Consider the following 72089-nt stretch of genomic DNA (forward strand, 5'->3'; position numbering starts at 1 on the left):
AATGGGAACCAGTCTCTAAATGGGTGAATATAAAATAGAGGTTATATGGATTTGGATTGCCAGGATTGGCTGATAATGAAAGCAAGATTTCAGTTAAAATAAGTGTTTGAGAGCTTATCCTGACGAAAAATGACACACTTTTGTATTAATGGAATTTCAGTAATTTTACACACTTAAGTTTGGAAAACTCGTTGCTGAAATTATCCTTTGTGCGGAATTGAAAACACATATTTCAAATGGATATACGTCAAGAAAATGTCTCGACTCAGTGTTTTCTCTACAGAAGCTGTCATCAAGGATGTGTCAATGCTGATAAATATAGTTTTGATTATCAGCATTCATAAATGTAAAGGTATTGAATTTTTAATATCATGATGTTTGCAATAGGTCTACTATGGAGGCTGAATTAGTAAGCTGAGTCCTCTAGCCATCCACTAACTACTGTCTAAAACGTATGGACATAGTGCGCAAACGTGGTACGGCCAAGATAGGTCTAGTGGCAGGGGATAACAAGAACAGAATCCTGCGGGATTTAAACATCTAGAAAGTCGACAGATTACAACAATGGAGGCAAGAGAGTATTATTTTTCAAGGAAAGGAACCTGACCTACATTATAGTCACATTACCACCAGGAAAACACGCAATGGACGGTAAAAATGAAAAACTATATTGACTTGGTCAGAGAGCTTAGACAGGTCTAGAAAGCTCAGAAATCTGCATTAGAAGTAATACCCAGAAGTTACAAGACAGGCTCCAAACGCTAGGAAAATGCAAAAACAAAGACAATATCTTCTACGGAAAGCGGCATTCTCTTCGGAATAGTAATAATACTGTGGAAGGAAGGTCACGGAAAGAGGTCCGATTACGTGGTATGTAGAATTCTGTATCTATTCTTATTTGCTTGAATTCTGACATGAAATGCATGGTGAATCAAAACTCCTCTTGGGAGTTTCACATCGTTCAATCATAAAGTAACGTAAAAACTGAATGTTAAATATAACGTACCTGTTAAATCTCCATGTACAGTTGCATATAGATATACAGAAAGACTTTCCTCTCAACGGTGAATATCGCCATCACTTTCTCATCATCATTGTCATCATCGTCATCTAATTTCCTTCTGATAAAGACTGATTACATAATATAATAAGCACAATGTTAATAACAAATCTTATAAACAAAAGTGTACCTGTTCTAAAGGTAAGGAAGAAAACTGTCAGGTAAACATGTTACATACAAATAATTACACGCGTACGTGCAAATATGCAACTGCGGTGTAAAAACAAATCGTAATTACCAATAGGAGAGGTAAGTGGTGCCAAATATAGTATATATCCTATGGAGATTAAAGCAATGCAATATTCATCTCAAGTTATTATTAACAAATTATACTTTAAGGATACATATTATAGCATACATTTCTTTGATTCAGGGATGTGACAAAAACTATTACTTTTAAACGTTTCTGTTTTGGACAACACTCTAAAATTTGAACTTGTCAAAATGTCCTCCTTAAATTGATGTTTAAAGTAGTTTTTTTCCCCGTTTGTAAAGGCTTTATTAGTGATCCGGCGAAGTGTTGAAGACAGTCGCAAAACTTCTTTAGGGGAAACTATATGATGAAGAATTACATGAAACAGTGTCTCAAATTGGAGGGTATGCTGGTAGGACAAGTTGATGTAATAGTTTCTTTAATAATTCATTGTACTAGAAATTCTGCTATTTACTTCAAATAATAGAATATGATTATATATATCAAAGTCACAAGGAGAATAATTCACCATATTTATTAAAGTAGGTTTATACACGTTCACAATGGTGTTGAAAATTAATCACGAATCGGTATTTGCGTCACAAACTAGTACCAGAATATTCTGTAACACAAAAACCGCTCAGCACGTTCATACATTGATTCCTTCAGATAAACACGAGTGGACATCTCTCCCTCCCTTCTACTTTCCACCCCCATCTCTCTCAATTCATGAATAACTGTGCAAATGCAAATGTGTCCGATTCAGACAGGTGAAATCACTCTTTTTAGGAAAGGGAATCTAGTTACATTATAGCATGTATAGTGTTCCTGCGAGTGTCTTTAACAATATTCAATATTATTACTTTTACCCAGTGGTCTTTTTTTTTTTTTTAAAAAAAAACAAGCTTTGGTTGAAGTGATTTAGAGAAATCAAAGTATTCTGCGCGGCAACGAATCTAACGCTCTCACAAAAGTTTCGAATAGTCAATCACTGATGCAAAAATACAAGTGTAGCTCATAAATAACCATGTTTTGGCGACAATTCTTATAACAGGAAACTACACGCACAAACATAAATAAAAATCAGCATTCCTTGAATATCTTTTGTTTTAAAATCGTATAAGCCTGATCCATAGCTGTATCTTAAGAGAAAACATGCTTTTGTGTCATACTCAGGGCTTGCAATTGCTCGTCTCATTAACAACAACTTGTCGAGTGGCATCATGAGTGATTTAAATTGCAGTATTGCTAGAAGGATATATTTCCGTCATAGAAAAATATACCTTCTGAAGATTATCTAAAGTGGATAATAACAAAGACGTTCGCAAAAACTACCCTACATGCATTAAACATTGTTCTCTAGCTACCCTGCACAAATTAGAAATACATTTGTTTAAGACTTATTTTCATATTCATATATATATATATATATATATATATATATATATATATATATATATATATATATATATATATATATATATATATATATATATATATATGTGTGTGTGTGTGTGTGTGTGTGTGTGAATTCGTGCAATAGTCTTTTTTATGCAAGGTTGTCGAATTGTTTGAATTAGTCGTCTTGTATTTATAGGAATTATGTTCTAAGAATTGCATGTATTGCTTTAGTTAATATGAGTTACGAGAAGCCGTGTGAATTCACCGATCTTAGGTAATTTCATGTATGCTAAAGACTTGAATGTATGCATTGGCTAAACATAACGTAAAGCCAGGTAGTGAATTTCATTCATTCATTTTTGTAATTGAGACGAGAGAGGAACTTCTACGTCTCGTGTGTTAATGCGAAGTGACGAATTAGCCATTAGGAAGTACATTAATCTTATAAAACTAGATTTGTTTTTGGTCTGCCATGCTTGGGTCAACTAATAGCATTTTAGCATTTGGTAACTGTATCAATACCAATAGTAAGATCTGATAACGAGAGGGGAGTAATGTTCTATCCCCAGTAGAATAACCGACAGAAAATTTAGGCTGTTCTCTGTTTTCAAAGGGGAAAATAGCTCTTCAGACGTATTCTCAGAAGTATCCTCAGATGTACCTGCGCACTGACGTATCCACGTATCTGTGTATCTACCTGCTTATATATCCACCTACCCACACAACGTTTGAGGCCCGAAAGGAGGCAAAACAGTAGGGAGGTTGGGAGAGAAAAACAGAGGAAAAAGGCGAAAGGACAGAGAACAGCCACAGTGAAATTGGAGTGAACCAGAGATAAGCAGGTTATACAATTGTACAAGGCAACGACTTCGATTGTACACTCGATTGTATGATGAACTAATTATATCAGTAAAAAAGATATATATATATATATATATATATATATATATATATATATATATATATATATATATATATATATATATATATATATATGTTTGTGTTTTGAAATTCGGTGAAAGATTTATTCCAAAAGAAGTGTATCAACCTAATGTATTGTGTTATCACCAATATTTATGTAATTGATTAAATTTTGATTTTCTATGTACGGAGGCTCGAGTCATTCTATTCTATATATCTGCTCAGATCTCTATTTATTTTACATGTAACTTTACTCGATCCGGGCAATAACACCGAGTGTGATCATCTCCTAGATAATGAGAACCGAATAAAGTGGACACCTTGAAAAAAGGTACAATCCGCCCATCAATCCTCACCCTTTACAAAGAGAGGGGGCGTTTACAGTTATCGTCAACAATTTTAGGGTCTAGTGTTCAAGTATTTGAACGTCACACGTCTCCTCAATCAGCTGCTGCACTAAACTAAACTATAGGCGCAACATTACTATGTTCGTAAAGTTTGTACCATGATGTACTTGGATTCTTGACTCGCCTGCTTAAGCAGAAAGCAACGTCTTCATTCATACCAGTGTTTACACACGAGACACTTCCTTTTTCACGTCAGTCATGTAGAACGCATTTTACACCAATATATATATATATATATATATATATATATATATATATATATATATATATATATATATATATATATATATATATATATATATATATACCTATATAGTGGTTCGATTAATTATAGTATTAAAATGAGATTTGGTACATATGTGTTTGCGTTAAATGATGTGAATGAGTACGCATTTGAGTGTATGTTTATTCCAAAGAAGGACATGATAGTTGTTTCTTGTTGGGTTTTTTTTTTTTTTAAATTGTCTTTTTCGGTGAATAGCCGCGTTGTAAGTTTGCATCGTCTTCAAGCAGACCAATGTTCTATTCTGAAGAGATGTTCGGCAAGTCATGATTGGAGGCTTTGTACGTTGATGAGATTGTAGACACAGTTGGTGATCTATATCAGGAGGGTTCAAAGGTTATGCATGAGAAATATGAAACAAAAGTGGTATTGCTCTTATTGACTTAAATTATATGATGCTTTTTCTTGTCAATATTGTCGTCTCCAAACACCTTCAATATTGCCGTCTCCAAACACCTTCAGTATTGCCGTCTCCAAACTCCTTTTTACATTACTTCAAGCCAAAGAATGACATTTCACTTTTCTTGACAGAAGAAATTATTGGCATAATGTTTAATAAATAAATAATGAATGGCAATTTGTTCTTTGCAATTTTCTTCGATATTGCTGCAATCCAGAACCCACAAAACTGCAACTTATTGTACGAAAGACGTACAGCATGTATCATCCGCAAGGAACTTAGCGTAAACCCAGAATTGCCACTGCATATTGCACCGGCCTAATTAGGGTTTACGCTTTTCGCTTACAATAACAAGGCAGACCACTAACGCATATCCATATCCGTTAGTGACAGTAGATCTCTGTCTAAGCAGTTCGCAGTGTGGGAATCTTTACACACAGTACGGTAATGGAAAAATGTATAACTCGTCTTCACTTTCCTTACAGACGTTTAAGTTGGTTTCCTTCCTTTACATCAGCTGCGGAGCATTGTGGGTAGTACGTTCCCAATTACTCACAGTCCTCTACGAGGAGACAGACCGCCTGCCTAGGTAGCCATTTTGAATCAATTTGGGTTTCTGTCTTGTTCCCAAACAAACATAAATATTGAGATTGATTAAAACGTGTCAAGTGGACTTTACAGTCCATTTATCATTGAATATATAACTCACTGTTGGAAAAATGAAAATGAATCCATGTCCTTTTTTCTATATATGTGACACGCCCTGATAACTGATATTGAAATTAAGAACTTGATGATGGTGTAGAATTTATCGATTGATATCGATGGACGTTTTGATATATGATACTCTCTCGTTGTTGGTTGTTAATGTTAATTCTTGTTAATGCGAATGTGAATATGTTACTGATTCGGATCTTTAGTATGTAGGCTTTAATGTTTTTGAAGCGGAATCATTTCAGAACATTGTAAATGTTTTCATGTTTTCATGTCCAGGCAGAATTAATGAAGAAACTCGCGGAGGAAGTAATACCGATGTCCCTGAGTTCAACGTTTGCAGAGATTAAGAAATACAGCCCGAGTTTCATGGCTGCACTGATTTCGAAATACGGCAAGAACGGATTTTTGTTTTACATTTCAAGAATTGAATCCATTTTTGTCTGTTCATATTCCTAATAAATGGAATATTTATATTTGTTTATCAGTGTAGATAAAGGATTTTTTGTTGGTACAATAATGATCTTTTACCATTGTATTTGTAGTTCACTGCATTTGTATGGGAAATATAAACGAGCTTTTCTGTGATACATTACGCGACTTTAAGAGTAGAGTATTGCTCAGAAAAAGACGAGTTCATATTTTCTAATGCAGATGTAGTAACCTTTTCATTATATACTCATTTTACTTTTCTACCTAAGACTGCATAATAAAATGAAGACACTATAGGAAACAAAGTAACTGAATTTCTGCTTGATTCCAATGTAAACACAGCAAATACACAGTAACCGTATTTTTTCGCACATGGCACAGCCACGCAACCTTTGAACTTGGTAACGTTTCGCACTCAGTCATACGTTGAAAAATTATCGTTTTTGTTTACTTAATATATAATTATTTTAATTGAAATTGTCAATAAGATGTTGAATTAAATATTGCTTGTTAGGGAATATCAAATTCATTTCGTTTTAGAGTACCGTTCATTCTCATTAGGACTGTGAGTTGTGTTGGAACTGACGTCTAAATTGCAGTACAATTTTGCGCTGTGTATCAATCTTTTAACCAATGTAACTCTGATTAAATGAAATACTAAGAAAGTATATTTTTAGGAAATTCAGGGTGCAAAATGTTATGTTTATTTGTTGCCATTGTTATTACCAGCTATAGCTGACGAACCTTTATACTCTGTCACGTGCATGACTTGAATCGCTATTAAAAATCCAATAATTTTCTAAAAATGTAAAACCGGTAAAATTGCAAAGCAGATGGATCACGACTTCCCGTTTGTGTACCAGAAATAAGGTATATTCGTCGTCTTGCCTTATTGACTTTGCAGATTTTGCTTTTCTTTCGTGCCAAAACCCGCCTTTTTCAGTTGCATTTTTGTTTTCTAATTTAGTGTTTGGACTGGCTTCCAATACGGGACATATCTTATAGAGACGAGAACGCCCTTTACCTTAATATTCATTTCTGTTCTATTTGTATATACCCTAGAGTGCAAGGCTCATAGTCTGAACCATTCGATTTGCAAACTTTTAACATTTCTTCTAAATAAGTTTTTGCATGATCAAAATGTTTTTTTCCATACTGTGTGTCTCAAATTTGTTGTGAACACTGCGGATATCACTTTTGCCTGTTTGAAAGTTTCTTTTGTGACAGAGAACTCATCCACATCGTCAGCCATTTCATTTCCACTTTCAAATACCAATCAGCTTGCTTTATCCATCCACAGACAAATCTAACTTTTGCCTAAAATGCAAGGAGTTTTGTAATTGTCCGCATCGAGATTCCTCAATCGCTAAATATGTCCATTGAACATCAATGCATCTTTCTTTATGTAAGAGTCATTTCAGTCTCGGGTGTTTTCAGGTTAAAACATTCCACGCCATACCGAACTTACCGGTAACACTGGTCAACAGTGAAATCATTACTGACTTGAAAAGGCCCTAATCTGTAGTATTTTGGTGTGCCGAACACGAATATAACCGTGAAAAATTTGTATTGGCTCTCGTTTTGAAGATATTCATATACCTCATTTTCTATGTCTCACTGTGTAAATTTCTCCAGTAGGACTGCAGCAACATCCGGAATAATGATGTAACATTGCATAATACCATCATGCTCACATCATCCACAGTTGATTGCATCATTTTCTGATGCAATGCAATACTAATGCCATGCGGCTGCTGAAGTAAGTTGACGTCAGCAGTGTACTATACATGTGTAGGCCTATTATACTAATGCCAGGCGGCTGCTGAAGCTGACGTAAGCAGTGTACTATATAAAGCCCAATCAGATAGGTTCAGCATTTAAAATATTTTAGACGTTGTGCGAGACAGTTCAAGCTACTGTTACATAAAACTTATTATTTTATCCATTTACGTACAATAAAGAACAGTAATGCCTCGAAAGTGTGTTAATACCGCGGACAATTTTTGCTATATTTGTGGGGAAGTGACATTTGCCAACCAGAAGAAAAGTATCAATTCTCAAGTGAAGAAGGCATATCATCTTTACTTCGGATGCAAGGTTGGTGACCAAGACAAGCCTTGGGCTCCGCATATATGCTGTGCTACATGTACAACACAGCTTTCACAGTGGTTGAATTGCAAAAGGTCATCAATGCCGTTTGCAGTCCCAATGGTGTGGAGAGAGCCAAGCAACCACCTAAATGACTGTTACTTCTGCTTGGTTCCTCCTCTTTCCGGCGGAATAACGAAGCGAAAGAAGTCGAGAATAGTCTACCCAAACATTCCGTCTGCATTGAGACCAGTTCCACATGGTGAGGGACTTCCTATTCCAGAACCTCCAGCAGAATATTCTCTTGATTCATCTGACGAAGACAAAGGTGAGTCGACCTGTTCTTCTCCTGGTCCATCAGCATGCAGTGATCCAGATTTTCACTGTGGTGCATCATCAACCCCACACAGAATAACACAGGAAGAACTAAATGACCTGATTCGTGATTTGGACTTAACAAAGAACAAGGCAGAATTGCTAGGATCAAGACTCCAACAATGGAATCTTCTAGAAGAAGATGTCACAATTACTGCATATCGAAAGCGCCACCAGCAATTGGAGCCTTTCTTCAGAAAGGAAAGTAATCTGATATTCTGTTCCGATATTGAGGGCCTCATGAATGCTTTAAAAATCACTCATGACCCACAAGAATGGAGACTATTTGTGGACTCTTCGAAACTGAGTCTCAAGGCTGTGCTTTTGCACAATGGAAACATTCTTCCATCTATTCCAGTAGCGTATGCTGTCCACATGAAAGAGACATACGATAACTTAAGGCAGCTACTGAATTCCATTGAGTATAACAAGTACAGCTGGCACCTCTGTGGTGATTTGAAGGTAGTTGCCCTTTTAATGGGACTGCAGCAAGGATATACAAAATACATGTGTTTCTTATGCGAGTGGGATAGCCGAGCAAGGGAAATGCACTACATGAGGAAGGAATGGACTCACAGGCAGAATGTAGCCATTGGAGAGAAGAATATCCAACACCCAGCTCTGGATGAGGCTCAGAAAATCTTGCTACCACCCCTTCACATCAAACTAGGTTTGATGAAGAACTTCGTGAAAGCCATTGACCGGACTTTGCCAGCATTCCGATACCTGCATGAAAAATTCCCTCGACTCAGCGAAGCAAAGATTAAAGAGGGAGTTTTTGTGGGTCCTCAGATTCGAGAGCTTTTCAAAGATGACCGGTTCAACAACTTGCTGGAAGGTGACGCGAAACAAGCATGGAATGCTTTTCGCCTAGTTTCTACAAACTTCCTCGGAAATGTTAGGGCAGAAAACTATAAGGAACTAGTAGAAGACATGTTGATGAAGTATAAGAAACTTGGCTGCAATATGTCTCTAAAGATTCACTTCCTTCATTCCCATTTGGATTTCTTTCCTAGCAACTGTGGTATTGTTAGTGATGAACACGGCGAACGTTTTCATCAAGATATCGCAACAATGGAACAAAGATACCAGGGAAAATGGTCCACTACAATCCTGGCTGACTACTGCTGGACACTCCTCAGAGATGCTCCCGAACAAGAGACAGGCGAAGAAATCTAAGATGTAGTCAATGACTTGATTTTTTATAGGTAGGCTATTACAGTTGACCTTTTACTATTGGAATGCATTTCGTTATGTAAACATTAATTTCTTGCAGATTACAAAAAAACTAGAGCCAATTTTGCAATTTGACTGTCATATTCATGTTCAGCACATAAAAATTGATAAGAATTGACTAATTTTATTTCAGTAACATGACTTTTGTAAAAATTTGTTGTCCAGTGTAATCGTCGTGTGATATTTATGAATCCCAAGGTGACGCGTAAGACCTTTTCTATTGGTGGATGAGCTTCTAAAGTAAACGATTATATTTTTTCAATGTATTCCTACTGTAAATTATTATCTTCAAATATTTACATGACATAATTGTAAAATGTTTCCGTGTTTAGGTAACCATGTCGTCATTAAGAATTATTAATAGTTTTTCTGTAGATTGTTTCTTGGTTCAAAAGACATATTCAAACACTGTCCTTTAGACCGTTATTTCATTTCACATTTTTAAGAACAGCTGTTTATCTAAGTGAGCTTGATTTATCTCCGACTTTGCGGATGCCGGATTGAGTGATACCTATGTCTCGCCAAAGCTAAAGCAGGCGAAACAGCAACTAGTTTTCGGAAGAAATATGTATTATCACTTCAGTGTTAAAAGATAAATCAGGAATCGAAAATATGTTATGTAAATAACTGGATTATAATATAAATAGTAAAACTGAGATACATGTACGTAAAAAGTATAAGAAAACAGTAATATCAAAATTTTACAAAATGAAATTTGTCAAAAAAGCACACACGTATGCACATTATATTATTTCCCATAATTATAGGATAATCTTTAATTGCTAGCTGCCATACTCCTCCAATAAATACATAATTTTGCAGGCACATAAATCAAATCTTAAGCTTTAACATTTTAAAAGCCAAGATACTAACGCAAGAAAGTGTTTCATCGCTGGTGAAACGTTTGATTTTATCTAATTTCGGAAAAATGTTTCATAAATAAATGGAATTTTATTAAATATGCAAAGTTGTAAAGAGAAACATAAAAATAGATAACAGTTCAAGTAAAAGGTAATAATCTTAAAATCAATGACAGGAACTGTATCTTTATAAACTGTAAGCTATTGCATCTCTAAAAATCAAAGAAGTGTTTAATGTACCAATATAGAACAAGATGAAATATTCTTTGTTTACACAAACCCGAGCAGTATCCACCAGAAATCAGAACCCTACACTACCTGAATACATCTCTTTCTAGGACTTAATATCACACACGATATGGATTCCGAATTGTTTATTTTAATAAGATGGTATTGATTTAAAAGTCAGTTTTCGGCCTATCCTTCAACCATTTTTTTATTTTCGGGTTCTCTTCGGTCTTCTTCAAATTTTCACTCAGTTTTGGAAACTTTTGCGCAGCTTCTTTTGCCATCACCGCCTCTATTCCAGCGAAAATAACGATATCGGCCAAAGATATCTGAAGAAAAAAAAAATAAAAAAAATAAATAATAATAATAATAATAATAATATCAACATCATCATTAGCACGACTTCGGCAGTGCAGAGACGACAATACAACAATAACCACCAGCAATACTATTAAAGATTCAACGTATTTGTGAACATTTGACCTTTGACTTCCGAGTAAGCCTTCATCTTCTAAATCCGGTTGAGAATAAATTGAACCAATTGTATGAAATTCAAATTACTCAATAAAAAACTTAGATTTGGCTTGCGAAATATTCTTGTCGATGTTATATCTTTTTTTGAAATCATGTGCTTATTTCTGTCCGAAAAATTGGCAAAGTGAAGATTCTTTACTTGTATCGATATTTTGCTTTTTATTTATCGGCAGATCTATTCTTTCAACTTTGTAGTCTTTGGTTTCGTTTCTTACTTATACGTCATATAAATGTTCTGAACAATAAGGAATGTGAAAAAGCAATTACTTATTCACCTGAGAACCAACTGCGAATCCACTCTTGCCGTATTTCTTAACCTGTGCTTCTAGGAAACCCAAGGACCTCGGTATTACTTCCTCTCCAAGCCTCTTCATTAGTTCTGCCTGGATATGGAAATTATATATATATATATATATATATATATATATATATATATATATATATATATATATATATGTGTGTGTGTGTGTGTGTGTGTGTGTGTCCATTAAAAAAAATTTCATTCACCGCGGAAGCGGTAAAAAGGAAGGGAAACAATCGAAATGTCTGTAAGGAGAGTACATCCGGGTACTTTTCAGAGCAACTGTAATTATTCCATTGCTTATTTTCACAAAGATCTCCATACCGCGAATAGCTCAGTTCTACTGTCGACTAACGAACTGACAGATCTAGATCTACGCTATTCAGTTGTCTTCTTATTCTCCGGTAACAGGGTAAGCCCTCATTTGCATGCCGATGCTATATGGGTTTATATGGATCGAAGCTCTTTGCGCGTTATTACATATTGTCCGTCTTTAGTAATATCCGCGGCAGTTTTGTGGGTATTTCCGGGGAGTAGCAATATCAATAATTTGTATAAAACATTGATGTCGACCAGTTTCAGGCAACATATTTGATTTGACATATGTGCTGATCAATCGTTCTAAACTCGTTGACGTATCTATTATTTGCATTTGATTTGCTGGTTCATTGTTTGTTCTCTAATTCATTTCAAACAAAATTGCTAGCAGAATTAACGACCGTTCAATTATTTTCTTGTATATTTGGGTACTTTCCTTTGTTCAGAAAAATGCGATGCCATTCTTCAGCTCAACACAATGTAAAGTGGTGTTGTAGACGGCAGCAGAATCAATAAACACACACACACACACACACACACACACACACACACACACACACACACACACACATATATATATATATATATATATATATATATATATATATATATATATATATATATATATATATAACTTAATGAGAGCCATACCTTTTTTGCTGCATCTTTCTCAAACGTAGCCTTGGTACCCTCCTGATATAGATCACCCACTGTGTCTACAATCTCATCAATGTAAAAAGCCTCCAATGATGACTTGCCGTACAGCTCTGCAGAATAGAATATTTGTCTATTTGAATAAGCATGGAAACTTATAGCACTGCTCTTCAAAACTCGTTCATGTTTTATCTCATCTTTTTTTGCAATAAACGCACGCCTCAGGCTGGTACTATGATTAACTAAAACAGTTCGAGTAATGAGACCTTGCGATTATACCTCTCATGAAAAATTAATTGGGCGTAGTCAACGTGAGAAATAGGTATATTGGTATTAATGTATTGTACGAGCTTGATGTGTATGAAGAATTATGGGTAGAAAGAGATTTCATGAAATGAAGTATGCTGAATATAATTAGACACTCAGCAGGAAAACTGAACTTGACTGGCTGAAGCTAGATTCCCTTTCTTATAAAGGTGTGCTTTCATCAATTTGATTAAAGACTTAGTTACATTTGCGGAGCACTCTCAAATTCAACCTTTATAAAAAAAAAAAAGAGGGAGGAAAACAGAGTTTAAGCTGTTCGTTCTTGCTTATCTCAATCAGCTAATTTTTGAAGGCTTTGAACAGTGCTTATGTGGACAGAATATTCTGGTACTCATTTACGTTGACAAAATAATTGGTACTCGTATGTCTTTGCATAATATTTTTGTACTCATTTGTGTTTACAGAATATGTTGGTACTCATTTGTGATGCGAAGAATACTTTATGTTATGAATCAATCTTCATCAGAAGGAAGTTAAATGACGATAATGACGATGGTGATGACAAAATGGGCATTCACCGTTGAGAGGAGGGTCATTCTGCATATCTAGGTACAATTGTTTATCTCGATTTACCCATTATTTTGTAACTGACATTTAGTATTTACGTTACATTATGACTGAACGATGTGAACTCCTATAATCTGATAATACAAACCCGTTTGTTTGTACCCCCCTAAAGATTTCAAAAACGCGAACGTTTAAAGTGATAAAAAGTGCACAGAACTAAGTCAATTGAATCACTGATTTATAATTTCTAACCTGACTGGGACCAGAATGGCAGTATTGCTGGTATCCATGCACCATTTCATCCATAACGGACTTTCCAGAACTAACACGACGCCATATTGCGTACATTATAGCCTAGTTTATTTCCATCAGACAACATAATGACGTAGTTCATCCTGTTCGGCAACTGCTGAATAATTGCGTAAATTACATAACGTTGAGAATTTGGAATTATATCCCTTTATATACATACACATAGAAATTAAACCGCTTGTTAAATCCACACAAAAAGCGTAGTTGTCATTTTCTTTGCTTGATTCGACATTGTAAATATCGGAAGCAGACGACTTATGTGTGTACATATGTAGTCGATATACACCCTTTGCTAAAAATGGACTTGTCCAGAAACTGGAAATGGACCCGAGCATATCCGTCTATTGCACTGAAAACTTCCGTTAAGCATGAAACGCGCGTAAGATGACGGTGTTAGGGCCAGTTTACCCAGAGTCAGGTTAGAAACTATAAATTAATGAATGAATTGACTAAGTTCTTTGCACTTTTTAACACGTTAAAGTTTCCGTTATTTAAATCGATAGGAGGTATAAACAAACGGGTTTGTATTATCAGACTATAAGAGGAATTTTGTTTCATCATGCGTTTCAAGTCACAGTTCAAGGAACTAGGAATATATACTGCAATCCACATAATAGACTTTACTATTACTATTATTATTATTATTATTAGTCCTCCGTTTCACAACCATTCTGACGATTTGTTTCTCTGGTCTTTTCTTTTATGATCGGACAACCTTCCCATGGCCTTCGTTATGCAGTAATATTGCTGTTCCGAATAGACTGCCGATTTATGTCGGGGGTATTGCTTAGTCTTGTTCCTAGCATTTGCAGGCTGTCGTCTAAATTAATCGATATTACTTCTAGTGCTCCCAGATCTCTGAGTTTTTTCCTTTTGCGGGGTGTCCCATCACAAATGAGTTTTCCAGACCTTTGTAAGTCTTCTGGGCAGTTCACTGTAGTTCGCTCCTTGCGTTTGTTTCTTGAGAGTCCTCTGGAAGTGTTGTGTCTACGACGTAGTCCAGGTTCCTCTCCTTGAAAAAACAGTGCTAAGTCTTGCCTCCATTAATGTATCATGTTGCCGTTGTGGATGTTGAAATCCTATCGGATCGCGGCTTTGATGTTCACAGCCACAGGCTCTCTCTGGTTTTTGCACTCGAGCCCATACTTCTTTGACAGTTAACAGTGGACGAATGGGGATACTAGTGGACGACTGAGGATACTAGCTAGTAACGGTTATTCAGGTTGGAGCTGCTTGCTGCCTTCCCTGATCAGGTGACTGACCGTCTCAATCATTCTCTTATACACTCTCTATTGTTGTGAGATGTTTTGGTTTTCATGTCGCCATTACCAGTTCTTTCTCCCATTTAGAGCCATTTCGAGGTCCACCCCCCGCCTGCCTGTTGTTCGGTATCTTTTACAAACTGCCCATTTTATTGTCATCTCCCTCTATTTCCATGCTCTTTTACTGATCAGCCTCTGCTATTAATCCTTCTTTTACTTTATCTCGTTGAGAAAGACTTTGACCTGAACAAAGGCAGGGAAATTCTTCCATACGTGCTGCGTACTCTGACACTTTCCTGGTCAAGACACTATTTGAATGAAGTCTATCATATGCCTTTAAGTACAATTTGTTCAGATCATCCCTGGGAAGCAGTGTACCATGAATGGTCAGAAGTTTTCTACTCTTTCTATCCATTATTATTAGTATGATGTTTATTATTACTATTGTCATTACTACAATATATTATTTTAATATGACTGAAAAGTTGTTAAAGCTATGTTAAAAAATTTAATTCTCTCTCTCTCTCTCTCTCTCACACACACACACACACACACACACACACGCTATATTATTTCTGAACAGTTTGAGAACAAATCAAACTTGCTAAAACTTTTACGATCTGATTTATATCTGACTTTTAATGATCCTCGGCAAACATCATTTCCTACAAATTAATTGATGGGCGATACCAATGGTTTTGTGAAAGCAAATTATATTTTTTTCCAAATAAGAATGCGAAAATCAAAATGTGCAGGCAATGCACTATATTTATTCCATTTTATTAGCAATACACTTTAGCTGTAAAAAGTGCCAAACCTTACGTCCGATTGTTTGTTTGCTACCAATTAAACAAAGAAGCTTTCATTTGTTTTTTTTTTTTTTTTTTGTTTTTTTCTTCTTTAGAGAGTACCTTTTCCTGTTGTCATTATTGCAGATCGGAATAAATTAGGGTTTAATACTTCCTATATAATGTACAGCATACTGAAACGACAGTGACAAGTTACACTGATATAAACAGGTTACAATGACATAATCAGGTTACACTAACATAATCAGTTAGAAATCTTACGAATTTTGTGACGCTACTCAGGGTACTTAAGTCCCAACTCAGCATTTAATTGCTCAACCATGTGTGCTTCATGATTAAAAAGCCCGATGCGCCCTTCTGTCTGTCTTAAGAGGTGACTTGTGGGTGGGGATTGTTTGACGTAGGATGCATCACGTGATCACATTCCACCTAAGACGGTCATAGATGTTTTTAAAAGAATACAGTTTATACAGAAAAGACATTGTGTGACTTTTTCAACATACATACTTTTCATCTTTTATCCCATGATGCATACTTACCTTTTTGTAGGCTTTTGACAAGGATTTTGTCTTGACCATATTTGCTAACTAGCTTATACTTCGCATAAGCAATGATTATGTTGATGAGCTTTAAATCCTATACATACCCACATAAGTACACACAGGCACACACACAGACACACACACAGACATATATACAGCAAGGAACAAATTTCAATGGAAGCGGGTCATTCCAAAATGACACCTGTTCCACCTGGCAGCTGTACAGTAATTGTATACAATATGATACTGCACGTAAGAACAGAAGTAAGATTTCTGTACAGGTGACTCAGTACTTCCTTTTATGAAGTGAATATTGTTGAAGCTACCACGCGCAGAATCAACCGTACTCGGAAAAGTTTATTCATCAGAAACGGAAAGCTCATCAAACGTTGAACCATCCAAGAATGAATCTGCGTGAATTCAAGGTGATGTCAAGAGCAATTTCCCCTGACAAAAAAGATATAAATTCTTATAACAAAGTTTCGTAGAGGATTTGGTACTTCATTTGATTTCAAACAATTTTCAAACATGAAAACTTTGTACTTACTAAATTCCCTAGCCAGATATCTAGCTATAGCCATACTCTGGCAGTGCTGGGCCTTTCCGTCTATTTCTAATACCGGCAATTGCTTTTGTGGCATCTCTACAAAAAGATCAAATTTTCTTTAAAATAATATTATGTAGGCAATGCATCACGTAGAATAAGGTTGTTTTTGTTATGATTGTTTTTTTCTCTTTATCATAATCGATGTCAAACATAATTAATTTGTTGTTTTCACCACAACCGTTTCTGTTGCTTTGGTTATAATGATGGCGACTAGTAACAATCTTTATCTATCTCTATTTTTCTATGGATGCGTCTATATATCCATATATCTGTAAGTGTACATAGATATGCACGTATGTATAAATGCATGCATATATGCACCTACGTATGTACACACGTAGGTAGGTAGGTACATACTTATTATGCAGTTATAGTATGTATGTATGTGTGTGTGTGTGCGTGCGTGCGTGCGTGTGTATGTATGTATGTATGTACGTACGTAAGTACGTACGTATGTATTTATGTATGTATGTATGTATGTATGTATGTATGTATGTCTGTGTGGATATGTATGTATGTATGTATGTATGTATGTATGTATGTATGTATGTATGTATGAATGAGTACTGTACATACTCTCTTTAAGAGCCGGCCAGTCCTCTTGTTTGACTCTGTTGTCCTCAAACTCCACGCCAGCGGCATTGAAGAGCAATCTCAAGATCTCTCCCCTGCCTCTGATATTGAAGTATGTCAACTTGTACTTAGGAGCCATGATGGTAGATGTCTGAAAAAAGTTAAATAAAAATAATAAGATTTATTCATGACCAGGAGGTCACGAGATATACTCTCGTCGGTGGCAGAAAGGTTGATTTAGCATTTGAAAGTGGGTCAAAATAAGCCAGTTTTGGCACGTAATACTCTTTCATATCAAGATGCACACACACACACACACACACACACACACACACACACGCACACACTAATTTGCCTGTTTCTCGAAGCGGAGGTCGCTGGTCGCAGCAACATGGTAAAAGCTAGATTCATCGCGCAGAGATCACATGCTAATGCGGTAGTCACGTGATACCAACAAAAAATTGCGTTGACAAATACCCTTTGCGTGATGCATCTGGTGTTTTCCCAGCTGCTGAGACAGGTTTTAAGTCGTTGTTCTCAGAATAAATATGTGGAAAACGACGTGATCTTTCGTTGTTTGCTTTCTAATGCAAATAACATGACTTTCATTTAATATTTTCAATTAGTTTTGCAACAACATTGGAAAGTGTCTTTTATATCACGTGGCTATAGGACCGTTCGTGTCATGGACATGTAGGCCGCAAGATCTTGGTAGTCATGAGACTATGAATACAAAATGGAGAGAACCAGGTCCAAACTCACCAACGCTGTAATTTCGTCTAGCCATTCAACCAATTAAAGACATAACGAATGTTATACTCATAATTCTGAGAAGACAAACCATCTTCTTATAAATTTAATGTAGGTATGACTCTATGTAAGGTCGTTTAAGTTTGCTAGGCCCGGTAGTATACGGCTAACCTGTGCCGAGATTGCGTGCTTTCTGCGAATTCCATTCTTTCGATACGCAATACGCTCTGACATCACACCTCAACATAAATGTCAAAATATTTCAAATGGAGTTGGGTGGGGCTCATCTCTCAGGGTGAGCGACAAACGGATTTCTTTCAGCTTTCTTCGCCGAACGCCTGCTGTTGAGGTGTTCGTTCATAATGAAAATAAACTACACCCGCAAATGGAAACCTTTCATAGATACAAGAACTTTTTATATATTGGTGGAACTTATGTCAAGATATAAAGACAAACATATTTTTTCCTTTAAATAAGTTTAATTCAGTCAATATTATTAATTTTTTAATGAAGAATATAAATAATCTGTAAGTAGAACTTTTCAGATGTATCTGACAGTATCCAAACGGTGAATCCATAGACGACCATTTCAGAAATAATACTGAATTATGTCCCTTCGTACGATTCTTGTACAATGTTTAAAGATTGTAAAATGGTATCATGCCACGGTTTAAAATTAAGAAGAACGTTTATTTATTTTTGCTACTAATTTGGTAAATAAATAATTCAAACGAATAACTACAGATATGATGATAATTTATAACTTGTACAATAATTTTTTATTCATATTTTTTGTTACTTTTCGTAGGTTCCATTGACATATTTTATGCAATTTTCAGGGGGTTATGTGTATAAACAAATTACCATAATCCTTTTATTAACTAAAAATTAAAAAATAAGCGAAAGAAAGAAAAAGAAACACGAACAAATTCAAATGTAAGAACAATTTCACTGAGTTTAATTCCACGCCCAGAAATCCTATATGTAGCGTACAATTGATGATGCCAGTCTGATGTAGGCAAATAAAAAAATAAAAATATACTTACAATGCTTGTGGTTAGTGCCCAGTCAAAACACCAATGTCACACCAGCAGATTTTAACCTAATAGACCTGCGTGTGTTGTCTTTTTATACTCAAGAGAACTGTGTCTACCGCATATGAGTTCATCAATAGACAACGTGAATCAATAACCACTAATCATTATGTCCGCGTCTGCTGTGTAGACGTTTCTAGCAACAATGCTTAAATTAAAGAATTTAATATTTTTGATCAAGTTCTAGTAAAACATGGATTTTAGAAGCTGTCACTAGGGGTTACATTTAAAGTGTACTTAAAGCATGGCATATACGGCACACAATTAAGGAATTTCTATAGTCTGTTCTCCAAGCTTCGTTTACTTAGCACTTAGAATAATCGTTTGGTTCAAAAGTCAGAACAAATCCACGAAAGGTCCAATTTAGAACATGCCATGGAACAAGAAGCTAACATAAATAATGGACAATAGTAGACTTGGTATCAGTTTTATTATTATTATTATTATTATTATTATTATTATTATTTCGGAGGGTTGTTATGGTTGGGGTGGGGTGCTCCCAAGATTTTATTTAAATTATTACAGAAGTCTCACCCAGGCTCGAGTTTGGTTGGAAGATAAATTAGTGAAAGTTATATGTAAAGATCCTAGCCACCAGTCAGCAACGCCGACGGTTAAATAATTGAATAAAAAAAGGGTAAATTCTACGAAGAACAATTTAATAACAATTCAATATTCAAATAATTCAAATTTCCCAAGTACTCTCCTTCCGCTCGACCGTATAATACCCTCTTGCTTCACTTGATTAGTAGTGTGAAATAGATTTCCACCTGTCCTTGTATTCTAATCATCTTTGTATTCTCCTCACCTATTCCTCCCAATTCCCTCTCCTCTTCCTCCCGACTTTCTCCAAATTTCTTCTCCTCCTCGACTCCTTTTCCTCCTCCTCCACCTCTATACACCTTCTCTCCACCAACTAGACTGTGATCGACTCCGAATGCTCTACTAGCCTCACTTCCGCCTACACCTCTTGGAGACTCGGGACTCAACTGAACTGGAAGTTCTGTCCCCTAAAAAGCTTTCTATGAAAACACAAGGTCGGTACAGTATTTTCCTTAGCCTTCTCATCTCACACTACACATAGTCTATCATCATATAACGGCTATTAAATTTCTTCGGTCACACATTCATTCACATCGAAATACTCATACGTTCGTGTTTGGTAAAACAACTTCGTAATAAAAGCACGGTATCAATTACTTCTCAGACATACATCAAAACATTGCGTCACATCAGTACACATTCCTAATCCCATTATAATGAACAATATCATAATAATCAGATGCATTTCTTTACCTTACAACTCATACAAAGTACAAAAATATTCAAATATCCATGCTCTGATATATGCATACGTCCATAGTAACTTATCTTACATACTTCAACCATTTTCCAGACTCACAAATCAAGCATGCGTACATTCTAACATAATGCATTAATAAATGTACTTGTTTACTACGAAGTTACCTAATAGCGACTCACAAAATTAATTCTGACCATAAGCTAACAATCTACATAATTCTCTACGTAAGACTCAAACCCATTTCTCAAATACGCATGTAAATGAAACACCTCAAAAGTAATTCTACATACTAAACGATCCTAGTAATTAAGTATAGATAATAGAAATAATTAAAATTACGATGCCGAGATATTCTGCAAAAAAGCGAGAAAATAACTCACTTACCTTTTCGAAGCTTTGTCTTTCCCTAGAATTTATTTCTAAGTTTTACCGCCAAATTACGAGTGGCTTTCTCGGAGTAATCCCATTTGCTTAGCAATCTTCCCAGGCGAACTACTGTACTTTTGCTTGTTAGTTAGAAGGTATAATTCGCGTCGAATTGTAATCACGCCATTTATTTCAATTTTTATTGGACATCGCTGTGGACCGATCCAATAAAACTTTGCGGATGATGTCCACCTCCCTGTCTGTCAACTGTATACGGATAAGAACACGCCTCGTTCACCCCGTGGCTTACCTCTAATCTTAGGATTAAGCTGTAATACCTAGATGTGATACTGCAAGCCTTTGTCAAATGATGCTGGCGGTCGCCTTCGTCAACCAAAGTTACCGGTAAGAGATTACACTGCGTAAGAGATTAACACTACCATGCGGGTATTTTTAGACATCAAACACATGGCCGCTGTAATATTTCCAAGACAGTAGATTATAGCCTGTGCATGACTTTATAGCTGGGCTTAGCAAACGTGACACCTTTATTATTGTTGTTGTTGAAAATAGCAGCAGCAGCAGTAGAAGTATCAGCCGCTAATTGTTGGACGTAACTTGCACATACAATTTTGGCTGCATTCGATTTAGGGTGCGCGAGGATGAAGGCGAGCTAAGGGGCATGCCACTTTGTGCATGAGCAGTAAAAGTAGGTTTATATAAAGAAAATAAAATGCCAGAAAAATTCAACACGAGGATACAATATAACTGAACGTCTACATGTTGTTATCATTGATCCCGCTTAGAACGATGAAATAGGCGATGACGATCGTATTGCTTTTTTCTTGGATATGTCGTATCCTGTGGCCCACCAAAGGATTGGCGTCACGAGTTGTCATGAGAGATAACAAAGGTGAAAATGCCCTCATCCGGCCCTTACGGTGGGTTGAATTTGAGACCCAAAACTTCCGAGTCTTATCGTTGGATACGATTTGTGAATAGACAGCATGAACGACTAATACAGGAAAGAAATGGCCAGGTCCTGCATGTAGAACCCGGATCAAAGCACTGCTATAAAGCGTTTGAAGTCCTTGACTCATCTTGTTGACGTAAAAGACGTTTTCTTCATAACCTATGCAACATACATAACTCTTAATGTAGACAGAGGCTAACACCTCCATACTTCAAAAGCAATCTCGGGGAACGATTTTGAGGGACAAACCAATATAAGATAATGTAATATCACATGGGAATGTTGTATTTATAAATAAGGATCTTCAAATGGCAAATATCGACATTTAAAAAGAAAAAAAGAAAAAATATAAAAAACACAAACGAAATGACACTCAGTGGGTAATTACTACATGTTGATGTCAAGTATATATAATTCAGTGACACTAAGTTGGCAATTACTACATGTTGATGTCAAATATATAGAATTTAGTGACACAGTGGGTAATTACGACATGTTGATATCAAATATATAGAATTTAGTGACACTCAGTGGGTAATTACGAAATGTTGATATCAAATATATAGAATTTAGTGACACTCAGTGGGTAATTACGACATGTTGATGATCAAGTATATAGAATTTAGTGACACTCAGTTGGCAATTACTACATGTTGATATCAGATATGTAGAATTTAGTGACAGTGGGTAATTACTAAATGTTGATATCAAATATATAGAATTTAGTGACACTCAGTGGGTAATTGCGACATGTTGATATCAAATATATATAATTTAGTGACACTCAGTGGGTAATTACGACATGTTGATGATCAAGTATATATAACTTATAGAATGCTGTTGTGCAGAGGCAAATAGTTTACAAACAAACGGACGAACATCACGCATATATATATTGCGATTTTGTTTTTGTTTTGTTTTTTTGCTTTTGGTAATCAAACAAAAATAGCTAAGATAGAAGCATTGCATGCTATACAATTGTAAGAAAGAATTTTATTAGTCGGATAAGCTAACTACGGCTTGTCAGGACACCTCTTTTTCCTATAATTAGTCGCTCACATATTTAAATATTTGCCCTTGTGAGTGAATACCTACGTCTGTGTACTGTATAATAACCGCGTTTAGACCACTACTAGGCCTAATTAGAAACCTTTCAAGCTATGACAACTAATTCCCGCTCTATCCCGGCAGTTGACACGAACAAGACGAAACATACTGAAAAGGTGTCGCTATCAGTTGCACGTATCTTTTTTAGTATTATTTCTAACGTGCAGTGAGTGCATGTCATCAAGCCATTGTCAATTTCTAGCAAGAGATGGGGGTGGTCATATATCTGAAAGTCCAAGGATTCCAGTATAGTGATTGTTGGAGAGCGAATCCAAGAGGAAGTTGACGAAAAATTCCAGATAGACTTATGATTAATAGACGATCACATACAGCTAAATTGGGTCGCTCCACCCACAAAAGCCTTGAACTTTTAAACTGTAGCGGTAGTTAGGGAACAAAAATGAACAGGTTTGACCTAACATAACTAGCAATGGACTGACCTTGAAAACAATATCTTTTACTTTAAAATAAAAGACAGGTTGGGTATGTTGCATTGTTAGAGTTGATTTCTTAACGCGGTTAGTGCTAGAGTCTCTGTGGTACGTAACTGAAGACAAAGATTAGACGCATTGTCCATAACCCAATTACATTCAGCGTCTAAATCGGCATTTGAATCTGCGAGCATCGTATGTCACTGCATGAGGTATACTATTGTAAGCAAAAAGGGGCAACGTATTAGCCCTGTCAAAATATAAGCAGAACTCTTTAAATCGAGGGGTACGATCCTGTCAAGATCGAGGCACACATAAATCTGCCTGAGCATTTTTCAACAAAAAATGTGAAAAAATCCGCCGGAACATACACTATTTATGAATTAAAGGACAGCTGTATATACTCACTTGTAAGTTGAGTCCAAATTCAAACCGTACAGCCAGATCTTGCAGGCACAGTATGAGAAATAGTAGAACAAAGAACATCAACCCTGATATGCTGGTGCATTTTGAGACAGCAGATCAGGGTCAGTGTTATTTGCTTTTTGAACAGGACCCTGAAGGCGAGTATATAAGGTTCTTCTCTGCAGGTGTTTGGACATCTTAGGCCAAACACATAGGCCTGGTGTCAGGATAATGTGACTGGGTGGGACATCATGCTACCTGTCTACAGCATGATGCCCCAGTGCTAGACATCACTATAAACAGCCACACTGTAGAGATCGTAGTGATATGACTGAAAAACTGTTAAAAACTACGCTAAATATCCTAATCACACACACACACACGCACATTGGATCATCGTTTTGTTTTCATGACGTTTATGTGCCTTTTTGAAGGTACATTCACTGCTTATGTACACAGTGACGTGAACAAGTTCAACTAGATCTTCGTGTTCCTCTAATTAAACGCAGAGAAATATGTGTATTCGTCGATAAACATTCTGACAGATCATATCCGTTAATGACCCTGGTAACTATTTAGCTTCCATAGCAACCAGTTTTACAAAACTACTTCTACAATTATACAGATCTACTATGCTATCGTACAAGCTTAAGGAAATAACCTTTTCCAGCATCTCCAAATTTCTATAGGGAACAAAATAATCAATTTCAATTTTTTTTTGATTGCTGATCAAGTTAATAATTAATCTCAATACAGGTTTGCCAGATCAGGAACAAAATCTATTGTCATCACTGCTTATTGTCGTCACTGTAGTTGTTGTTGCCCTCATCACCGGTGCAACCACCATCACTACTTGTCATCGCTGTGTCGACCTCCTCGTTGTTGTTGCCACCATCATTAATACCGCCACCACCACTACTGTTACTAATACCACGACGACTCTTTGTTCTCGCTTTTACATTTTCTTCATCATTTTCTTATTCTTCTTCCAAGACAACTGTAAATGTTCTAAATTTTGAACCTTTTTCAATTCGTTCTGCCTTCTGAACCAGCCAGTCAAAGAGCTAATAACAAATCTGCAGCGTAATGTTCTAGATCTATATTAATAGTGCGCCGTACGTGCCGTCCTTTAAGTAAACTTAAATTTAAATGTTAACATTCTTTGGAGTTTTTAAAATCCTTAGTTTAATTGAAATTGAGCAATTTCAAAATCTCTTCTTTAAGTACTGTTGATGGAAAATTCTATACAGTAACGCATATGATGGCTAATTGTTACTGGCTGATGATGAGTGTTGATAAATTGTATTGCGGGCGATACGGTTTCCACGGACTATAAGAAGACAACACATTCAGGTGTTTCGTATGAGACCGTTCTGTTTAACAGGGCATTAAGCACACGCTAGGTAAGTTTATATCTTTTTAATTTTTGGGGGCTTGATCACATTGATTTACATAAATCAGTTTTGCAGTTAGAATTTCTGGTGGGTAGGATGGGATAAATGTTAATGCATTTATTCTTAAATTTGCTTCGTTCTTTTTATTCTAATTTTCTTAATTTTTGTTGCTATATCATATCTATTGATATCTATCCACAGAACCTTTAATATTAGGGTTTATATACGTACAAGTAACAGTAGTACACGTATTTGACGATACGAATCAGGTGTGGCTTGGTGGGTGGGATTCCCCCCCCCCCCAACCCGCTTGAAAAAAAATAATAAACGTACACACACGAACGTAGATTCACTTGCCACTTAAATTTGACCATCGTTTTATTTCTTGGGCACATTTATTAGGTATTTTGCACACTTTGAATAAATAGATACAGACTTTTGTTTTTGTGACCTTTCGAGGAAAGTCAGTGCCTTTTGGAAATTTTTGGACCCAGCCAATCAACACTTGCCCTGATCCGACCCTGCAAATGACATTACACTGGTCCAAAATGTAAAGTCCTGCTCAAAGGACCATTTGATTCGTTTCCGGACGACCTTACATTGACGTGACATTGTATTAAAGTACATGTCAAACTACTATAATGTATTATCAGTGAAACATCGGCTTCGAGAAACTGGTGACTTATTTGGTTTATAGAAGTAGCAGCAGAGAGGGTGAACAGACCATAGAATTCCGACAAAACAAATAAAACAAACAAATAAATCATCTCGTAGAAAGGTCCAGATTTTACAAATGAACTTTCCTTGAGATGTTTATTTTTGCAATGACCGATTGTGCTAATAAAACCTCAGTTCGAAATAGTAGCTGAAAAAATAAAGTACTCTACGTGTTTATTTATTTCTTGTTTATTTTTTTGACGACCAACGTTGGTAGGTACCCTCTCTGCTGCTCCCCCTGTTACCCAAATATTTTATCAATACCCACACGATATCTTGTTCTTGGATCATGTAAATTTATTGTTATAAATCCATGCGGGGTAGCTTGCGCTCGTGAGAAGAAATTTTTGAATTTAATTATATCCATGTCACCACCACACCAGGTTTGATGAATATTTCGCAACGTGTGTGTGTCTACGCCATTAAACACAACTAAAATGTTGCAGTTGTCTCTGATCACCTTTGGAATTTGTGTATATCGTTGAGTAACATAGATCACGTCTGTATTTTTATGTCTACCTCGGGAAAATATTCTGGCTGGATTTGATTGTTTATCTAGCATCACATCGTCGTATACAACTAAATTATTAATAAATCCGTCTATGGAATCTACGGATGGTGCTTCATCAATATCGGTTATAAACTCTATAACATCATTATCCTCATCCAGTAATCGCGCGTTTTCATTGAAATCTTTAAGTACATCATAACATCGCTGATCATCAACGGATGGTGCTACTAAATATAATTTATCCCATTTCAACCATCTCATTATCAGATTAAGTAATAATTGCGTCTTACCCGATCCAGATGGTCCTATGATAATCATTCTGATGGAGTTCGGTAGCGCAGGATGATGCTTAACTGGCTCTCGTTGCCGAGTTGCTGAGAAATCAATTATATCCATATATATTATAACATGAATTTATATTGTTTACGCTGTAGAGTTAAAACTCCAACCACTGATTTAGCCACAGTTATAACAAAAAATAAAAAAATAGCGTACGGTGGAAAATGTTCTATATGCGGTAGAAAGAAATTTTCGTTTTTACCTAATAAGCGCGGTGGTGATATTGCTAATTTGATGTCAAAGTTTCCAGGTGCTCCATGGGCTAAATACAGCGGAGAAAAACATCTACCAGGATATAATTATTGCGGTCCTGGTACTCGACTCGATATCAGGCTCGATAATCAAGATCAACCAAAACCAGGCGAGGAACCAATAAATGCTATTGATCGAGCTTGTCATGCTCATGATGTAGCTTATAAAAGTCAAAATCTACAAGATAGGCATATTGCAGATGTAAAATTAATTCATTCATTAAATTCTATAAAAAATAAAAATATTAGAGAATCATTAGCTAATTGGTTAGTAAGATCCTCGATGAAAGGTAAATTAGCGATTGGGGCTGGTAATTAATAATGGAATCAATTTATTATTCGCCGAGAGGATACTGGAGAGGCAAAGCAGCAATTGGTAAACTCGCTGATGCAGCATCGGTTAAACATTCTACTGCTAAAACGTGGTTATCTAAACAAGCAATATGGCAAATTTATCTACCACGTCCTAAACACATTCAGTACTCGTATTTCGATGTCAGTGTTCCTAATGAAGTTCATCAAGCTGATATTCTGTTTTTACCGCATGATACTGTGCGTGGAAAAACGTACAAGTACGCGCTAACCGTAGTTGATGTTGCAAGTAGATATAAAGAAGCAGAACCGCTATCGGCGAAAACATCATCTGAAGTAGCTGATGCGTTTGAACGAATTTATCAACGAGGACTTGGACCACAAGGTGGTCTACGATGGCCACAGCTACTACAGGTTGATCCTGGTAAGGAATTTCTTGGTCCAGTATCATCGCTGATGAAACAACATAATACCAAAATACGACGAGGTCATACTGCAATTCACCGTGATCAAGCAATTGTTGAGCGATTTAATCGAACACTTGCTGAACGGTTATTTGGATATCAATACGCGAGGGAATTTATTCAGGATAAGAGATCTCGTGAATGGGTTGCAAGATTACCAATCGTGATAGCTGCATTAAATAATGAGATCACACGAACAACCAACATGAAACCCATTAGCGCGGTCACAAAAAAAAATATACCAACACAACGGAAAGATGCTGGAAAACAAAAAATATTAGGTGATGTCACAGTCAGATATTTATATGAGCCTGGTGAACTTGAAGGTGGTAAAGCGAGAGCGACTGATCCTATTTGGAGTGTTACCACACACAAAATATCTACCGTGACAAGATCCACTGGAAGAAATGTAGGCGTTTCCAGACCTGCAATCTACAGATTAGATTCTGCTGCTCCTCAACGTGGATTTACACGTGAACAACTACAAATAATTCCCGCGGATACACAACTACCACCGCGATCACTCCGGTGATTTCGATCACTTAACTAGCACCCAAGGCGCTTGCACCCCGACGTCGATTACACTCAAGACAGGTTAACATGGTATTTTCTCGTGTATGACCGCGACTATTATCTTTTCTATCTACGGTAAATTGTCTTGAATCATTACTCGAATACCGCCATAACATTATACAATTACAACTGGTGCAATGATTGTTCTGCTGCTGTTTTAACTCAATAATAAATTCAACATCAAGATCAAAGTCACGTTTATTTTTTTTGTCAGATTGTTTGTATCCGATTAATTTTTTTCTTATTATATCATCATCGATGATGTTAAATTTATCAACGATTTCAGGAATTATAATTCTACGTAATTGAGATATATTTCTGACCCTCGATACCGCTAAATAAACTAAATTTGACCACTCGATGCGATCGTCTATAATCCAGACTCGTGTATCAGAAATAGTTAATCCCTGAGACGAGTGGATCGTCATAGCGTATCCTAACACCCATGGAGATTTGTCAGCGTGTAATGCATCTTCGACTACACTGATATCAACGGCGACAATATCATTTAATACGAGATTCTGTTTCCTTGACTCTGTCTGTCCTGGAATATCAACATTAATATTCTGTTTTCGTGTATCTGATGGTCTATAACACAACGGTACGGGTAGTTCTGAATATTGTTCTTTATGTAGTTGAAATAACTGCTGTTGTAAAGCGTCTCTGATTATTTTTCTACTTGCTACGATCAAATCGTTGGGTCTCCATGAGTTCAAAAAATCACTCATTGATGTCTCTGAGATCACTCCACGTAATATTTCACACTGAATTTTGTTTGATTGTAATCTGATTAATTTTTTAAACTCCTTCAAATTTGCATCAAGAGCTCTATGATCATCATCTATTTCTTCGTAATAATCAACGAAATTTTTTAACCAATCATGTGGAGATGGTCCAACAAAAGGCGGAGGTTGACCATGATCGCCACACATTATTATGGCGGTATTTTTCGTCAACAACCAATCAAGAAACATTTTTAATGTATCCAATGAGACCGTGCATATCTCATCCCAAATAATTATTTTAGGTATATATTTTTCCCCCATCCGTTGAGGAGTCCATGTATCCCCGCGCCACCGAAAGAAACTATGATACGTGCACGATTGTACTTGCCGCTGTTTCATCTCACGTGCGAGTCTATGTGTGGGTGTCAGCACGATTATATCTGAATTTCTAAAAACATTAATCGTTCGAGTTGTTTTGCCGCATCCACCAGGTCCATTGAGATATACTGTCTTATATCTGGTTATTGGATCACTCAACGATGGTGCCTTCGACATTTCTGATATTTTATTACCCTCACGATAAACATCTCTCATTGGAACATCTGCTGATTCTGTATAATTGTGTAATAGTTCCTTTTTTATTCTCCACGAACCCCATCGTTCATCATTACTTGTAAATTTCATAACAGGTTCTAAATATTTACTTGAAATATAAAATGAGTCCGTTGCGACTCTGACTGCGGTCTCAGGAAATCTATTAATCATCGATAATAAATTTATGGAAACATAAGCCAACATGGAAGATCTTAGATGAGTATATTGCGGGGATACGTCATTTATGTAACTAACGATCGTACCTAATTTTGTTCCGTCGGATAAATAAACACTCTCTCGATTTACAAATGTATTTTTCGCCGTTGTATCAGCGATTATAAAATCGTACTCGGCATCATCTAGAATTAATCGTGCGTGATGTCTTTTATAATCATATGCACCACCTTGAGTAAATTTACCTATAATTTTTCTACCGAGATCTTTTGCGGTTTTGAGTTTAATCTCGAGAATTTTAGGAATATCATCTTCGGAAACATCAGGACATTTTTCCTTAAACTCGCTGATAACTTCAGAATCTGACATGGGCAACCAAACTTTGGTCTGTGCATGATATGATATAATTGCCTCACTGACCACCAACGATGTCAGTATTGCACAATCTAGCATATATCGCAACAGAACTATAGGTGCCCAATGTTTTTCACAAAAATGTCTGCCAAACCAAACATAACAAATCTTGTGAAGATTTTCGTTAAACTCGAACGACTCAATACAGGCGAATCCAGTCAGATCAAAATCAGGTAATGGTCCATTAATTGCCACTCGCGTCATCTCGTTTGTAGGGTGACCAAATCTTTCAAAGTACGTAGAACAATCTCCGTATCCCAGAAAACTTCCTGGATAACATGCAACCATATCAACCGAAATAACATCATTGTAATTGTATTTGGTATTCCATAATCCGCCATGTCCATATTCGACGCAACTTGCGCGTACGTCCTCGAGTAAATCAAATCGTGTTGGTTTCCATGAATTTCGTTCTCTGGCGAAATGAGCCGCAACAGATGGAACGGTAAAACAATTAGTTAGTAATTTGTCAGTATTTTCCGCGTGCTTGCACTGTAAAAACGTCGCAAGATTTTTCATCTCGTCATGGAGGGATTCTGTGCGATATATTTCACCGTTCGGTTTGACAAACTGATCAAATTCACCCTCCTCATTACTTTTGAATAACCATACCGATACAGGATCGGTTTTACTTATTTCGTTGATAAAATCAAACATACTATCTGCCACAGAATTATCTGCCCCAGAATTATCTGCCACAGAATTATCTGTGGGGTAAAATCTAACAGTTCGATCACGTGGAAATATTGTTACTGCGTTAGTCCATGCGTGCGCGTTATGATCGATAATATTTATTGGAGCTCCTTTCGATTTATATTTCGACTGGTACAGTACTTCTCCCGTTATTGTCGCCACAGTTATTGGAAATTTTAATATTTTTCCTAACTCAGCAACATCTTTTATTGTAGCACCAGTATCCCTAACTGAATCAGCCCACGAGTTTATTTTTTCACGCCTTAAATCGGTTAATCCATTTCCACGCATCGCGTTTGTAAAGTGTTCTATTACTCGTTCAGCCACACAATTTAGCCTTGACAAGGTCAAGGATGATAATTTCATCGGCGCTAGTTTATCAACGTTAGGTTTTTTATTTATCTCATAAATTCCATAAATAACTGCTGTTACAGGATACGCTCGCTCATAATACGGTTTATCAATACCAGTCAATAGACCCGGTCTGGAATTTTTACTTAATATGATAGTTTTATTATTGCCAAGGACAGGATCATATTTGTCACGGATAATCCAACTACCTGTTTCTGTTAATACAATAAATTTTACTCTGAAGAAATATTTTTGATTGCCCTCGTATTCAGCGATGTAGTTAATGATAGTTGCCGCTCGTTTGTCATTCATTGTAGCGTCCTTGACAGCGTCCTTGACGGAGTCAGGGCGTATAATCTTGAACGTTGACCATGTATGAGATGCACCATCCGTGTAAAATTCTTTCTTAGCGTCATGAATTTTCGATATCAAACTTTTATTTTTCGGATCAACCAGATCTCGTACTGGCAAGTCAGAAGATAATCTGTCAAGGTTGAATTTATACTTAACAGGCCTAGTTTGGGATAATCTCTCAAACTCGTTCATATAATTAAAACAAATATTTAAATAAAGAAAATTATATATATATACACAATGTCCCAATGTAGATGGTTGATGATCGGCTCAGTAAATCGATGCAACAAATCCTGTAGAAAGGAATTTTGTTGGATGCACTCACAAAACATACGACGAGGAAGTCTAGGACCAATACCATGTCTACGGTGTGGTATTGGAGTACGTGGAAAGACAGAATTATGTGGAAAGTGCGGCGGGAAACGGTTCAGAGAGCTCAAAAGATATTATGACAAAAAAAATAATAGCGGTGAAAACGCTATAAAATCCGTGAAGGATTATATATCAAGATTTCAGACAAACAATGATTTAAACATATAATATTATTATAATGGAGCAAAATATATTTGTCCCACATCCTGTCATAACAAACTATGAATCAAATATTAATGGTATCATCAGACACTGCAAGTTAAAAAAACCAGTTGGTTATGTTTCTAATACTGGCTATCTTAGATTTGTAGTTGGAAAGAAAAATTATCATTGTCATCGTTTCACATACGAGTGTCACAAGGGTTTGATCAAAGACGGTCTTGTTATTGATCATATTGACGGAGACACTCAAAATAACTCCCTACACAACCTTCGTGTTGTCACTCGAAGCGTGAACTCTGCATGTGGTAATACAGGAAGATGTAAGACAATCGGAAAGAGGGCGGTAATTTCTACAAACATAGAAACCGGTGAAGAAATTATGTTTCAGTCTATGAACGCTGCTGCGACATATTTTGATATTGACTCGCGTGTGGTAAAATACGTCGCAGATAATATAACCAGATCTACTTTCTCGAAAAAATATAAGCAGAAAATTACATTTCAGTATCAATAACTATCATCACCACATTATTAACTATCATCACCACATTATTAACTATCATCACCACATTATTAACTATCATCACCACATTATTAACTATCATCACCACATTGAATTAATTTTTTTAATTTATGTCACAGTAGGTCCTCCATACACTACTGAATTTTTGATTTAAGGGGAGATTACTTTGTAATATATAGTTTTCTTCGTAGATGGTTGGTTTTTTATGATCGTAATTAGTCAGTTTAACTAATTACATCGTATAGTGCCGACGAACCTAACTCATTAGACTCATAAGTATTATTTATGGTTTTTAAATATTTTCCCATCATACAACACATGATAATATTATTGATCCGTAGGAAGTTGTGTGTAAACAGAAACCGTTACTCATTGTAATTGACCTGCAGTTGTGTGTTCACTGAACTTACAATTCTGGAAAGTTCTTTGACTGGTGCATTAATGCTACTGTTATTATTGATTTTCGGTCTGCTACAAATACAGAAACTATTATTCAGAAACTGTTATAAATACAGAAACTATTATTCAGAAACTGTTATAAATACAGAAACTGTTATAAATACAGAAACCGCTACAAATACAGAAACTGTTAAATACAGAAACCGTTATTATTCAGAAACCGCTGTTTAGTGTAAATATTGGTTCCTTAGCTATATATTAACTTCCGAAACATATGTTCGTAACAATGTTTGATAGCTCGATCAGTATGGTATTGGACTGTGGCGCTCGCGGTCCAGGATCGAATCCCCATGGCTGACAATTTGTCGGTGGTGCGCATAATTGCGATTTTTATAATAGTGGGGGGAACCGCAAGAACCCCTCCGCTCAGCAAATTCACAAACCACAATATTGACTTGTGGTTGATACATATTTTCGTATCACCCACTGGATTAATTATTGTGGGTGTGATTTTGCTGAGCGTATATGTTTGTACTGTCCTTAGTTAGTGCCGTATTCATAATCTGAGCTCGCTAATACACTCGATAGGGGCTCTTCATTCATTGTATATAACCATTTCATTGTATATATGTATATCCTCTAAGCTTGGTAGATTGCGGTGGCAAGCTACGAGTTTAATGAGGACTGTGCTGTCCTTAGTTAGTGCCGTATTCATAATCTGAGCTCGCTAATACACTCGATAGGGGCTCTTCATTCATTGTATGTATATCCTCTAAGCTTGGTAGATTGCGGTGGCAAGCTACGAGTTTAATGAGGACTGTGCTGTCCTTAGTTAGTTATATGTTATGTGTATACCTCTAAACTTTGTAGATTGCGGTGGCAAGCTACGAGTTTATGAGGGTTGTGCTGTCCTCCCTCTTGGGCCTCTAGACCGTTGTTTGGCGGGTTAGGGGCTCTCGTAGAGGGAATATTTGCCTAATGAACTTGGTAGATTGCGGTGGCAAGCTACGAGTTCTTGGCTGTGCTGTCCCTGAAACATCCCGACGAACTCGCTAATACACTCGATAGGTGTTCTAGGGATATTTTTTTTATTTTAAAGATTTATATATTATATAATGAACCATGAAAATATCAATGATGTAATTGTCGCTATTAAAAAATTAAAAAAAGATGGAATTAATATATCTGATGAACTTAATCCTGAAAAAATAGTTTCTGATTTTGAGATTTTACAAGAACGTAAAACCATGGGGACACACACACTATCATCTGAATACAGTCTCATGAAACGGATTCAATCGGCAATGTTTCAGTCGCTAGCTACCGTAGAAGATGATCATGTGAAGGAGTTCGTTCCTCTTTCTACCGCCGTAGAAAGAATTAAGTCGTTATTATCCCACGAGTATGAGGCAAAGAAAACGATTAGTACTCGCATAAGACTATTAAGAAAAATAATGTCAGATCGTGAAACGATCCAGAGTAACTTCGTTACTGGTGAAACGATCCAGAGTAACTTCGTTACTGATGATAATGAAAATGAAAGTTTTGGTAACTGGGGTCCAAGTCAACGCTGACCACGTGTATTGGTAGTCAAAATCAAGAAAGTTCTAACCTTGTCAAATTTGTTCCTAATAAATTTTATTTATTATAAATTTTATTTTTACTGAGGATTTATTTTTTTTATACTAAAATCAAGAAAAATGCACAAATTACTTGATTCTGACGGGGTAGTTGGTAGTCAAAATCAAAGAAAAATGCACGAACTACTTGATTTCTGACGGGGTAGTTGGTAGTCAAAATCAGGAAAATTGAGCAATTTCGTTGTATTTTAGTAAAAAAAAAATAAAAATCTCAGTAAATAAATAAATAAAATTAATTTATAATAAATAAAATTTGTTAGGAACAATTTGACAAGGTTAGAACTTTCTTGATTTTGATGGGGTAGTTGGTAGTCAAAATCAAGTAATTCGTGCATTTTTATGTTTCTGAGGGGGTAGTTGGTAGTCAAAATCAAGTAGTTCGTGCATTTTTATGTTTCTGAGGGGGTAGTTGGTAGTCAAAATCAAGTAATTTGTACAATTTCAGTAAAATTAATAAATATTATTTTTTTTAAGTTGATCGAATTTGATTCTGATCTCTGTTACAAATGTTCTTCTAACTGTTAAGAAATCCTCGTGTGTAAAAACCTTCCTCCACATGAAGATCTACGATAAAGTCTTACGACGGAAGTCTTTACGACAAAAGTCCTAGGACTTTACATACAGATTTATTACAAGCTCTTCTTCACGTATGTCAATCAAGCGATTAAGGTGGTCTGTGAGTTTAAAATTGATTCGTGTTAACATATTATTGTGACACCGCAAATACACGGGATTAGTTGGTTCTTGCACGATTAAATTTCCAGGGGGAACTTGTGGTGTGAACGTGTACAGGATGTATCCTTGTTGAGCCTGATTTGATCTTCCGAGATCTATTTGATAGCTGCCATCGATTACGTCACAAACCAGATTGACCGCGACCGTCGATGTTATATTAACGATCCGCGGGGATACGTGTCTTCCGCCGCCATGTGGATCATTATCATATCTGAGAACAACTGCTAATGGTGCTAGTTTTTTCCATGCATCGAGTATTTTAGGAAAAAACTCATCAATGACATCATTGACAGATTTTCTTAATTTATCCGGATTATAATCAGGAAACTTAAACGTTACAATGTCAGCTTCGGGTATTTTGTACTTGGCTGCGAAGGATTTTTTATAATCGCTTGATGACTTAAGAACCATATCTCTAATTCTGTTATAGATAACTTCAGAAGAATTAACTATATAATTTAAAACTTCTATGTACCTAATAATATTATCGCGCGCGGATGTTGAATCAAATAAATACTCTTGAAAACTATCACGTAAATTATTTACCTGTATTTCATGGTCTAAGTTTATTGAAGCAAATATAGAATCAATATTCAAAGCAATAACACGTTCATTAAGATTATACAAAAGAGCTCTAGGATCATATACAGGTGTTTCCCCCCTCCATCCTGGTTTTACTTCTATGTAATCTAGCCATTCTGAATTCATTTTAATATCATGACGAAGACTGGTCTTTGACGTAAAATCATCCCGAGTTGGTTCTGGTGGTCCTTCATGCACCGGGGGAACATCCGGCCATCCTAGCACGGATCTGATTGAAGATTGATAAATATCAACGGCATAATCAGGCGAGTTTATTTCAACCGTCGAGGACAACGTCGGCTCATGAACGTTTATTGATATTTTTGATTCCTTTCCCGTTATTGATTTTATTCTACGTGCAAATTCCTCACCGATCTCTTCAATCTGGTAACTGCCAGTTGGTATTCCAACAACAACCCAGTCAGGTGTTCCATCGGGTTTGTTCTTGTTAGTAAATACGAGCGAATTATTTGCTGGTGTACCATGAAACGATTTTGATCTGATATTGGGCCAGCTGTAATATACCCGTAATTGTGCTAGTGCTATTTCTTTTACTGGAATTGCAGTAGGAAAATTAACACTAAATTCAGGATTAGTTGAACTTACCGAGATCATCGTTATCTTTGGCGGAGTTGTGTTGGTCACGATCTGCTGGAGTAATTCTGTCATTATTGATACTTGTATCTTTAATACCTTCATCGTATATTTTGGTCATCATTGAAAATTCGAAATCAGATATAATTCCATCACTGAGACTCGCTGATAACAACGAGGATAATTTCGAGTATGCTACCGTCGCTGTATGTAATTTTATTTTGTAATCGGATAATTTTTCGTTCGTACAAGTACATATTTTTTTTGTGATGATACCAAGCACACCTGCAATAGTTGTTGCTGCTGAAATACAAATAGTTACAGCTACTGGTGCCATCGTTGTCAACGCTGATAATATTACACCGGTTCCAGCAACAACAGCGGATACTGAATAAACAATCACATCAACGATAACCAATCGTCGTCGATATTTTTTTACTTTTACTGTATATTGATCGACTTGATCTTTTAGCGTCGCCTGCCATTCACGCGCTTGATTGTATCTGTATTGCGCACCGTCCATATATATTTTTATACAAACAATTGAGGTGTTTCAGCTACAAATTCCAAACACCACCAGTAAGATGTTGCGGTTAATTTCTTATCATCTGCTTCCAGAATAAATATTTCTTCGGTTCCGCTATTTAATACAACAGATACAACCCCGGAAAACCTGTCGGTGGAATAACGCCATGGAAACGTTGTAAATATTTCAAATTTTGCAGCACTAAACACAGATAGCCTGTACACGCCAGTGACTGTTGCGGTATATTTGATATTTTTATTCTGCGTTGACCATGTTGCAAATCCCGATGATACCGTGCATACGATGTTTGTGATATGCCCGGGAGTTATTTCAGCTGGAATTTTAATCAGATTGGTTTTATTGATAATCTCAGGAATTCCCGCTACGATGTCTAGTTGTGTTCGTTTGATCGTGTCTAGGTTACTTTTGATATCAACGAGTTTTATGTTGACGACAGGCGGAGCGCCGAAGAATTCTTCTGTGTTTTTTTGATGGTTTCTGCGAAATCTTGCAAAAGCGCCCGCGTGAACGTCATACTCGGCCCGTAGCGTGGATAGTTTACCATCCACGTTGTCAACGTATTTTTTTGTTGCTGCGTCTTCGTCAGATGTTGGATCTCTTAAAACTACTATTTTATTTCCGTTCATGTTAAGTTCACCCGTCATTGTGTCACCGGTGCTTTTCACACAATTAGCAACGCTTTTTGTAATTTCATTTCTAATTGTTGCAAACGATATACTTGAATCTCTGATTTTGCCGCTATCAGTAAACACGGGAATATTATCCGTAACTGCACCAAGTACTCGCCGGACTATATCATTCCATCTGATATTGCTGGTTTTTAGTTTACCATATCGATCTTGAAAAATAACAACTTCATCTGGGTCAACTCCAGCAAGGTTCATAATATCAGCGAGGTCATCTTTAGTCGCATACTTTGACAGATCAACGTCGGATTTTATTTTCTTAACGCGTGAAGATCTTCCGTAAATGTCAACCATTATAATAAGATCCGTTGTTTAAAATGCTTTACGCGCAACATATCGGTTGCTTGTATAATCGTGCACGACTTTATGTGGCGGCCTGGATGATTTTGATATAGCGTCGAGTACATTAATTACTTCACGGCCGCATATTGGCGGATCTGTCATTGTTTGTGTGGGTAGCGTTGAATACCAAACTTTATAACCGCTAGTTGTTGCGTGGAGTGGTGCGACATACTTGATAAATTCAACAGGTGGAGCTAACCCGTACGAGTCAAAATAAACAATTCCACGCGGATCAATCGCGTATGATACCCAATGAGTACCAGGTCCGGAACGTTTGTCAAGATTAATAATACCTGTTTCTAGTTTGTTTGGTTGTTTCGGTAATTGATCTCGCATAAAAACACCTCTAAAGGCGGATATTTTTAATTTTTTAGCAGCATCAAGTAAATCAAAATTTGATGATGGAACGTCTAACGAAATGACCCTGGAAGCCTTAGGCCTCTCCCCCAACGAGATCCCGGTAATCTTAGACCGCGTCCCTTTTTTTTGTTATATCGTCCACCAGTAGCTTTTTCGAAAATTTTTTTACCCGCCGCTCCAGCAGCACCTAACGCAACTGCTTTTGCTACGGCTGGAGCAGCCGCAGCTAGTAATGCCGGAATGGCCGCAAGAAATGGAAATATACCACCAGTTTTAACCATGTCTTTGATGGCGCTCGGGGAGAGATGGAATTGAACTCCAGTTTTTGATTCTAGGGCTTTATTGAAATGTTTAATCTGATTATTTGTCAACGATAATTTGTTTGGACCACCACTAATCTGATCTCGTTTTAGTGATATTTTAGTTCCGCATTTGTTGGCGGTTTTTGATTGAAGCTTTTTTACCTGACCCGGGGTCAGAGTAACATTAACATGACCATACGACATTTTTATATAAAATATATTTTTCTAAATAACACGATTAAAGATTTTCCACCGGTGCATCAACGACCCTCATTCGACCACTGCCACCTTCAAGTAACATGGCCTTGTCGCTAAGTATGACCGCGATCGCTCTGTAATCAACACCAGCAGTATTTAATGTTGCTTTGAGATGTATATCAACGACAGATTGTTTTGATAGATCAAGATGTTCTAATGAAAAATAATAAATCGGGTACAATTTTTTAAAATCTAGTTGTGATATTTGCAACCCGGTATCAACATTTTGATCACGTCCCATAAATGACATCAAACGATGATATGCACGTCCTATGTGATTTAATGCATAATTTAGTTGTATATTCTCTGTTGGTTCCTGTTGTCCGTTTATCCGTAAAGAAATATCTGTGAGACCTAGTTGGTCAAATATCATATGAGAGTGAGTTTGTGAGTTTAAACGATTAGTTCTCTGAAAAGCAATAAAAATATGTCGTGGTGCAGAAACACCCTGTTGTGATGCTATATGCCATGTAAACTGACCGTTAACGTTAGTTTGCATACTGTCTGTGCTTGTTGTTAACCATGACAACAAGGATTTACCACCTGCATCCATGAAAGAAATTAATCGCTGTTCTTCTGCGATCGTTGGAGTCATTACCGGCATCCACAATGAAAGTTTTGATAATACTACTTTACCAGCATCACCAACGGGTCTCCACAGAGCATCATTATCATCGTTCTTTCTTACAAGAACAACCGTGTGTCTAGCTCCAAAAATAACCTTTTTAACATTCCTGCAAAATCCAAAAATATGCGATAGTGGAATTGTACATGAAAAACCTCTATTGCCTCCTAGCAACATATTTCTACGTGCTGCAAATCCCAAGTTGAAATTGTCATTAGAACCATGAACCACCGGCCCCACGTCAGCATCACCCGTATTGGCAAAATTTCTTGGTCGTATTATATTATACGGATCACTTTCAGGGTTATCGGAGTTATCTTTCACAAACATCATTGTGGGACCTGCTGATCTTGTATAATCATCAGAATATCTCGCCAGACCAATTATTGTTGTAGCAACGTCGACATCATTCTGAATTGATTCAATATTTTTTCCATCAATCATGTATGTGGCGCCACTAAATAATGCTATGATCCCGTTGTTGACAAAACCAATTTTTACTGGATCTAAGTAATTAGTATCATCCGTTTTTATAATTGTACCTTCTACCTCAAGAAAGGCATCAGCGGGTAAAAAGTATCTACTTGTATCATGAACCTGTAATTCAATTCTCCCCGGCTGATTTGGTTGTTTTGCGTCATAGGAATAAAATTGATAATCACGTACAGATTCATCCTTAAGGACGGGTGCTTCCATATCAAATGCTGTGTCGGACACGCGCTTGAACATTTTATTATAATTATTTTTCGTCTAACACGTTGATCACCGCCTTCGGAAAGTTCCACCTCGGGAAGTTCCACTTCCTGATATCAAACTTGAGATATTATTTCCAGATTCACCGAGTCCTTGATCTGCTAACGCCGCTAGTTTTTGATTTGCAGCCTGATTTATTATTTTACTGACATCTGCAGGCATCACCTCAGTACTTGCCAGTTTCACCGGTGGTTGTTGTTTTCGTCGCAATAATCGTGATAATCTTTCTTTGATCGCCGAGAACGCCTTACCAGCAACATTGACAATTGCACCAGGAGCTTTATCACGAACAATATCAATAGCCTTCATCGATAATTGTTTTGCTACAGGTGCTACTTTTGGAGCTATCCTCGTGAATAATCCTCGAATGACATCACCAAGTCCATTTCCGTAAATTGCTTCATAGATTGGTAATCGTGAGTTTACCGCTCTAACCTGTGTGGGTTTACGATGATTATCATGCACAATCATCTTATTTTATTTACCATTTATCTAACAACTAGTCATCAACGAGCTCATCAATAAGTTCTCGGTAAACGCCAATATCCATGATGCCACCTTGAAATAGTCGCCGACAAATATCAGCTGCTTCATTGGTTATTTCTGGTGAATTATTTCCAGCACGTTTTCCTCCTATGAGAACTTCTAACCGTGACACGTCATTGATGATATTATCAGGACATAAACCAGATCCTGTTTTAGGTTCATCTTGGGGTGGTGGTTGCATTACCGAAGTAAGTACTTCAGCGGTGTCCGGGGGTGAACCTTCTCGAAATCCATGTGGTGAACCTGTCGGTGTAAATGTCATTTTCGGTGCAGGAATTTTCTTCGAGAAGGGTGATTTAAGTGACTCTTTAGCCTTTTTAATTTCCGACATCAACCTTTGTTGTGGCGAAGAAGATTGTTGTTGTTCTATTTGTTGCAGAGGTGGAGGAAGCTGATACTGGGAGGACTCTCCTTGTTCTAGTTGTTCCCGTCTCCCTCTAAGTCTTTTTACTTCTTCTTTAAGTCTTTCAAATTCTTGACCTCTAGCTTGTTTTTTATTGTAATATACGCGATATATCCATTTAATGAAATTATCATCATTTGTTTTTTCATGACCGGGTTTTAAAATACTAGATTTATTAGATATATTTTTTGATATCATCTCAGGTAATCTCTCTCTTTCAGTGTTTCTAATTTCCTCAACAACTCCTTCGTTAAATCTTGCAATTAATCTTAAGCTCTCTTCTGCTGTTTTGGGTTCAGATGCAAGTTTTTTTCTCACATCGGCGACTTCAGCACGAAGTTCTTCAATACCTTCAAGTATTTCCTCATCAACAGGTGGAGGCTGAGCTGCGGCTATGTCAGTTGGAAGGTCTCGTAAAATCTTCTTTGTTTGTTTGGTTCTTCTTGCTGTTTTTTCAGCCTGCACTGCAGTTTGTTCTAATACCGGAAAAATACCCTTTTTCCTCTTCTCATCTTTCTCCGCAATATCTCCCCATATAGTTTTTTCAACAGCCGCTGTAGCTTTCTTAGTAGCTACAGTGACGGGTTTAAATAGTTTTTTAGTGTCTTCTTCGTACTCAACTTTTGATTCTTGCTGCGCTTGCAGATTTTTTCTAAATGAGTCTCTGACAGGAAGAAATTTTTTAATTGTTTCTAATCGTTCTCGTGCTGTTCTTGCAGTATGAGATTCTGGATGTACCATTTTTATTATAACATAATAATTTAATTAATATCAGCAGAAGAGGAGCAGCAGAGAGGGTACCTACCAACGTTGGTCGTCAAAAAAATAAACAAGAAATAAATAAACACGTAGAGTACTTTATTTTTTCAGCTACTATTTCGAACTGAGGTTTTATTAGCACAATCGGTCATTGCAAAAATAAACATCTCAAGGAAAGTTCATTTGTAAAATCTGGACCTTTCTACGAGATGATTTATTTGTTTGTTTTATTTGTTTTGTCGGAATTCTATGGTCTGTTCACCCTCTCTGCTGCTGAAGTTAATGTAGTGTATGTTTGTGCGTGTATGCGCGAATCTTGATATCACTGCTTACAATTTACATTGTTATACATGTGCTTTAAAGAAACAGGCAGGACACCTTTCTCCCTTCTTGAGTGACCTATTTAAGGATCAACGCTGATATTTCAAGCTACACTTCGCGTAGCTAAGATGTCGTAGCCTCAACTTGATTTGTTGTGGTTGAGGCTACGAACGAATCCCACCATATCATGTAATGGAGCAAAAAAATCATCACTAAAGTCAGAAAAACAAACAGTGTAGAAATCTATTACATAAGTATAATCATGTTATGAAAGAAGTTTAGCCTTATTTGAATTTATTAAGCCCTTACAGATAAAATAAATTGGCATGGTTACACTAACCTCATCGTCTCCTCCATGACAGACAACGCGAGACTCTCGCCTTGACCCCTTTTCTCCTTAAGGCTTGCCAGACCATTTTTGGATATTCTACGCTATGTTATTATCAATCAAGTGGCGACTAATGGCTTCTTGGTGGAATTTCAAAGTTGCCGACAAACCGTATTTACTTTTAATGCACATAATTTCTGACTCACACCGCGCCAGATTTTTAATACGATTTGTTTACGTTTCCAAATAAGGCCTCAATGTCCTTATATGGCACACAAACAAACGAGGCTGAGAACGGAAGTAACCATTATTTGAACTAAAATGGCGGACGATCTAAACGAAAATATCGGATAAAAAAGGTAAACAAGATTTTACAACTATTTCTACAATGATTTTCGATACTTCCGGTTTTAAATAAGAGGACTACTCAATTTATTGGATTGTATGCAACGAATATGTTCAAGTTGTTGATATTAGGCTAAAAGAGCGCCGGGTGTGATTCACACCCAGCTTGCTCCATTGACACGTATATCCTCATGTTAGTACCCTGCCCACGAGGTAGGAGTAAGGGTATTAATATTAGTACCACACTTCGCGTAGCGTAATAATCTTGGTACCAATGTTTAACTCAAGTATTCGAACTGTACCTATCCGAAGTTGGACTTAAACCTTAAATAAAGCCAGACTATTTTCCCACGCTTCCGCTCCACATGACCATGATCGCTCCCACTTAATATGCAAGTGCAACGAGCTGAATGGGATACTGCCTTCTCATTGGTCGACCGAATTGCACCTAGTGATAAAATCATTTTCATTTGACCATTATGTGGGAAGAATTCAATTAAGTGCGTTGCGTTTGTATATTAGGCGGGTACAGTCATGGCCATATCGAGCGGTAGCGTGAGAAAATGGTTTGGAATTGCTAAAAGGTACGATAGTAAGTCATGTTTGAGTAGGCACACAAAGTCGAATGCTTGAGCTAAACATCTGTACCAAATTTATTACGCTACGCGAAGTGTAGCTTGAAATATCAACGTTGATTCTTAAACAGGTCGCGCGAGAACTGATAGCAGTGTCCTCCCTTCGTAGTCTTTTTATAATACATGCATGATTGGTAGGTAAACTGTAGTAAACATACTCCCAGTAAATGTATATTTGATGTACTTTCAAATGCAAATCAGTGACAATGTATGATTTTCATGCCTTATATCTCTGTCTGAGTTGCCGCTCCCCTAGCAAAAAGACTAAAAATCAGAGCTTTTAAAGACATTGACGCCTTTAAATAATGGCAAAATGTAACTAGAATATTTTTAAAAATAAAGCCAGATTTTTGAAAATCTGAAGTTCTTAGGAATTATGCCTGGCAAGGCAGCTGCCTTCTATGCCAAATGGAAAATCTGTTACTGATGCAAATTCAAAATTTCTGAAGACCACGGATTCGTGTCACAGACGGAAAGGTTTATTGTGACTTCATCCTAACCAGTATCGCCCCTTTATTTATTTATTTCAGACATTTGTCGTAATGGCTCCTAAATATAAGCTGATCTACTTCGATGGCAGAGGTAGGGCGGAGATCTCACGATTGCTCTTCCATGTCGCCGGTGTGGAGTTTGAGGATAAGAGGGTCAAACGAGAGGACTGGCCGGCTCTTAAAGAGAGTATGTACAATACATACATACATACATACATGCACGCACGCACGCACGCACGCACGCACGCACACACACACACACACACACACACACACACACACACACATACATACATACATACATACATACATACATACTAATTACCGTCACTATAATCTTAGAAATAGAATAAGTTCTAGCTAAGTCAATAAAATACAATACAAGGGTTCTGACAAGGAGGAAAACGGCTTCAACCAGAAGTTTTATTTTGCCTGACAGTTTGCCAGGCATGATATTTGTCATTAATGGAAAATTTATCTATTTCTTGCAGAGATGCCACAGAAGCAAATGCCGGTATTAGAAATAGACGGAAAGACCATGCACTGTCAGAGTATGGCTATAGCTAGATATCTGGCTAGGGAATTTAGTAAGTATAATGCTTCGTGTTTTTAAAAAATTGCAGTTACATCATGTTTTGAAAGCTCTATAGCATACATCGAAACAAAATTACGTAGGCTATCTTGGAGAATCGCAGGCCTGTGTTAATTGAGGTGCATGAAAGTGTATTGTCATTTATGTCATATTAATGTGTGAATGTGTGCTGTGTTCTAGAGAAAGGCCAGATAAAGCATATTGTAATTAAAAGCAGCCTTTTAATTGTGTATGTGTCGCGAAACAGACATAATCTTCCTCTATTCTGCAGAGCTGTACGGTAAATCATCGATGGACGCTTTTTACATTGATGAAATTGTCGACACGGTGGGTGATCTGAGTCAGGAGGGTATGAAGACTTTCTTTGAGAAAGATGAAGCGAAAAAGGTATATCCCGCCGTCACTTAAACTATTTTTTTGACACCGTTATCGTCTGCAAACAATAAATTACGTTTATTTTTTTTAGCGAATGATAACCAAAAATGTTTCTTAACAGAAGAAAGTATTCGCCAAATGCTCCATAAATAATGTTGCATAGGCGTCAGTTTTCTTAGCATTTTTGCCCAAAAGAAATTAGACAAGAGCACCAATGGCAATATAGAAAAGTACCAAAAGAAATTGGACAAAAGTACCAATGGCAATATAGAAAAGTACCAAAAGAGGGCGCAAGAGATTGCTGAACACGTTACTGTGTACATAAATTGGTGTCTCTGTTTTCTTTAAATAATAAATTATTTGTATAATCACATAAATAGTAGTATGATAGAAGCAGGAGTTTATGGAAAACAATATTTTACAGAATTGAAGTAATTATTAGCTAATAAAACTAATAGACTAACTTGATATAATTATAGAAACATAAATAAAAATAGGAGTAGAAGATAAAATGTATGCCTATGAAGTATGAAAAATATTACTTAAGAGTTGGACATGGTTCTGATATCAGATTTCACAATTATAGTATGTTTCAATGCTCGGTAAGTCAAAGTTCTTGACTGTTTAAAAGTCTTGGTTCATCAACTAAATATAATAGACCTAGATGTTCGCACTTTTCTTTTATTAATGAAAATATTTATTTCATTAACAGTAATACACACACACCCCAAAAGACAAACAAACAAGCCATTTAAGCTGCGTTTTGATACTGTGCAACATCTTAAGTTATTTATTTAATAGCACAGTATATTAAGTTATTTATTTGATACCACATGATATTAAGTTATTTATTTGATAGCACAATATATTAAGTTATTTATTTGATAGAACAGTATATTAAGTTATTTATCTGTTAGCACATTATATTAAGTTATTTATCTGATAGCACAGTATATTAAGTTATTTATGTGATGTCACAGTATATTAAGTTATTTATTTGATAACATGCTAACAGAAATAATGACGGAGAAACGCATCAGCATTGACCTAAGCCCATGAACAAACATAGAACTGACAAAAACAACTTTATTGATTCATCATTGTAATCTCGTGCCTCGACACACTTTAATGGCGGCTTTCATAATTTAGAAGAATTTTTATTTAATGGAATATATATGGTTAATTTGGGAATACAACGTGTGTCAAAAGAAACATATTTGACTAAATGTCTGGATAACATATATCCATTAGGTTACTTAGAAGATTATATAAGAACTTGACTGATAAATTTATTGTATTCGGTCACTTCTGTTTTATTGGTGTCGATCAGAAATACATTCTCAGTGAGATTGCATTAAAGTTGGGATACTTCTGCCTTTCAACCTAAACAACGCAGGTAGTTTTTTATTTCATTTTCTTTCTTTTGAATGACTTCCCCAACCCCCCCAACAAAACTATCTCAAACACGCTCCATACATGGTTGGGCTAATCCCGCTTTAAAATATTTGGCCTACAAGGCTTTTGGTCTGTTTGATTTTACATCGCACCTTTATTAAAAATACAGCATCACGGTCCTTTCTTTTTCCCTGATGCTGTATATAACTAACATTTAAACTGAAATTTTATACGTTTATTGATAACTTAAAGAAAACTGGCATAAATATAAAAGTAAATTTATTAAGCAGTTAAAAAAGTACAATCCTCTCTATGGTGTTTTTTTTGGAACTATTCATTTATGGAAATAATACAAGGCATTTAAAGTTTCCAAATTTTAAATCTGATATTTTAAAATTGTACAATCTTAATAAGTTGGCAGAATAATTTTGCAAAATGGGCATAATTCAATATTAAAATGGAACGTCTAGTAAGTAAAACATTTAGATACTGTCAGATACATCAGAAAAGTTGTTCTAATTATACGATTATTTATAATCTTCAATGATAAATTCCTAATATTTAATCAATTATGCATCTTTAAAGGGAAATATAACTGTTTGTCTCTATTTTACATATGTTCTACGAAGACATTGTATCCACGTGCACCACTTCCGTTGGGGATTAGAGTTTTACTTTCAATTAAAGAATCACCCCAGATACAGCCGTGTACATGCTCAGCAGTTCGCATTTAGCTAGGATAGGTGAAGGAAATCCGGTTGTTTTACACCTTGGGAGATGAGCTATTCTATACCTGTATGCAACTATAATTAATTTATGGGGACATTTGGCCGTGCAGTATTCGGATATTACATTATATGTATATCTCTTTCTGTACTTATGAGAAAGACAGCCCTTCCAAGGAAGTAATCTTTACTTAGAGAATAAAACACCTTAAAACACACAGGAACCCCCAAAAAACCAAAATTAATCTTACAACAAAGAAACCAATTGCAAGTATTTGATAGGCCAACGACTGTACAAGACTGAGGGTACGCTGCACTTTCCACAGTCAAATTTGCTGAATGTAATCGTGATGGCAGTCCTCCCACACCGAAGTTTCGTATACCAAACGATTGGAAGCAGCATAGACTCAGATCCGCAGTCGCATAATCCGCCATTGAGTAGATCAGTGATTGATTTATTCCCGCTCAAAATAATAAGACGAACGTATGGCGTGGACCCAGATCCATCAGTGCATTGTGCGACGGTGGATATGGTTGTAAGCTATTCGAAAGCGGGTAGTCTTTATTCAGTTTCCAGTTATTAAAATCAAAATGATTACTCCGAAATATGCTCGGCTGCACTCTCATCATAGTCGTTTGGGTCGGTTCCTTTCCATACGCCTCACTATCCAGGGATTGGGGTTCCTGTGTAAGTAAGGGTAGACTTGCGACCCACAGTGTGGAGTGTTTGCCGGTTTCGTTGTTAGCCATTTTTATTGTATATTTGCCTTCGTTATAATTCCAAAAACAGGTACGGATGCTTACATGAATTAAAACAATCATTTTGTGTCAAATGGACCGTACGGTCTATACATATTTTATCTAAATATAAAACAAGCCCTATTAAATGTTGCTGATATTTAAACTGAAAACAAAATGATAGCGTGGAATTCATCTAAGATATTGCCACGGTAATCGATTTTTGGATATTTCTTTGATTGTTGTTTGATTACTTTCATGAATAATTTTCATATCTTTTTAATCGATGTCTTCTCATATTTGTTTTTTTTTTCAATTATAGTTTTGAATTAGCTTCGAATAAAGACGTTTTACAACTGAATAACGTGAGATGTTTAGTTTGTTAATGCTATTTTCATTTTCTAGGCAGAACTAATGAAAAAGTTCTTAGAGGAAACTGTACCCCGACAGCTGGGTTACCTGGAGGCACAGGTTAAGAAATACGGCAAGAACGGATTTGCAGTTGGTTCTGAGGTGAGAAAGTTAAATACTTTCTTTAAATCACAATTACAAGGAAAATTACAAAAAAAATTTATTTTTGTTCAGGCACAAGAGGAACAAAACAAAAAGAAACTTTAAAATGTGAAATGATGTTATGACAATAATAACAACGGTTTATACAAATCATGCTACTGATCGAATCTAATGACACCCTTAGTCATGGTACAGGTAGATAATTATAAATCATGACTTTGCTAATGTTTCTGATTGACTTTAAAGGAGAGAGAGAGAGAGAGAGAGAGACCCTCAGTAATAAAAAGGTGTTTAATTATTTAATTTGAATTTTATCCGTAGAAAAATTAGCCATATTTGGACAATGAGGACTCCCCTAAAAAATAAAAGTCAAATGTTTACCCCTTTGTTATACCTTTCATAGTGTAAGTGTTGGTGGGTGCTTATGATGTTCGTGGTATCGTCTTTGTCGTCGTTGTAGTCTTCGTTATGTTAATCATGATAATGCTGAAGAAGCTAACAGTGATGACTTGAATATTATGATTGTTATTATTTTCAGATATCTTTGGCAGACATTGTCATTTTTAATGGAATAGAGGGAATGAAGGCAAAAGAAGCTGCGCAGAAGTTTCCAAAACTGAGTGAAAACTTGAAGAAGACCGAAGAAAACCCCAAAATCAAGAAATGGTTGAAGGATAGGCCTGTAACTGAATTTTAAAACCAACATTGTTTTGGTAAAACATTAAATAACTAAATAATCCCTGCCTGGTATCATACTGAGAACGGGTGAATGGTGTGATGTTCCGGAGAGAGAGAGATAAGCTATGAATCTGTACATTCGTATGTATGATGCTTTCTTGAAAAATGTCATGTATGATGAAATCATTTTACACTCTTGTTTTTACTTGAATGCATATGCAATTCTAAAAGAAATTTTTAACTGAATACTTTGCGCGATTATCTTTTACACTTTTTACGTTTTGTTTTAAAAATGAAATCTCAATAAATATGTTGTACCTGAATGCATTTTTTTTTGTCTCGCCTGCTTTATCTTTATTTGGACATAGGTATCCCTCTATCTGACGGCCGCAGAATTAACAATGGATAGGGATTTTGGTAAAGCTTTTTTTTCGTTATTGTTATGAGTAAAGAAAATGGGAGGGGTAACTTTAATTCATGGAATGCAGAATGGGTAAATATTTTTTTTGGTATCTAATCATCAGACAGAATCGCATTTCAATTAAATTTTTTATAGACGGTCATTGTTGCTAAATCCTAAATAAGGAAGCTCTAACCATGTATATTCATGCATCCCCAACCTCTCTATGATGCTAAATAAGGTATATGTCATTCGAAACTCTTTCATCGATGCATCTTTCCTTTCCTAACTTCTTCCGAATTTCATTCTAGACTAGTGCGATCGTTAGCAGCACCAGAATATGAATCAGAATTTAAAAATACAAAATCATTTTTGTTATAGAAAAGGTCTACCTTCCTACCTTTACCGTGTACATATTTAAAATCGGGCAAGTAATTTTACGCGATGAAGACGTTTATAAACCGTAAATTTTGAAGGGAGATTACATAAAAGGAATGTTTTGCGAACAAATGTGACCCCTATTACAACAATATGACATAGACAAAGGTAACACCATTTCAAAAACAGAACAGATAAGCAACAACAATATATGATGCAACGTTTAAAAGTCGGAAAGCAGCTGAAAAAATTATGCCATCTTAACAAACGAGGTGTTAGGCACAAATCTACTCAGGAACGATATGCAAGAAGTGTACCTCCAGGTAGACAGAACAAACATAATGCATACATAGATGTTTTAGCAGTACAACATTTGTTAACATGATTCAGTTATATCCATTGCAAATAACTTTATGTAAGTCTGGTCGGTTTAGGATTTATGAGGGAACTATTTAAATAAGTATGGAAAAAGGGTATCATGCAAAATTGTATGTGAAAGAAGCAATGCACATCCCAAATCACATAATGGAAATAACAAGATGGTACGTAATATATGTATGAGTATAATATTGACAATGACCTACCACGGTAATGAACGATATCGAAGAAATGGAAAAAAACAACAACAATCAAGTCGAATTCAGGCACAGCTTAAAAAGTACTGATAACATATACACTGTAAAAGACTACAAGGTATTGTTTGAGATTGCGAACAATATGAACCGAAATCAATATTTTGAGTTTTGATCAAACATTGATAAAGGTACATCAAGTATACATTTAACTGTGTATCTGTCAGGCTGGCATGATACAAACGGTCTTGCGAAACACACTGCACTCGACAAGATTTTCGAAGAACTTGACCTTAGACCATTGATTCCTAATCAACATTTACATAAATGAATGGTGCAATAAATATTTAAGAACCGATTGTTATAAATGCTATAGAGAAAAACTGACGGAGGAAACAGATAAACGAAATACAAATTACCAGAGATATAAAATGCGGGTAAAATGAACGAGATTATAATGGAACTAGGAAATGAATAGATTACAGAGAGTGAAATCAGCAAATTTTTATATGCAGGACCGGTCTTAGTTCGATTGGACCGATTTGGCCCAACAGAGAGAGAGAGAGAGAGACAGAGAGACAGAGAGAGAGAGTAATTTTAAAGCAATGGAAGAAAATATTTTCAGTTCAATATCATATAAAACCTTTTCACAAGTTTATTTTCAAATGCCTCGCTCACAGGGGGCCCGCGCGTAAATCAAGGGGCTCAGCCAAAATGATCCAAAACGGGCCTCGCTTTTGATAAGGCCGTTCCTGTTTACATGTGAATGTTGAAAAACCACAGTAAATATAGTCTAAATGTATTTGTATGAGAAAAGCCACGTTCATTTTCTTGATTTCGTAACTCTAATAATATTTAGATTTCAAGAAAACAGCAAAGAGACATCTAGTGCACCTCACTATCTTCATGCAAATGAGTTTCACCTTCAAGTATTGGTATCACATGGTCTGTTTTTTTTTTTTTGGCCAGAGCATTATACAATATATTGAACGTGATAACAATTTACTACGCTGAAAATCAACTTGCCTCAGAAAAAGTACTTAAACATAGTCGATAACATTACTATAAAATGTGATAGTGAAGGTTCTCTTGACAGATACAAAAGACTGCATCCTTAGAATATGGCAGTATCCTGGTTGTGGAATATCCTATTGTTCCGAATCTTTACCTGGTATAAACACCACCTTGCGGCATCAAAGGAAATACTAAAGGAATTATAAGTTTTAACTGGTACTTATTGGAAACTATATAAATCTTATCTGATCTTTAAGAATAACTGCAACGGAAAACGATTTCGTGGGTTTGGCTGGTGGTACTGGAAAATTCAGTCAAGAAACAACTATATCAAAGATAGAATGGATACTGATCAATATACTTGCTGGACTTCACTCATGATACTAAATCAGAACAGATGAAGACATAGGTTATCATATATTAATAGGAGGTGTGGGTGTGTCACCTCTACTTTAGGTGGAAAGAAAGACCTCCTCCCTTTAAAAAGAACCTAGGTCGACAAGGTTAAGGCACAAGTAAAAAAACTCACGCTGTTGTTGGTAACTGTATTTTTGATACCTAGTGACATGGTCCTGAAAATAGGCAGAATCGTTGGATGCAACAACAATTTAAAGAAATCTAGAGAAATCTAGTGGGTCATTTTAAGCTGGATTACACTCTACCATTTATACTGACAAAGTAAAGGATGGTATTCCAAAGGATGACAAACAATCCGTGGCAGAAGGACAAGATTACGTAAACCGCAAGGAAGAAAACAAATTGCGTAACATTATGCATTCATGAACGATTATAATGACGATACTCCTACTGTCAGGATGGTGTATCCTGTGCATATTGTATTTCCTACTACGATTCCCTTTTAAGCATTGAACTAGCAAATGGCAGTTTTGAAAGGTACTGATTGTAGTGCTGACAATCAAATATATAAAAACTAATTTAGATTTATGATATTGATCACATGGGCTGTTATATTTAAGTTAAACTAATAGGTACGTGTGTTTTGGATTTTTATCGTAGCTTTAACAATTTTTCAGTCATATCGCTACGATGTCTGCAGTGTGACAGTTTATAGTGATGCCTAGCACTGAGGCATCGTGCCGCAGACACGATGTTTTTGATAAATATTTTTCCTAGCGGGTTGATATTTTGGGCATATACTGAATACGTGGTGTAGATCTTCGGTGGTGTGGCAGTTAAAGCAGTTAATGGTTGCTGGTTTGGGTCCTATAAACCTTTCAAAACTACTTGTTTGTTTAGTTTTTCCAATTATTATCCTGTTTATGGTTTTCTGTTCTAAATAGGTACTCTTAGGTAGCTGTATGTTCCTATCTGCGTCTTTTGGGGTTTCATGGGGCTTTTTAACTTCTGTGGAGGAGTTCCAAAAATCTCCTAGTTATGTTTGTGCAACTTTGTCTGCTGTTTCGTTGCCAGAGATTCCAATGTGCGACGGTATCCACATGAGCTCGACTAATTGATGTGCTGTGGTGATACCGTCGATTAATTGGCATGCTCTGTCGAGGAATTGTTCCCTAGAGTGTGTATTGCGATTTTGGATCGATTAGGAAATCGCATATAATGACTGCTTTAGGTATTTGGTTGTCTTTGATCCATTGTAGTGATTCAAGTATAGACCATAATTCAGTGGTGTAAATGGATTTGTTCTGGTCTGTATTGTTTGTTACCTGTTTTTTTCAGTAGAGGTATCTTTTCACTTAGTTCAAGGATTAATTTGCCACTTGGTATGGTGTATAGGATTTTGGGTTTGAAGACAATTTTACACTTGTTTATAGCTATTTTAGTGGGATGGTTGTCTGGGTGGGTATCTAATCGAATGGAGTATCGGAGGAGCAGTTCTTGCCTACGTAATTTTAAGGGTAGTTCTCCTGTTAGTGTTTGTAGTTCTTTTAATGATGTTGAGGGGAGTGTTCCTGTGCATAATAGTAAGGCTTTTCTCTGGATTGCGTCATGTTTTTGTAGTACAGTTTGCTTAGCCGAGTTATATGCTTGACAACCGTAATCCAGTTTTGATCTAATTAAGTTTTTATACATCGTGAGGAGGGTTTCCTGGTTGTATCCCCAGTCAGTCCCTGTGATGTTCCTGAGTAAATTGAGATCTTTGTTACAATTCTGGGTGAGTTGTTCAATGTGCTGTTTCCGTGTGAGGTGGTTGTCAAAGAACATTCCTAGGAATTTTACTACTGTTTATGTTTTTGATTAATTGATTTTATATATAGAAGCTTGGATAGACTAGATTGTTATTTCGTTTGGGGGTAAATATGATTGTCACAGTGTTTTCATGAGATATTTTGAAACCACATTTGTCCGCCCATCTCCCTATGTTGTCTAGGCTCTGCTGGATTTCTTTAACTACTGTTTTATTGGCAGGATTTCCATTCTTCCATATGCCACTATCATCTGCAAATTGTGACAAATTTATTTTTGTGGAGGCAACATTGAGGTCAAGGTCGTTTACCATTAGGTTAAATAGTAACGGACTTATTATACTGCCTTGCGGTGTTCCATTTTCAAGTGAAGATTCTTCCGAATGGGTGTTGCCTATTCTTGTGGTAATTTTCCGGCCCGTGAGGAAATCGCCAATCCAGTTTAACAAGCGTCCAGTTATTCCAAATTTGTTTAATTTGTCCATTAGCCCATTGGTCCATACTAGGTCGAACGCTTTTTCTAGGTCTAGAAAAACCGCTATGAGGTTGCAATCGGTTTTCCTTTGTACGTTAAAAGCGAGTTTGATGTCTTTTTCCAATCCGAGAAGTTGGTCAGTGGTGGACCGTTTGTTCCGAAAGCCACAGTGGTTTATGGAAGGTGGTGTTGTCGATGTCCTCTTTGTCGTCGTTGTAGTCTAATTATGTTGGTAATGGTAATCGTGGTGGTGCTGTCACAGTTTTCAATTATGCAATAAAACACAGTTCCCATTTCATTGTTTTCTGTTGTGCAATAACACAGTTCCCATTTCACAGTTTTCTATTATTCAATAGGATATGGATCCCATTTAATTGTTTTCTATTATGTAATAACACAGTTCCCATTCCAGTTTTCTATTACACAATAGGATATGGATCCCATTTCATTGTTTTCTATTATACAATAACACAGTTCCCATTTCACAGTTTTCTATTACACAATATGATATGGATACAATTTCATTGTTTTCTATTATGCAATAGCACACAGTACCAGTGTCACAGTTTTCAATTATACAATAAAACACAGTCCCCATTTCATAGTTTTCTATTATACAACATACAAAAACATACAGCACAAATTTCACAGTTTTCTAAAATTCGATAACATACAGTACCTATTTAAAAGATTTCTATTATAAAATGGCATACAGTGCCTATTTAATAGATTTCTATTATAAAATGGCATACAGTGCCTATTTAATAGATTTCCATTACACAAAAAAGATGCAAAACCGATTTCACAGTTTTCCATTATAAAATAACATACAGTTCCCATTTCATAGTTTTCTATCATACAATAACATACATTACCAATTTCAGTTTCTAAGAGACAATAACCTTGTCACGTTGTAAGAGAGAATTTGTTAACAATTCCTGCTCATGTTTATAAATGTCTTCTGATAGAATTCGTAATTGATAGTACTTTGGTTAATGTCAATACGTGTTATATAATATTAGGACTTTAGACTGATTCTGAAAAAAGGAAACTACCTGTCCATGGTTTCCTTTGAAGAACCTTGCCGGGGGGTGGGTGGGGTGGGCAATTAGCAGTGATGTCATCCATTGTGAACGGATCAGTGCACAATTTGGACCTGGAAAGAGTTGGGAGAAGCTAGACTACGCCTCAAAATCAATGCACATGTATGTAGTTGTTAGGATAAAATCGAAGTGGAATATTTAATCTGCTACGATGCTGCATCGTGGTGCTGAACTGAATTAATAGTGGGTAGTTAGACCTTGTACTTGTTTGTATTTAAATATATAGTTGTGGAATGTACAGAATTTGCCTTGTTGGCCACGTGCACGTATAATTAGGCATTTATATTTGTATGTGTATTTTATACATAGGAATATTGTTGATGTTGATAGTTCACTATATAGAGAATTATGGATATGCGTGTATGTATCAGAAGTCGTGATATTACTGTTGTTGTTATAGCCTTAATTATGGAACAAGCGTGTATGAAATATTTAGATGTGAGTGTATGAGTTGACCTAATGATTTAATTGCCATTATGCTGATGAAAGGTCTGTGAGAATGTGTTAATTTTCCTGTGTTCGATCAAGGAGGCACCATTGCACGTCCCTTATAATCTACAGGAAGCTTTCCGGGTGCGATCGGACGTCACCCGAAGATTAGAGAGGAGAAGACGTGGAGAGCATGTAGAGATAGGCTGTTGTGCGAGGAAGGAGAGCCGCAGACAGAAGCGAGGGTACCGGAAGTACCGACAAGGAGAGGCGGGAAACGGAAACAAAGGTACCGGAAACAAAGGAATACAAGGCGAATGTTACAGATGAGTAACAGAGAATGGACACGGGAAAGAAATCCTTTCACCTTTAATTTCGCAGAATGAAATAATTGGCAATTTTGATAGTTCGTGTATTGATCGGAAGCATTTGCATTGAAAAACTTTCCTTTAATTGTGGAATACAGTGATATAGTTTATTTCACCTTAATAATATCATAATTTAACACCTAGACCGTCGGCTTTGCTGACTGGGGGCAAAGAGCTATTTAACATTTAAACTGTCCGTCCGTCTCCGGGGTTAGTAATAATTCCGTAGGGGGCACGTGACAAACATACAGGAACAATTTGAGTTTTCTATTCTACAATAACACACAGTGCCTATTTCATAATGTTCTGTTATAAATGACATACAAATACCTATACAATAACCAGTAGTACTACCCATTTTACAGTTTACTAAGATACAATAACATACACTACCCATTTTACAGTTTTCTAAGATACAATAACATACAGTACCCATTTTACAGTTTTCTAAGATACAATAACATACAGTACCCATTTTACAGTTTCTAAGATACAATAACATACAGTACCGATTTTACAGTTACTAAGATACAATAACATACATTACCCATTTTACAGTTTACTAAGATACAATAACCAGTAGTACCCAGTTTACACTTTACTAAGATACAATAACATACAGTACCCATTTTACACTTTACTAAGATACAATAATATATATTACCCATGTTACACTTTACTAAGATACAATAATCAGAAGTACCAATTTTACAGTTACTAAGATACAATAACATACAGTACCCATTTTACACTTTACTAAGATACAATAATATACATTACCCAGGTTACACTTTACTAAGATACAATAATCCGCAGTACCCATTTTACAGTTACTAAGATACGATAACATACAGTACCCATTTTACACTTTACTAAGAATCAATAACCAGCAGTACCCATTTTATACTTTACTAAGATACAATAACCAGCAGTACCCAGTTCACAGTTAACTAAGATACAATAACATACAGTACCCATTTTATACATTGCTAAGATACAATACCATACAGTACCCAGTTCACAATTTACTAAGATACAATACCATACAGTACCCAGTTCACAGTTTTCTAAGATACAATAACATACAGTACCCAGTTCACAATTTACTAAGATACAATACCATACAGTACCCAGTTCACAGTTTTCTAAGATAAAATACCATACAGTACCCAGTTCACAGTTTACTGGAGATGCAATAGATTCTCGTACTCATTTTACAGTTTTCTAAAAATGTAATAGCTTACAGTTCCCCTTAAAATTATACAGTAACTTATAGTACCCATCACATATTGTGTTTAAAGATAATTACATAGAATACACATTTCAGTTTTCTAGTATGTAATAACATACAGTACACATATTACTGTTTACTCAGATACAATAGCATGCAAACCCCGTCTCAGTGCATTAACCATCCAAGTGTTTTCTACGATGATTACGCCTGGAACTAGTTTAAAATTTGGTGTCATTATGCATGATCCGTTTAGTTTAAACAAAGATGAAACTAAAAGGCTTAATCAGCAATAAACATATTTCTGGGATAGTATCCAAGTACATAAAATGTACAATTGTACATCATTTTAACAAATATTTCCTTTTGTGGCAGCTATCAATGTGTAAAAGTATAATGTCAGTTTTCAATTTCAAGTAAACATTAGGAGAAATATAGATTACTTTATAATGAGAATAAATGTCTGCTTTCAGAAAATTCTAATTTTGTTATAAAGAAGGCTAGATCTTGAAGTCATATACCACATATTTATAACTTAAAAATATGGGCAAAAGGTAGCTATCCGAACATATTGATTTCAAATGACCATTAGCTTAAAGTACATCATACAATTATGGAAAAAAAGTTAAGCACACAATATAGACAAACGTAACCATTCTCGCAACCATAATTCAATTTGTATCAATGGCAAAGAATCTATCTATTTATTTCTGAAAGCAGTTTTTTGTTTCGACTGCTTCAGCTATTGCGAAACAAGGGTATCACTCATTCTTTTTGTTTAAAGTTTACTGTATAGTGAAAGGTCATACAAATGTATGGGATAACTATCATACTTTGAATGTAGAAACAATAAGTACTTCCTTTTTATAGCTGACCTTCAAATAAAGTCAAGGTCATTTAAAAAGATTTTGATTAAAGTTATTCTTGATGCTCATAATTGCCACAGCCGAAAGGCACAAAAAAGCGATAAAATTTCCATTTTAAAATTATGATGTTCTGTAGTCCCATATTCATGCATATCTTTCCTCTCTCTGATGAACATGAAATATCTATGTCATTCGAAAATCATACTTCAATATTTGGTTAAAGTATTTGTGGATGGTTCTAAGTCCAAGACTTAGGGATGGGTAGCTATCACACATGAATTAGACAGAGCCAGTAAAAATGACTCTTTCATCCATTCATCATTCCTTTCTTGACTTTCTCTGATCCTGACTAAAGGTCAAGGTAATTTGAAATTTTAGTACAATTTGCAGTAAAAATTTCACCATTTGTAAATGTAGAAAATACGACAAAATGTCAAATACGTTGACGCCGACATGACAGCAAGACGTTAAATGTTATTTGGTACTAGCGATTTATTTTCCCGTGGAATCATTGATCTTAAATTCGTTATACCCATGTTTACAAATTCTTTTTCTTGGTAAAATAACTCGGCATCACGTCGGACGAGTTATGTATATATTGGGAAAAACTGGAGCACAGTGAAATTTAGAATAGTACAATCCTTAAATAAAACAAAATGCATTGAGATATTTTCAGAAATTCAAATTCCACTTATCTCATGAACTACTCTAAAGCTTACTGCACGTATTTGATCTAGGTAAATGCAAGGCCTGTCTACAATTGTTCGATGACAACATACATGGAATGTACGAAAACAAAGTTCGACTTTAAAAGAACACAATACTTTCGAATATAACGAAGCTGTATAGTAACATTTGACGTAAATCGTTAAACATTCATTCGTTGGTAAAGTTGTTCAAAATAAAAGTACCTATTATGCACGTTCGTCCTGTTGATTTTGGACGGAAAATATTGCATGGGTTTGTTTTTGATTCTTTTGTTACTATATCAAGTGATCGAGAAATAACAGTATTAAAGACATTTTTTTTACTACGATGCCGAAAAACATGTTAAAACATTAACAAATTTTGAATTTTTTAAACTGGACAGAAGGGAAATACATCAAGTGCTGCTGTAACAAAAAGGGTATCACATTTAGATTGCAAAACACTGGCTAGAGTAAAACTGTTTGAGACAGATATTTCGAACGCTTATATGTTCTAAAACAAATACAAAATGTTTGACTTAGGGGAGGCTATTATGCCCCCCCCCCCCCCCCCGAAAATGTGGTTTGATAGGCCTAAACATCACACCTTAAAAGTGCCTGACCCCAGATCATATTTCTTTATCATAACCAGAAGTAAAGGTGGGTTGACTGAACAGTCAGCCCTAAAATCAGCTAAAGCCTGTTTTGTTGTGGAGTTCAGCGACAAATCCACAGACTTCATTCCCTGTTTATTATCTTACAACAGATACGGGGGGGGGGGTGGTCGATGGTTTGAACCCCAGCCGAGTCATATAAAAGACTTATAAAAATAATATTTGCAGATGCCTCGCTTTGCATTCAGCATTAAGAGGTTAGTATTTGGACTGATCGACCTGGTGTCAGTATAGTATAACTGGGTGGGACAAGATGCTACATGTCTGCGGCACTATGCCCGAGATCAGACATTACTATAAACTGCCGCACTGCATGCATCATAACGATATGACTGAAAACGTGTTAAAGCTACGTTAAAAATCCAAAACTAAGACATATTATCTTGAAACAGGAAGACAAACATCTCGACTGTTATTTAAGAAGGACGTACTTGTTTAGGTATCTTTTCAAACATCATTCAACGGTGTAATTGGTTTTCTTCTATATTATCGTGGCGTTATGGCTCCAGAACGCACAATATACTTAAATATTCCCAGACGGAGATTTTCTTTAATTTTATGGCAGTTATACCATTACTAAACAATACTAATTGGTTAGAAATGCGCGTGCGCGTCCTGCTGGCACCACATCAAGGCAAGATTTCGGGCAAAATGTAAAACACGATCACATTATTAATAGAAGAATCATGATAGACATCAATGCTACCGACTTGAGAAAATAATCAAAGCGGAACAACAGCTGCCAGATGAAATATCCAAAAGAACCACGTTGTTGTCAAAATGTAAGTGCGCGTGTTTGATGGTAGGTGTTAATTTCGGAATCTCCACCGCGACAAAAGTTGGTTTTTGTACTGCTGAATTGTCATCACAGCGTCCATTACAGGTACGCTTGTATGATTTGCTGATGTTCTATACCTATAACAAACGGATGGCGTTGCTGTGCTGTTAATATAATTTTACTGTGGCTGCATTCACGAATACGTGTTAATTTGGAACTTCTCGCCGCAGCACAAATGAGTCTCAGTTCGATTAATAAACTCTACTCAGCGCCTATTGAGGATAAAATCACTAGCATGGGTAAGTTCGAAATGGTGCTAGTGGAAATGGAAAACCAAAGCGTATTTCGTGCACAAACACGAAACCATGGTGTTATTTACCCAAAACATATGATTGATTTATAGATACTAAAATAGAGTTGATGTTTGCTAGTGTATAATGATCAGTCTACCAGCATGTTTTCTAGTACATTCACCTGGTCTAAGAACGTTACGTGCGGGTGTCCATGGTGGGCTATTCGACATAGTTTTGGGTAAATCATTCACTCGAGTATGACATAAGGATAAAGTCATGGCGGTATAGAAGATTTTGACCTGTATCAGTGAGTTCATCCCATTAAGATACTACTAAAGACAGTTCACATTTGTAGTTAACCACCATCCCTAATATCGGTGTGAAACATAGAGAGCCTATAGTTGGTCTTCGACTTGTCGTCGTATTTACTGTATTTGATTAAATAGTTCAGATAACATTTCTTTAGCTTTTCTCCGAGTAAAACTGAAAAGCGTAACATATGCAAGCGTGTATTGTTTAAATTTGTATATTAGGTAATATAATGAATGTGGCATATATATGATAACTTTATTTATTTACAGTACGTGACAGTGACATAATCTATTTTTGTGTGTCAACATTTCTTTTGTGCATATGACTGAAAATTATTAAAGCTACATTAAAAATCCAAATATATCACACACACACACACACACACTTCTTTGTGCAGCTAATTTATATTTCATAGATGAAAATTCTGACATATCACATCAGCTAGTTTCCCTAACTACTGTTTTACTCTACAGCTACTAAAATTACAATCTATCACTAATATATTATTAGGTATGCTTTGCTATCATACCAACTTATAAAATATTGATTGAGTCGTTTCGCCTCTTGCACGCGCTCGTTGAATCTATCTGAAAGCTACCGAATCAGCTATCGGCACAAACAGTTGCTGATCCAATTGATAATCGATATCACTCATGGTCAGCCATATCAGGTCTATGATCTCTTGTATTGCTGGTTTGTCATTTTTATTGTTATTGCCACTATAACTGTTACTACCACCACCACAGTAACAAACAGTACTTACTATTACTACTACTGCCACTACCGCTACTACTGCTACAAGTCAGTGAAAGCGGGGGAACTTGTATCATTTTGTCATGCAGACAGTTCCGAACATCTGGATGAGGTATGGTAAACTGCAATGTAGTGTGAGAAAGTCATCTGACATGCATGATATACGATACATGAGTGGCGTACGTGACGTACGACATAAGTCATTATTCATTATTCAGTGTATCAGCAGGTTTACAACACTCTTTAGCTCACAAACAGGCCGCAATATTCCAAGTTTTTGTATTTCTTCTCTTTGGATGGTTAAATACATGGTGTTTACACTTCCATGGCCAGGGTTAAATGTCAGAGTATATTATTTTGACAATCGATAGTTAAAATATACTTTCTTTATCTTTGCTAACAGTACACTGCGAAGCTTTACACCCATGAGCACACACATTTAAATTTGCTTTGCGTATAATGCAGTGCAGAAAAAAAAACGTATTATAACTGTATTTACAGTACGTGACAGTGATAAACTCTATTGTTGTGTGTTCACATTTCTCAGTGCTGCTTTTTAATATCTGTTTTTGGGACTCATTCGCAATTGACAATACTGAACAAATGTATAATCAAGCAACGGTACATACCCCCAATACCAAGAACAAGAAATAAACAATTCCCAAAAAGTTTGTATAAACAAACTGATAATTGAAGTCATTGAAACTGAACAGTGATTTACAAAATGTTTTGAAATATAACGTAGCGTTAACATTTATAAAAACTTTTTATTAAAACCTAACACATATTTTTAAGGTATAACAACATAATGTTGCGACAAGGGTGAGAAGTTCCTAACCTCTGTTCATACACTTTAATATCACCGTATCTCTAACTGGACTGCACGTAAGAGTAATAGATTGCCTTCGAACAGCCTAACGCTTTTTATTGCATGTTCCAGTTAGCTCACTTGTTATTCATCACCCTTAGACAGTGACACAAGTTATGGGCCAGACTTATGGATCACCTAGAATGTATGCCGATAGGTGCCATTAGCTGTTACTCGGGCCACCTCGGCTATTTACGAAACAAGGATTACATAAAGATTATGAATGGTCAGCTGCCACAGCAAAAACATTAAGACTACGTATCGAATTATTTTGTTCATTCTTCTATGGTCAATCTTACGTTTGTGGAACAGACGGATGGTTCGAATGTTCCTCTTGTACATGACTACTCAAAAGAGCAACAAAAAAAAAAAACAACAAAAAAACCCCAAAAAACAAAAAAAAAAAACAAAAAACAACAACAACGTTTTGTGAATTTACAGGCAGCGTTTTAAGAGGGATTGTTGTAACGGACAAACATATAATAAAGTAAATTAATGGATGCATTGACTGAACAACGATGAATAACGTTGCCTCTTCTAAATGCTACAACAACCTATATGAAAGCTAAACAATCAGTCATCAGTCGATTTCCCTTGCTTACTGATCCAACTTACAATCAGTCTCAATATAGGTTCCTCAGATCAGGCACATATTATGTTGTCATCATGGTCATCTGTCGACGTTGAAGTTGTTATTGCCATCGTCATCGACATAACCATCACCACTACTTGTCATCGTTGTTTTGCCCTCCTTGTTGATGCTGCCACCATTATTAGCACTACCACCACCACCACTACTTCTCATACTGCTACAACTATCTATCAGATATTACTTTTACTACTTTTTTTTCTCTCTCTCTTCTTTTTCTTCTTGTTCTTATTCTCTGACAACTGAAAATGTTCTACATTTTACCCTTTCTTCGATTCGTTTCGCCTTTTGAGTCAGTCATTGAGTCAAAAAGCTATAATTATCGTCAAATCTGCAGTAGAATGTTCTCGATATACCTTAATGGTGTGCCGTATATGCCACCCTTGAAGTAAGCTTTAAAGTAATTGTTAACATTGATGGGAGTTTTTTAAAATCCTTATTTTACTTGAAATTGAGCAAAACGCATAATCTCTAATGTATATATTATTGCTGGAAAACTGTAGTAGATGCATGTAAGATGGTTAATTGTTACTGATCGATGATGCGTATGGATACATTCATTTGCGGGTGATACGGTTCTGTGGAATATAAAAAAGACAACATCTTCGGGTGTTTTGATTAAATCCTTCAGTTTAAGAGCGCATTAAGCACAAGCTTGGTAAGTTTACCGTTTTTAATATTTTTGACTTCATCATGTTGATTTAAATTAATTTTACAGTTAGAATGTCTGATGGGTAGAATGGGATGGACGTTAGTCTAGTTGTTCTACATTAGCTTTGTAATTTTATTTTTTATTTTCTTTCTGTTGTTGTTGTTGTTGTGGGGTTTAACGCCATTTTTCAACACTCGATAGGCTATACATGGCGGCCAGTATTAATGGTGGAAGAAGAACCTGGGAGAACCCCAGAAAGAACCGCCGACCCACGAGAAGCTACTGGCAAGCTTTCTCACATACCCACATTGGCTGAAACTGAGACTCGAACTGGCGCAGACAGAGGTGAGATGGCAGTGATCCGTAACGGAGAGCGCTTTAGACCACTCGGCCACTCGGGGCCCCTTTATTTTCTTTCTTTAATTTTGTTAGACCACTCGGCCACTCGGGGCCCCTTTATTTTCTTTTTTTAATTTTGTTAGACTATCACATATCTGGATATCTATAAAAAAACAACCTTAATATAATGATCGACTGCTCCGGTGGCCTAGTGTTTAGAGCGTCCGCCTCGGATGCGGTAGGTCGTGGGTTCGATCCCTGACCGAGTCATACCAAAGACTTACAAAAATGGTACGAACAGCTGCCTCGCTAGGCGCTCAACATTAAGAGGTTAGTGTTAGGACTGGTCGGCCTGGTGTCAGGATAATGTGACTGGATGGGACATCATGCAACATGTCTGCGGCATGATGCCCCAGTGCTAGACATCAATATAAACTGCCACACTGCAAACATCGTAACGATATGACTTAAAAATTGTTAAAGCTACGTTAAAAATCCATATCACACACATATCACACATACTGATCGATTTACTTACAGGTAATATTATTAACATTCATTGGAGTTTCATAATATCAAGTCAACCTACTATAATATATCCATCAATCATACTTTGGATTCGACAAAAGGGGCGATTTATTTTCTTTGTGCAAGTTAATGCGGTGTGTTTTTGTGTGCGTGTTTAAATCTAGGTACGTACGTGTTTCACGCGCCACAATTCAATATATTTGATGCATTTCGAAATGTAAATAACTAAGGCATAGCCTTTAAAGACCCTTACTCCTTTAAATAATGGCAAAATGTTGTGACTCAGCCCCTTTGAAACATGCTGCCCAATGCATCTGCATTGTCTGCCTAATTGGAAATCTGCCACTGATGCAAATTCAACGTTTTTGAAAACTACGGATTCCGTGTCACAGTCAGAATAGTTTCTTGTGACCATATTTCTCAGTAATATATTCCCTTTAATTTGTTTCAGACATCTGTCGTCATGGCCCCTAAATATAAGCTGATGTACTTCGATGGCAGAGGTAGGGCTGAGATCTCACGCATGCTCTTCCATGTCGCCGGTGTGGAGTTTGAGGATAAGAGGGTCAAACGAGAGGACTGGATGGCTCTTAAAGAAAGTATGTACAATACACATACATACATACATACATACATACATACATACATACATACATACATACATACATACATGCATGCATGCATGCATGCATGCATACATACATACATACATACATACATACATACATACATTCATGCATGCATGCATACATGAATGCATCCATCCACCCACCCACCCACCCATCCATCCATACATACAAACTTCCATCCATCCACCCACCCATCCATCCATCCATCCATCCATCCTCCATCCATCCATATCCATCCATCCATCCATCCATACATACATACATACATAACACCATCATCACAACCTTAGGAAAAGAAACAGTTATAACCTAAACAATGAGTCATCACATATATCGATGATTCTGAAGAAGAGAAAACAGCTTTAAAAAGAACAGATTTATTTATCATCCAATGATAACATTTCTTATTAATGGAACATGCATATATTTCTTGCAGAGATGCCACAAAAGGCAATGCCGGTATTGGAAATAGACGGAAAGACCATGCACTGTCAGAGTATGGCTATAGCTAGATATCTGGCTAGGGAATTTAGTAAGTACAATGTTTTCCTGTTTTAGAAACTTGAACTATGATTATGTGTTTGACGCTGTGTAATAAATTCTAAAAAAATAAATTGCCTTTGTTATCTGGCAAAATTGCAAGTCTCAGCGTAATTCGACGTGCGTGAAAGTGTATTTGTCATTCAGGTCATGTTTATGTGTGAATGTGTGTTTGTGTTATGTTCTAGAAAGGGACCAGACAAAACATGTACTTTTAACAGCAGTTTTATAAGTTTGCATACTTCATCAAACCAATTTAACATGCTTCTTTTCTGTAGAGTTGTACGGGAAATCATCTATGGAGGCTTTCTACATCGACGAAATTCTGGACACGGTTGGTGATCTAAGCCAGGAGGGTATGAAGACCTTCTTTGAGAAAGATGAAGCTAAAAAGGTAAGGTCATCAGTCACTTTAAAAAATTATTTCTTGCCACCTATACCGGCGGCACACAATACAGTAAATGTTTTAGCTGAATAGTGATCTAAACGGTTTCTTAACAGAGGAAAATATTCGCTCCAAAATAATGTTGCGTTGGCGTGAGTTCTCGTAGCACTTTTGCCCAAAAGAAATTTGATAACACGAGTACCATTGGCAATTTAGAGAAGTACCCACAGAGGGCGCAAGTGTTTTGGAATGTATTTTTTTTTTAACTGAGGCCAATATGAATGAAATGTGTGAAAATGAAGGACTTTTTGAGATGTTGCTATGATATTTTTGGTCGCATCCTTTGTTTCTAAGCTTAGTTTTGAACACATTATTTTGTATCTGAATTGATGGAGTTGCTTATTATAGGACGATTGAGTCTTATAAATGGTAGTACAACAAGTAGGCTTTATAATCGCATAAGGAAGAGTTTGAAATGAGCAGAAGTAAAAAGAAAAATGTAATTACGGGTTGAAAAGTAACTGTTAGTTACTTTGCATTGTAAATGAGTGCATACTGCACCAGGATAGAGTGATGAAATAAGCTGAATAGATGAATTTAATAAATATGTGCATACGAATAAATAATAATAGAAAGTCAGGATGATATGTACGTCTGTTAAGTATGAAAAATATAAATGAAAGTTAAATATTATAGACACATATTCGATCGATTCTTTAATTAATGAAATTATCTATTTTAGTAGCAGTTATGCCAATTTAACATTTACGATGCTTTAGGATACTAACTGTGCAACATAAAACTTGTAAAAAGAAAGTTTTAGGAAAAGCCCATCAGCAAGGATCTAAACGCATGAACAATATAGATGTGACAAAAAATACTGTATAGATCCATCTTCTTAATATCATGACTCCACCCACTTTATTGTCGGCTTCCATAATTTATAAGAATTTTCACTTAAGGGAATTAATATTGCTAATTCTGAATGGTTCATCTACTAAATAATTTCTTTCCGATAGGTTTAATACTCAGATTATATATGATCTTAATTGAAAAATATATTATATTTGGTCACATTTGTTGTTATTGGTGTGGGTCAGAAAAACAAATGTTGTGGTTGGACTGAAACAGTTTAAAGTTCGGGGTACGTCTACTTGTACAAGGCAACTAGATATTTTTCTTTTTCTTCTTTCTTTCTTAACTAAGAAAATCCCAATATTATAAATTTGCTCAATCTTAAAGCTTTGTACAATAATTGTATAAAGTGGCATAAGTCTAAATGAATTAAGAATCGTAACGTCCATTAAAGGTTATGATTCACTGTAAGGGTATTGTCACACATATTTGAAAAAGTCTAATAATAAGATTATTTATAATCTTTATTGATAATTAATTCGTGTGTGTGTGTGTGTGTGTGAGAGAGATTTGGATTTTTAACGTAGCTTTAAAAAATTTCAGCCATATCGCTATGATGGCTGAAGTATGGCAGTTTATAGTGATGGCATAACACTGACCTTTTAATGTTGAGCGCTAAGCGAGGCAGTTGCATGTATCATTTTTATAAGTCTTTGGTATGACTCGGTCAGGGTTCGAATCCGGTATCTCCCGCAACCGAGGCAGACGCTCTCACAACATAGGACAAATCGGATAATAAAAGTTAATCAATATGCATGTTTGAAGGGAAATTAAACTGTTTGTCTCTATTTCTTTATATATGTTCCAAGAAAGCATTTATGTACCTTTGTGTGTGTGTGTGTGTGTGTGTGTGTGTGTGTGTGATTAGGATTTGTAACGTAGCTTTAACAATGTTTCAGTCATATCGCTACGATGTCTGTAGTGTGACAGTTTATAATGATGTCTACTACATCATACCACAGACATGTAGCATGATGTACCACCCAGTCACATTATCATTACACCAGGCCGACCAGTACTAACACTAACCTCCTAATGCTGAGCATCAAGCGAGGCAGCTGTTCGTACCATTTTTGTAAGTCTATGGTATGACTTGGCCGGGAACCGAAAATACGACCTCCCGCATCCGAGGCGGACGCTCTAACCAATAGGCCACCGGAGCGGTATATCTACCTTTGTAACGGGTACATTGTTAAGATACTACCTTGTGTCTTTTTCTGTTATTATAAGAAAGACAGTCCAGCAAAGGAAGTAATGTCCTGCTTAAAAAATAAAAACAGCTCTCGAACACCCTTCTGCCAAAAATCCAATCCAATCTAACAATATGCAAATTAATAGCATATATTTGATACGTCAAAAGAGTTTAAAATGATTGACAGGTATTGCAGGCATTGATGTCTTCTCACATCTTAATTTTCAACTATAGTTTTGCATTTGTTGTTAACAAAATTCTTTAACAAATGAAGAACGTTTTATTTTTGTAAAAATAATCTTATATCTACTGACTTCATTTTCTAGGCAGAACTAATGAAAAAGTTCTTCGAGGAAATTGTACCCAGACAGTTGGGTTTCCTGGATGCACAAATTAAGAAATACGGCAAGAACGGATTTGCAGTTGGTTCGCAGGTGAAGTATTATGAAATATTTTTTCTTCAGGCGCAGGAGAAACAAAGTTTAAAATCTGAAAACAAGTTCTCACAAAAATGAAACTTAAATCTTTAAGATGGATCAAAGGTTAATACAAATGATACTTACTGAGCTAGCCTAATAACACCCATAGTGCTTGTATCGTTATATAATTATAAATCTTTCCTTTCCTAATTATGTTTTCGACTGAATATAAGTGCTTGGTTTGGGGAAAAAAAAGGTGAAAAGAAAAAGAAAGAAAGAAAAAAAACCTCCACCGGATCAACAATGCCCCGCAAGCCCTAAATGTAACTTGAATTTCATCCACATAGTGAAATGAATTCTTAAACAGTGTTGCAGGATGAAGAAGCCATTGAAAACCAATGGAAAATGTTCGCCCCTTGGTTATATCTAGAATAGTGTTGGCATTCTTGAGTGTTTATCATGTTCTTGGTATCGTCTTTTTCGTCTTTGTAGTCTTCATTATGTTGATGATGCTGATGGTGATTCTAATGATGAGAATGGTGATGACTTACTCAATATTATTGTTAATTTTTTTCAGATATCTGTGGCCGATATCGTTATTTTTACCGGAACAGAGATGCCGAAGATTAAAGAAGCTACGCAGAAGTTTCCAAATCTGACTGAAAACCTGAAGAAAACCGAAGAAAATCCCAAAATCAAGAAATGGCTGAAGGAGAGACCTAAAACTGAATTTTAAACAAGAATCATCGTTTAGTAAAAATAGTTAAAACAACTTTAAAGTCGGTATCTTTGTATGACATTGAGCTTGAGTGAATGGGCTGATGTTCCTGAAAGAGACAACTGTAGTCACATTGTAAATCTAAACAGTCACATGTATGATGCTTTCTTGAGGAGGTCATTATTATGATATTATGAACTCTTTTCTTATTCTTTTTTTAAAGTTATATTTATTTGCAATTATACAACATTTTAATTGAGAGCTTTGCACGATTATGTTTTACAATCTACGTTTTTTTTTTATTTTTGAAATGTCGATAAATTGTTTTTCCTGAGAGCAGTTTTTGTCTCCCCTACTTTATTTTTGTTTGGACAATGGTATCACTCTATCTGAGGGCAGGGGAGTCAAGAAAGGATAGATATTTGATTCAAGTTTCTAAGTAAAGGAAGGAGGGATAACTATAAAGCCTGGAATTGAAATTATTAAATACTTCCTTTTTATATCTGTCCCTCACACAAAATCATAGTAACTTAAACGGTTTTTAATTAAAGTTTTTCCGGATTTGTATGATTGTTATAGCGCCATTGCGACCCTGTGCCAGATTATATTAACCAATCAACACCGCTATGTGACTCATTCGAGTAGTTAGTTGACTCTTTTTTTACCCCTTTAGACCATTATTCATAGCAAACGAAATCCGCGTAGCCTGCTATTTTGGTTTTAAAACTAGATATTTACAACCCATAACATGTTGAAATATATTCCCAAGATTTTGCCAGGTTTATTTTGAGAAATTCTATAATGACGAAAGTAGACTCTTGTTAGACAAAATGAGGGTTAAGACCTGAGTAAACTGTTTTCAGCATGAGGTGAGGCAGGATCGTTATTTTCTTTTCCTTCTCCTCTCTTTCTTCTTTCCATCCTTTTCTTCTACTCTTGCACTTTCGGTAATGACCTAAATGGATAGCTCGTCCACGAGGCGCCTGACATACTCCAGGTACATCTGAAGTTCTAGAAATTTTGAAATTCTGCTCATTTTGTCACTGTTGACAGGTCAACAACGGGTAGCCAGACGTGGTCGGTCGGTCGTTTCAATTATAGTCGTATTCGCCCATGAGGTCATGCACGACTGATTAATGCCCCATATGGGGCTGATTGATTTTTTCGAGCGGGACGGTATGGAGCCGCGTCCCCCAACGCATTAGAGCGATTGAAAAGTGCTATTTTATTAGTCCGATTTTCGAAACATTGCTGTCTCACGGGACTCGTGGTGAATGGGAATGGCCCACACGCACTCACGTATACAATATATATCTGGTAGTGGCAAGGGTATGTCGGACTGTGTGGGAGGGGTGCGCCTTACATCCCGGATCGTTTCCTTTTGTTCCCCATTTTCCGAATGTGAAATGGTGTCGTCTTGCCGTATTTATAATTTGGAAAATCATTATTTGTGCTGTTTGTGGGATAGAGGTGACATAATGGATCTTCCTTGTCTATTTTAGGGGAATTTATTTATTCAGTTAATATTATTTGGTTCATACGCTAGTTATAAGTTTTTCCGCCTTGTACGGGGGGGGGGGGGTGCGCCCGATGGCTGGGTTTTAGCCACCTTATAATTATAAATTTTGGGGTCATACTTCTTGATTATATAATTTTAGGTGCCACATTGACCAGCTGGTTCTGATGGCTTTGGGCTTTTAGCCACCTTATAGATCTAATGTTTAGGTTCTTACATTAAATTTAACAAGTTATTGGTCAAGTCGTTGCCGCATTGTGCAGCGAGACCTGATGGCTGAGATTTAAGCCACCTTATAATGGCTAAGTGTATAGGCCAGTTTTGATTCTTATATTTTAATGATCCATCATGCCTTAAGTTGAAAGAGAGAGCAGGTAGAGATTGTTAGTATACGTGTTGAGGGTGAATTAGCTACCAACCACGTACTGCATTGCTTAGCGGGTCATATTTCCGGACTACCCAGGGTGCTGTAGTGGGTGATAGGTGCATTTGCAGCATCATCCCGCGCTTGGTGGTACACACCCCTACTTGGGCGGCAAACCGTATACTACCCCGCACCTAATTCCCCACCTTGTCATACCAAGAGGAGCCTTCGGTGGCAACACGATCAGCTGTTTTTGTAAATGAGAGGTATGGGAATTGACCTACTTTTCTGTCTGTCGCTCCATTGCATTGCTTAACGATTCACCCTCCCGATCTACTCATGATGCCGTAATGGGTGATGGGTGCAGGTGCAGCATTATTCCGCGTTTCGTGGTACACACCCCTACTTGGGCGGTAAACCGTATACTATCTCCGCACCCACTTCCCCACCCGTTTGAATATTTGAAACTAGCAGATGGATGTTAAGTATGGTAAGATGGATACTTTGTAGGTGTATAG

General features: G+C 36.3%; 3 protein-coding genes across 3 annotated transcripts; 2 read left to right on the top strand and 1 right to left on the bottom strand.

Moving 5' to 3' along the window:
- Positions 1-10062: 10062 nt before the first annotated feature.
- LOC149787455 (S-crystallin SL11-like) lies at positions 10063-19219 on the bottom strand. Its single transcript, XM_089975595.1, has 6 exons — positions 19141-19219; positions 17348-17495; positions 16712-16807; positions 12403-12518; positions 11408-11515; positions 10063-10927 (listed from the first exon to the last, which is right to left on the bottom strand). Exons 2-6 carry the CDS (start codon positions 17481-17483, stop codon positions 10769-10771), a joined length of 615 nt encoding a protein of 204 aa, XP_089831721.1. The 5' UTR covers positions 17484-17495; positions 19141-19219; the 3' UTR covers positions 10063-10768.
- Positions 19220-25031: 5812 nt separating this feature from the next.
- LOC149787456 (S-crystallin SL11-like) lies at positions 25032-49686 on the top strand. Its single transcript, XM_089975596.1, has 6 exons — positions 25032-25176; positions 44387-44534; positions 44839-44934; positions 45211-45326; positions 48578-48685; positions 49224-49686. The coding sequence occupies exons 2-6, from the start codon at positions 44399-44401 to the stop codon at positions 49380-49382; spliced, it is 615 nt and encodes a 204-aa protein (XP_089831722.1). The 5' UTR covers positions 25032-25176; positions 44387-44398; the 3' UTR covers positions 49383-49686.
- A 14268-nt stretch (positions 49687-63954) lies between these two features.
- Positions 63955-70019, top strand: LOC149787457 (S-crystallin SL11-like). Its single transcript, XM_089975597.1, has 6 exons — positions 63955-64032; positions 65345-65492; positions 65959-66054; positions 66341-66456; positions 68881-68988; positions 69551-70019. The coding sequence occupies exons 2-6, from the start codon at positions 65357-65359 to the stop codon at positions 69707-69709; spliced, it is 615 nt and encodes a 204-aa protein (XP_089831723.1). The 5' UTR covers positions 63955-64032; positions 65345-65356; the 3' UTR covers positions 69710-70019.
- The last annotated feature ends 2070 nt before the right edge of the window (positions 70020-72089 follow it).

This window comes from Sinohyriopsis cumingii, chromosome 11, assembly GCF_028554795.1.
Source record: "Sinohyriopsis cumingii isolate HCF-2022 chromosome 11, ASM2855479v2, whole genome shotgun sequence".
Lineage (NCBI taxonomy): Eukaryota > Metazoa > Mollusca > Bivalvia > Unionida > Unionidae > Sinohyriopsis > Sinohyriopsis cumingii.

Bases quoted from the DNA above. Each gene is read 5' to 3' on its own strand.
- LOC149787455 (XM_089975595.1), bottom strand. From the start codon at position 17,483: ATGGCTCCTAAGTACAAGTTGACATACTTCAATATCAGAGGCAGGGGA. The intron at 16,808-17,347 runs GTATGTACAGTA...ATCTTTTTGTAG, and splicing joins CTGGCCGGCTCTTAAAGAGA to AGATGCCACAAAAGCAATTG. The intron at 11,516-12,402 runs GTATGGCTCTCA...TTCCATATCCAG, and splicing joins AGAAAGATGCAGCAAAAAAG to GCAGAACTAATGAAGAGGCT.
- LOC149787456 (XM_089975596.1), top strand. From the start codon at position 44,399: ATGGCTCCTAAATATAAGCTGATCTACTTCGATGGCAGAGGTAGGGCG. The intron at 44,535-44,838 runs GTATGTACAATA...TATTTCTTGCAG, and splicing joins CTGGCCGGCTCTTAAAGAGA to AGATGCCACAGAAGCAAATG. The intron at 44,935-45,210 runs GTAAGTATAATG...TCTATTCTGCAG, and splicing joins ATATCTGGCTAGGGAATTTA to AGCTGTACGGTAAATCATCG.
- LOC149787457 (XM_089975597.1), top strand. From the start codon at position 65,357: ATGGCCCCTAAATATAAGCTGATGTACTTCGATGGCAGAGGTAGGGCT. The intron at 65,493-65,958 runs GTATGTACAATA...TATTTCTTGCAG, and splicing joins CTGGATGGCTCTTAAAGAAA to AGATGCCACAAAAGGCAATG. The intron at 66,055-66,340 runs GTAAGTACAATG...TCTTTTCTGTAG, and splicing joins ATATCTGGCTAGGGAATTTA to AGTTGTACGGGAAATCATCT.